Genomic DNA, 72,089 nt, shown 5'->3' on the forward strand with positions numbered 1-72,089 from the left:
CCTAGATAGCAACACATCTAGCAAAACCATGGTGACACATACGAGGGGAAGGGCTAAATTAGGAAATATAATTTCTCTCTAACATATGACCTCTACTTTTTTTCTTAATTAAAATATGTGATGATAATCAATCGTTTATATGTGCAACTGAAGCGCCCCAATCCTCTGGGACTCAAATGTGATACAATTACTAGTCCCAGGAGTCTAGTAAACACATTTATACATCAGATAGTTACATATCTGCTTAAACGAGAGAAATCTATAAATGTGACGATCAACTTTAAGAGTTGGTCCACAACTTAGGACATATCATCAGAGTGGGGCTGAAGCAGCCCGATATACGCAACGAATAAATCAGCGGTCCAACAAACACAGGCAAGGTTGGGAACATGCGTAACTCTTACCCGATCAACGATCTCCTTCTCTGAAAAACAACAAATAAGCAACGGTGAGTACTTACGTACTCAGCAGCCCACCTTCACCCACGAAATGGGAAATCAGATATAATACATGGAGTATGTGGAGCTCAGAATATTTTACAGAAAGAGCAATATTTGATGCAGTGGTTTTTTGTAAAACATTTTATATTTTTCAAAGCGCATCCTCTCCCAAAGGAGCATGAAGTTTTTCAATATAGAACAAAATCCCCTGGACTAAACAATCTAGGTTTCTCAGCAGTTTCCCACTGGTTTTCATTTTCAAAAACAGCTACTGGACTTCCGTCCACCATAGCTCACGGCTCAACCGCCAGACCTTTTAAAACCATTTTTTAAAAGCATTTTGGAAAACAAAACACTAATTGTCAAATCCATGCCATGAGCCATCCATATCCGTGGACGCAAACTATTCGGATAGGTTTTTAAACTCTGCGCAGAGGTGTACACTTTACCCACTAGTCCGGTTTCTGCAATCTCACTGTCGTGAGATCCGAATGCCAAAACTCTCTCCTTCCTTGCACGTCCTTATCTTAGCGATTATACCGGAAGGAACAAGGCCACCACTGTTGGGGATTTGTTCTCAAATGCTATGAATTAAGAACAAGGCAACACAAAAAGAAGTTAACAGTTAATGCCCTCCGTCCTTTGAAGCATTATTTCCCTTAAGATATAACGATCTTCGGACGAAGGTCATGAAGGAAATACCTTCATCATCACAGTTTATGTTGATAAAAGGAGAAGCATATGAAACATGAGAGAATAACATGAATAATCACATAACATTATTTACGTGTCTTTATTATATAATCAAGGATGAATAAGAACAATATTGAATTACATTTGTACCTTCGGCTTGACAGAAGGTGAAAGTACAAGCGTGACACACGAGCGAGTACAAGTCAGCGTGAACAGTACGGGGGTACTGTTCACCTATTTATAGGCACGGGACGTAGCCCGGTTAAAATTACATTTATGTCCTTTACAACTAGTTACAATCATGACACAAATTATCATGGGTCGATCGGTCTTTTCCTCTTTAAGTCGGTGCAACCCTTCGTCTCAAGGCGCGTTGCTATGCCAAAACTCCCTGAATGGTAGCTTCGACATTACTTCTATGCGGATCTTCCAAAGGTGTTTCTTCTTACTCGACCTTCGGCGACGAAGCAAACCCCCAACAGTAGCCCCTTCGCGGTGCTAGATCGTTTTTCGTAACGAGCTTGATCCGTGAAAAAATCTCCAAGGCTTCGGAATGCCGAAGGTCCGAAAAACACCTTCCCTGAGCTCGTTGCCGAGAAACGATTAAAATATTCCGAGCGTGAGGTGGCCCACCATGCGGCGGATACACGCCTCGGCGCCTCGCACCTCCCACGCGCCGAGTGGTCCACCGTCCAGTGGATGCGGGTAACTGTTCAGCGGGTGCGAGCAGCTTGACGATTCACCTTCACACCTGCAACACTATATAAACAGACGGGTATGTGTGAAGTTACCACAACATTCATTGCCATTGCACTGTTGTGCTATTGAAAAATTTAACCATAGCCGAAGCCTTTTCATCACATTCTCGAGCAAAGCATCATCTTGATTTAGCTTCGGCATAAGAGAAAGCTTCGTCAAAACTGTAAAAATCAACAACTTCGTAAGAACTACAAGAAATTTAACATCAGATGGCCAGAGTACGTTCAACTGCGAGGGTGACCTGTGACGGAGAGGAGGCCGAAGCCACCGAGACTGCTCCGATCTCTGAAGTGATGAGACAATCGGGACTAGTTGTGATAGAGGAAGCCATTGAACAAGGTGCACCTGTTGCCAAAACTGAACAAGATGTTGAGGAATAAATCGCTGATGAAGAAGAAGAAGATTATAGCATTCTGATCCCATCAAAACCTAGCCACTTGGATTTTGGAAAATCTTCCCTTTCTGAAGCTGATATGCCCATGATGATGAAGCTGGGCTACTTCGGAGAAGCTGATTTGTTTTGCCGGGGAAGAAACCACTCCGACACCGAAAAATGATGAGGTGGTAGTTTTCAAAAGTTTTTTCAGAGCGGGATTGCGGGTTCCCTTGAATGAGATGATTGGGGAAGTTCTGGATAATTACGAAATCTATCTTGATCAGCTGACCACTAACGGTATCGTTAGACTCAGCGTCTTCATCTGGGCCCTTCGAAGCCAAGGAATGGACCCGAATGCTGAAGCTTTCTGCCGAGTGCATAAGCTGCATTACCAGACGAAGGCCAGAGAAGGCGGGCTACATGAAAACTTTAGCTGTTATAACTTCGCATATTGCAAGGATATGAAGGTCCGGTGCTTAGCTATCGCACCAAGTGGCCAACCGGTTGGAAAAGTGAGTGGTTCTATGTCAAGGCCGATGAGAAGAAGAGGGAGAAGTTGAAGACGCTAGGGATGAGCCCACTGAGTTTAAGCTTCGGGTTGACTAGGCCCGTGTGCCGCATGACGTCGGGGTCACCATGCCAACAAGCTGTAGCAGAATTCAGGGTGGTAGCCGAACAGATCAGCACCAGAGATCTAGTTTAAGAATATTTGGCTAACAGAACATCTCCAACCTTGAGCGAATTTAGCATGCCGAAGCTAAAAGGAACAAAGAAGGGACTTGAGCTTGTGCGACTCCTTATCGGTTTAAATTTGAGAACCAATTTAAAGAACCTTGCCAAGAGTGGCTAGAAATGATTGAAATAGTGTGTAATGAAGTGCTAGGAAATTACACCAAAAAAGAGGATCAACTGATGACTGCGGCCTTCGGTACCCGACCGAAACGAAGGTTAAACCGCATAATGGACGCTCTGAATTTTGAATATCCTGATTACGAGTGTCTCAACAAGGGTGCCGAAGGGGTAAAAAGGAAGAGAGTTGTTAGTGTTTTGAGCAGACAGGCTGCTAGGATGGTAAAAGAAGATGAAAAATCTTTGAAAAAGATAAAAACCAGTCCTGAGCCGAAGGTGGTGACCTCGAAGAAGAGAAGAACTGCAACTCTAGAGCCGAAGATGGCTGAGATAGAAGAGGGAGCTCCTTCGACACCTTCTACTGCCGAAGTAGAAGAAATTTTAAAGGTAATGACTGAATCCTTACCTGTCAAGCTGCTAAGTCCACTGGGGCCGCAACTGACGAAGCTTTTACAGAAGAAGGACGAGCCTTCGGCTGGGAAGAAGGCGGTTGGGCCAAAAAAGCAAAGGATTATTACTGTTATGCAAGCAATTGAAGAAACGCCACCACCGGCCTCAGCGTAAAAAATAACACCAGCTACCAAAGTTGTTGCTTCTGTCGAAGCTGCTCCTACCGAAGCTGCTACTACCGAAGCTGCTCCTACCAATCTAGAGAGTACATTATCTGATATTGATAAAAGGCTCTTGGAGATGGCCGCGGAAGAAGCTGCTGCAGCTGCCGAAGAAACCCTGACCATAGTGCCTGAAAAAGGGAAGAAAATCGCCGAAGATATTTCGGAGGAAAAAGGCTTCAATTTTCAAAATATAGTTGGTCAAGAATTATCCAAGGCTGAGAAAGAGGAGCTACAGGAGTATGCTATATCCTGTGACTACCAGCCAGGAGCGATGCTCTTCGGTGGAATTAATGAAGAAGCCTTAGGATGCATTCGAGATCGAATTAGAGCAAAGATTATCAGCACTCTGTCGAAGAGTGTTGGTTTTCCGAAGCTTGAAGATGACATCAGTCGCTACCGACGACAACATATCGTTGGCAGTTTATTCTATTCCAATTCAAGGTAAAAATTTTCCCTTGGCTTTTTATTGTTTTACGATGAAGGTGATTTCTGATGAAGGTTGATTTGCACAGAGTATGTTACTAAGTAAAGCCTTGAGGATGCAACAGGACCTGAAAGACAAGAAAAATGAGGTTATAATTGAAGGCTTGGAAAGTAAAATCAAAGACCATGAAGCTGCTCTTGAGAAGAAGGATTTTTTTCTTCAAACAATGGAGGGTTTATTGGCAGAAGCCTAGACTGAAATTGCCAGATTAAACAGTGAACTCCTCCTAAAGTCAGAAAGCTTCGAGCAAGAAAAGAAGAATTTTGATACGAAGCTTGAAGCCGAAGTTGAAAAGAGTTCGAATTTGCAAAAAACCTTGAAAGAGCTTCAGGACAAATGCTTAAACTTCGGCAACCGATGCGTGCAACGGCTGAAGCAGGTCTTCAACTCAGTTAGAGTCAGTTCTGAAAAATTTGAACCTTCAGTTGAAGACCTGTCAAGCACCTTCGAACATATTGAGTGCGAAGTTGATGCGCTTGACGAAGTTATAGCTGGGCACGGTGACTTCTGTGCCCTGCTAGCTTCTCGCGGCACAGCTGTTGCTTTCATGAAGACTGGTTGCATGCATGGGAAGACCGTAAACAGGCCAAACTTCAGCCTATCACCAGCGGATTTAACTGACATCCCTAGCCTGGCCCGAAGCATTGGAAATAGATTTATAACACAAATCTGGACGAAGGGAGGGCGAGACTTAGCTGGTGACGAAGCTCGAAGTCATCTCAAGCTGGTATTAAACTTGTACCTGTTGGTTACCTTCTCCTGAGATTTCTATTTACCTTATACCGCTTTGTTATGTACAGGATGACGAAGCCGAAGATCAATGATCCGAAGCTTGACGGATACTGATGAAGCTGCTGCAAAAAGCTCTAAAGAAATCTTGAATTAACTTTGTAAAAGATATTGTAATTTAGGAATCAAACACTGCTCTGTAAATTTGTCCATACCTTGTAATATATTTTTACCTTTCCATCCATGTATGAACTGCTTTGATGTGGACGAAACTCGTATTTTTTTGAGTCGAAGGCGAAAAACACCTTCCCTTCTTTTCGTACACAACGAAGCATATCTTTGCTTTTTGATACTCATCGAAGCTTTGTCATCAGAGCCGAAGCATTTGTTTGTATTCTATGTTATGATGATGATGATCCTACGAATGTCTAAATGAATGTGTATGAATGCAATGAATGATGTGATGTAACGTGCAAATGAATGTCTAAACACACACTTCCGAAGCCACACCCAGACTCAGCATCCCCTTAGGAACGACTTTGGAGTCTTCTTCACCGTTTATTTTTCGGTGTTCACCGTTTATTTTTCGGTGTAAGTTCTGCATCCCCTTAGGAACGACTTTGGAACTTCTTCGCCTTCTATTTCGGCGGTATAAGTTCTGCATCCCCTTAGGAACGATTTTTGAACTTCTTCGCCTTATATTTCGGCAGTATTTGGCTCTGCATTCCCTTAGGAACGACTTTTGAGCAGAAAACTTACGCTGCGCTCCCTTAGGAATGACTTTTTGTAGCTTCGTCGTGCTCTGCATCCCCTTAGGGACGACTTTTGAGCTTCTCCCTGCTTTTATTCTTTTTCTGCACTCGATGGTGCATGCTTAGATTTTACAGTTTACATTCTTTTTTAGGGATTTGCTGTCGTGGAGCTAAATAAGAAAGGAAAAATTACAAGCTATGGCCCCATTAAAAACCTTTCTCCCCCTTTGGAAAGGAAAAGGGTGCCATAGGAAAAAATGAACAAAGATTACATCAAATTACACATAATATCGTCGAAGCTCATCCGCATTCCAAGATCTAGGAATGTCGTTGTCGTCCATATCCTTCAATCTGTAAGAACTAAGCCTCAACGAAGATACCACCAAAAAAGGTCTTTCCCACTTTAGCTGCAATTTGCCTACTGTATCCGGATTGTCCACTCTTCAAAGCACCAAATACCCTGGCTTAATATTTTTTAACCGAACTTTTCTGTCACGCCATTTTATTGTTTCGGCTTGGTATTTATTGATATTGTCCACAGCATGAAGTCTGGTCCCTTCTATAGTATCTTTTGCTACGTGATAATCAGCTTCGTCTTCTGCCGAAGCTGCTGTTCTTATTGACCCTGCTTTAGCTTCTTCTGGGGTTATAGCTTCGTCACCAAATAATAATTTGAACGATGTAAAACCTGTTGATCTTGATATGGTTGTATTGTGGCTCCACACCACTTTAATCAACTCATCTGGCCACTTCCCTCTGGGCTGATTGAAGATTAGCTTCATTATTCTCGTCATTATAATGCCATTTGCTATTTCGACCAGCCCGTTTGACTCCGGATGCCTAACTGATGCAAAAAGAATCTTCGTGCTAATCTGATCACAGGAATCCTTGAAAGTTTCGGCATCAAACTGTGTTCCGTTGTCCAAAGTTATAGCCTTCGGCACGCCGAAGCGACAAACAATATTTTGCTAGAAGAATTTCTGGACTGTAACCGAAGTTATTGTAGCTAAAGGCTTCGCTTCAATCCACTTAGAAAAATATTCTACAGCCACCACAACATATCTCAAATTACCTTGCGCTGGTGGAAGTGGGCCTAACAAATCCAGGACCCATCTTTGCAACGGCCAGGTAGGTTGTATTAGCTGAGTGAGAGATGAAGGTTGTTTCTGGTCTCTTGCACATTTTTGACAATTTTCACATTTTTGACAATTACCTTGCGCTGGTGTCGGGGACCATAATTAGGGGTACCCTCAAGACGCCTAATTCTCAGCTGGTAACCCCCATCATCATAAAGCTGCAGAGGCCTGATGGGTGCGATTAAGTCAGGGATCAGTCCATACGAACGACTCGATCACGCCTCGCCCGAGCCTAGCCTCGGGCAAGGGCAGCCGACCCTGGGGGATTTCCGTCTCGCCCGAGGCCCCCCTTTAACGGCGGACACATCTCCGGCTCGCCCGAGGCCTTGCCTTCGCTAAGAAGCAACCCTGACTAAATCGCCGCACCGACCGACCGAGTCGCAGGAGCATTTAACGCAAAGGTGGCCTGACACCTTTATCCTGACGCGCGCCCCCCGGCAGAGCCGAAGCGACCACCGTCACTTCGCCGCTCCACTGACCGGTCTGACAGAAGGACAGCGCCGCCTGCGCCACTCCGACTGCAGTGCCACTTGACAGAGTGAGACTGACAGGCAGTCAGGCCTTGCCGAAGGCGCCATAGGAAACTCCGCTCCGCCCGACCCAGGGCTCGGACTCGGGCTAGGCCCCGGAAGACGGCGAACTCCGCTCCGCCCAACCCAGGGCTCGGACTCGGGCTAAGACCCGGAAGACGGCGAACTCCGCTCCGCCCGACCCAGGGCTCGGACTCGGGCTAAGACCCGGAAGACGGCGAACTCCGCTCCGCCCGACCCAGGGCTCGGACTCGGGCTAAGACCCGGAAGACGGCGAACTCCGCTCCGCCCGACCCAGGGCTCGGACTCGGGCTAAGACCCGGAAGACGGCGAACTCCGCTCCGCCCGACCCAGGGCTCGGACTCGGGCTAAGACCCGGAAGACGGCGAACTCCGCTCCGCCCGAACCAGGGCTCGGACTCGGGCTCAGCCCCAGAAGACGACGAACTCCGCTTCGCCCGACCCCAGGGCTCGGACTCCGCCCTGGCCTCTGCCGAACGACCTCCGCCTCGCCCGACCCAGGGGCTCGGGCTCGGCCTCGGCCACGGAAGACAGACTCGACCCCGACCTCGGGCGCGGGCCCGCCACGTCAACAGGAAACGCCATCATCACCCTACCCCGAGCCGACTCGGGCCGCAGAGAACAAGACCGGTGTCCCATCTGGCTAGCTCCGCCAGATAGGCAATGATGGCGCCCCGCGTGCCCTGTGACGACGGCGGCTCTCAGCTCTCTTACGGAAGCAGGAGGACGTCAGCAAGGACTCGACCGCTCCGACAGTTGTCCCTCCACCAGGCTCCGCCACTCCTCCGACGGCCACGACATCACACCAACTGGGTGCCAAGATCTCTCCGGCTGCCACATCGGCATGTACTTAGGGCGCTAGCTCTCCCCCGCTAGACACGTAGCACTCTGCTACACCCCCATTGTACACCTGGATCCTCTCCTTACGCCTATAAAAGGAAGGACCAGGGCCTTCTTAGAGAAGGTTGGCCGCGCGGGGACTAGGACGGGACAGGCGCTCTCTTGGGGCCGCTCGCTTCCCTCACCCGCGTGGACGCTTGTAACCCCCTACTGCAAGCGCACCCGACCTGGGCGCGGGACGAACACGAAGGCCGCGGGATTTCCACCTCTCTCACGCCCGTCTCCGGCCACCTCGCTTTCCCCCCTTCGCGCTCGCCCACGCGCTCGACCCATCTGGGCTGGGGCACGCGGCACACTCACTCGTCGGCTCAGGGACCCCCCGGTCTCGAAACGCCGACAGTTGGCGCGCCAGGTAGGGGCCTGCTGCGTGCTGACGAACAGCTTCCCGTCAAGCTCCAGATGGGCAGTCTCCAGCGACCTTTCCGGCCCGGGACGGTGCTCCGTTTCGGGAGTCTTGAGTTCATGTCCGTCGACGGCGGCTACGACATGATACTCCTTCCACCGCCGCGCGACAACGACAATGGCGGCCGACAACCCGCCCGCCGGCGGCGGAATCGACGACATCTTCCCCGCGTGGTGGAAGAACAACATTCGAGCTCGCCCCGTCCTCTCCCCCGCCAACGGAGGAGGAGGCGGGGCAACCTAGGCCAAGCGGGAGGCCGCACTTTGTCGGCTGTCGAGCGAATCGACGTCCCCAGCGCCCCAACGGGGGGCGCGTCAGGCGTCGAGACGAAGGCGAGCGCCGTCCCCCCGCGACACGCCAATCCTGAGCAAGTGGACGACGCCAGCACGCTCGCGGAGAGCTTGCAGGACGTCGCCCTCGTACCTAAGACGACGGTGCAACCAGTCCCCGACGCGACTATGCCGCTCCTCGTCGACCAAAAGGTACTGACTGATTCCCATCTTACGTCATTTCGACTCGGCCTCAACCCGCCTAGCGACCTTGCTTTGGCGGGCGCTCTCGTTGAGGCGAGTGCAACCCCACTGGGGTTTCGTATGCGGTCGCCTTGGGACCGGCTGACGGACGTCTCGACCTATGGGCCCTCTGGGTCCAAGGAAGATGACGATCCCAGCATCTGTTGGGATTTCTCCGGATTTGGCAACCCCGGTGCCATGCGGGACTTTATGACCGCATGTGACTACTGCCTCTCCGACTGTTCCGACGGTAGCCGCAGCCTCGACGACGAGGACTGCGGCCCGAGCCGCGAATGTTTCCACGTCGAGCTGGGGGATCCCTCCGAAGGAAACCATCTCGGCATGCCGGAGGACGGAGATCTCCCTACGCCGGTGCCTCGCGCTGACATCCCGCGGGAGCTAGCTGTGGTCCCCGTTCCGGCGGGGGGTCACGACCCACAGCTCGAGCAAGTCCGCGGGGCGCAGGCCAGGCTCGACGAGGGAGCAGGAGCGCTTGAGCTGATCCGCCGGGACGTCGGGCAGGTATGGGCGGGCCAACCCCCGGCCGGGGAAATACGTCACCTGCCCCAAGGTTTCCAGCACCGCGTCGCCAACAACGTCAGGGTCAGACCGCCACCCGCATCCAGTGGGGTCGGTCAGAACCTGGCTGCAGCAGCGATGCTCCTCCGCGCGATGCCGGAGCCATCAACCATCGAGGGTCGGCGAATCCAGGGAGAGCTCAAGAATCTCCTGGAAGGCGCTGCGGTCCGACGGGCCGAGAGCACTGCCTCCCGAAGGCAGGGATACCCCTCGGAACCTCACGCCGCGACTTCCCGATTCATGCGGGAAGCCTCGGTCTACACCGGGCGCACGCGCAACACCGCGCCTGCGGCCCCGGGCCACCTCGGCAACGAGCATCATCGTCACGACCGTCGGGCCCACCTCGACGAAAGGGTGCGCCGAGGCTACCACCCCAGGCGTGGGGGACGCTACGACAGCGGGGAGGATCGGAGTCACTCGCCCGAACCACCCGGTCCGCAGGCCTTCAGTCGGGCCATCCGACGGGCGCCGTTCCCGACCCGGTTCCGACCCCCGACTACTATCACAAAGTACTCGGGGGAAACGAGACCGGAATTGTGGCTCGCGGACTACCGCCTGGCCTGCCAACTGGGTGGAACGGACGACGACAACCTCATCATCCGCAACCTCCCCCTGTTCCTCTCCGACACCGCTCGCGCCTGGTTGGAGCACCTGCCTCCGGGGCAGATCTCCAGCTGGGATGACTTGGTCCAAGCCTTCGCCGGCAATTTCCAGGGCACGTACGTGCGCCCCGGAAATTCCTGGGACCTCCGGAGCTGCCGGCAACAGCCGGGAGAGTCGCTCCGGGACTACATCCGGCGATTCTCGAAGCAGCGCCACCGAGCTGCCCAACATCACCGACTCGGATGTCATCGGCGCGTTCCTTGCCGGCACCACCTGCCGCGACCTGGTGAGTAAGTTGGGTCGCAAGACCCCCACCAGGGCGAGTGAGCTGATGGACATCGCCACCAAGTTCGCCTCTGGCCAGGAGGCAGTCGAGGCTATCTTCCGAAAGGACAAGCAGCCCCAGGGCCGCCCATCGGAAGAGGCTCCCGAGGCGTCTACTCCGCGCGGCGCCAAGAAGAAAGGCAAGAAGAAGTCGCAAGCGAAACGCGATGCCGCCGATGCGGACCTTATCGCCGCCGCCGAGTACAAGAACCCTCGGAAGCCCCCCGGAGGTGCTAACCTCTTCGACAAGATGCTCAAGGAGCCGTGCCCCTATCATCAGGGGCCCGTCAAGCACACCCTCGAGGAGTGCGTCATGCTTCGGCGCCACTTCCACAGGGCCGGGCCGCCCGCAGAGGGTGGCAGGGCCCGCGACGACGACAAGAAGGGAGATCACCAAGCAGGAGAGTACCCCGAGGTCCGCGACTGCTTCATGATCTACGGTGGGCATGCGGCGAATGCCTCGGCTCGGCACCGCAAGCAAGAGCGCCGTGAGGTCTGCTCGGTGAAGGTGGTGGCGCCAGTCTACCTAGACTGGTCCGATAAGCCCATCACCTTCGACCAAGCTGACCACCCCGACCACGTGCCGAGCCCGGGAAAGTACCCGCTCGTCGTCGACCCCGTCATCGGCGACATCAGGCTCACCAAGGTCCTGATGGACGGGGGCAGCTGCCTCAACATCATCTACGCCGAGACCCTCATGCTCCTGCGCGTCGATCTGTCCTCCGTTCGAGCAGGCGCTGCGCCCTTCCACGGGATCATCCCTGGGAAACGCGTCCAGCCCCTCGGACGACTCGACCTTCCCGTCTGCTTCGGAACGCCCTCCAACTTCCGAAGGGAGACCCTGACGTTCGAGGTGGTCGGGTTCCGAGGAACCTACCACGCGGTACTGGGGAGGCCATGCTACGCGAAGTTCATGGCCGTCCCCAACTACACCTACCTGAAGCTCAAGATGTCGGGCCCCAACGGGGTCATCACCGTCGGCCCCACGTACAAACACGCGTTCGAATGCGACGTGGAGTGCGTGGAGTACGCCGAGGCCCTCGCCGAGTCTGAGGCCCTCATCGCCGACCTGGAGAACCTCTCCAAAGAGGTGCCAGACGTGAAGCGTCATGCCGGCAACTTCGAGCCAGCGGAGACGGTTAAGGCCGTCCCTCTCGACCCCAGTGGCGACGCCTCCAAGCAGATCCGGATCGGTTCCGGGCTTGACCCCAAATAGGAAGCAGTGCTCGTCGACTTTCTCCGCGCAAACGCCGACGTCTTTGCGTGGAGTCCCTCAGACATGCCCGGCATACCGAGGGATGTCGCCGAGCACTCGCTGGATATTCGAGCCGGAGCCCGACCCGTCAGGCAGCCTCTGCGCTGATTCGACGAGGAGAAGCGCAGAGTGATAGGCGAGGAAATCCACAAGCTAATGGCGGCAGGGTTCATCAAAGAGGTATTCCATCCCGAATGGCTTGCCAACCCTGTGCTTGTGAGGAAGAAAGGGGGGAAATGGCGGATGTGTGTAGACTACACTGGTCTCAACAAAGCATGTCCGAAGGTTCCCTACCCTCTGCCTCGCATCGATCAAATCGTGGATTCCACTGCTGGGTGCGAAACCCTGTCCTTCCTCGATGCCTACTCAGGGTATCACCAAATCCGGAAGAAAGAGTCCGACCAGCTCGCGACTTCTTTCATCACGCCCTTCGGCATGTACTGCTATGTCACCATGCCGTTCGGTTTGAGGAATGCGGGCGCGACGTACCAGCGGTGCATGAACCATGTGTTCGGCGAACACATCGGTCGCACAGTCGAGGCCTACGTCGATGACATCGTAGTCAAGACAAGGAAGGCTTCCGACCTCCTCTCTGACCTTGAAGTGACATTCCGCTGTCTCAAGGCGAAAGGAGTCAAGCTCAATCCTGAGAAGTGTGTCTTCGGGGTGCCCCGGGGCATGCTCTTGGGGTTCATCGTCTCCGAGCGAGGCATCGAAGCCAACCCGGAGAAGATCGCAGCTATCACCAGCATGGGGCCCATCAAGGACTTAAAAGGCGTACAGAGGGTCATGGGATGTCTCGCGGCCCTGAGCCGCTTCATCTCACGCCTCGGCGAAAGAGGTCTGCCCCTGTACCGCCTCTTGAGGAAGGCCGAGTGCTTCGCTTGGACCCCTGAGGCCGAGGAAGCTCTCGGGAACCTGAAGGCGCTCCTTACAAAGGCACCTATCTTGGTGCCCCCAGCTGATGGAGAAACCCTCTTGGTCTACGTCGCCGCGACCACTCAGGTGGTTAGCGCCGCGATCGTGGTCGAGAGGCAGGAAGAGGGGCATGCACTGCCCGTTCAGAGGCCAGTCTACTTCGTCAGCGAGGTACTCTCCGAGACCAAGATCCGCTACCCACAAGTTCAGAAGCTGCTGTATGCAGTGATCCTGACGAGGCGGAAGTTACGACACTACTTCGAATCTCATCCGGTAACTGTGGTGTCATCCTTCCCCCTGGGGGAGATCATCCAGTGCCGAGAGGCCTCGGGTAGGATCGCAAAGTGGGCGGTGGAAATCATGGGCGAAACAATCTCGTTCGCCCCTCGGAAGGCCATCAAGTCCCAGGTGTTGGCGGACTTCGTAGCTGAATGGGTCGACACCCAGCTGCCGACGGCTCCGATCCAACCGGAGCTCTGGACCATGTTTTTCGACGGGTCGCTGATGAAGACGGGAGCCGGCGCGGGCCTGCTCTTCATCTCGCCCCTCGGGAAACACCTACGCTACGTGCTACGCCTCCATTTCCCGGCGTCCAACAATGTGGCTGAGTACGAGGCTCTGGTCAACGGGTTGCGGATCGCCATCGAGCTAGGGGTCAGACGCCTCGACGCCCGCGGTGACTCGCAGCTCGTCATCGACCAAGTCATGAAGAACTCCCACTGCCGCGACCCGAAGATGGAGGCCTACTGCGATGAGGTTCGGCGCCTGGAAGACAAGTTCTTCGGGCTCGAGCTTAACCACATCGCTCGGCGCTACAACGAGACTGCGGACGAGCTGGCTAAAATAGCCTCGGGGCGAACGACGGTTCCCCCGGACGTCTTCTCCCAGGATCTGCATCAGCCCTCCGTCAAGATCGACGACACGCCCGAGCCCGAGGCACCCTCGGTTCGGCCCGAGGTACCCTCGGCCCTCGAGGCCGAGGCACTGCACGTCGAGGAGGAGCAGAACGGGGCCACGCCTGATCGAAATTGGCAGACCTCGTACCTGCAATATCTTCGCCAAGGAGAGCTACCCCTCGACCAAGCCGAGGCTCGGCGGGTGGCGCGACGCGCCAAGTCGTTCGTCTTGCTGGGCGATAGGGAGGAGCTCTACCACCGCAGCCCCTCGGGCATCCTCCAGCGATGCATCTCCATCGCCGAAGGTCAGGAACTCCTGCAAGAAATACACTCGGGGGCTTGCGGCCATCATGCAGCGCCTCGAGCCCTTGTCGGGAATGCTTTCCGGCAAGGCTTCTACTGGCCAACGGCGGTGGCTGACGCCACTAGAATTGTCCGCACCTGCGAAGGGTGCCAATTCTATGCGAAGCAGACCCACCTGCCCGCTCAGGCTCTGCAGACGATACCCATCACCTGGCCCTTTGCTGTATGGGGTCTGGACCTCGTCGGTCCCTTGCAGAAGGCGCCCGGGGGCTACACACACCTGCTGGTCGCCATCGACAAATTCTCCAAGTGGATCGAGGTCCGACCCCTGAACAGCATCAGGTCCGAGCAGGCGGTGGCGTTCTTCACCAACATCATCCATCGCTTCGGGGTCCCAAACTCCATCATCACCGACAACGGTACCCAGTTCACCGGCAAAAAATTCTTGGATTTTTGCGAGGATCATCACATCCGGGTGGACTGGGCCGCCGTGGCTCATCCCATGTCAAATGGGCAAGTAGAGCGTGCCAACGGCATGATTCTACAAGGGCTCAAACCCCGGGTTTACAACGGCCTCAACAAGTTCGGCAAGCGATGGATGAAGGAACTCCCCTCGGTGGTCTGGAGCCTGAGGACAACGCCAAGCCGAGCCACGGGTTTCACGTCGTTCTTCCTGGTCTACGGGGCCGAGGCCATCTTGCCCACTGACCTTGAATACGGCTCCCCGAGGACGAGGGCCTACAACGATCAAAGCAACCAAGCTAGCCGAGAAGAATCGCTGGACTAGCTGGAAGAGGCTCGGGACAAGGCCTTACTACACTCGGCGTGGTACCAGCAGTCCCTGCGACGCTACCACGCCCGAGGGGTCCGGCCCCGAGACCTCCAGGTGGGCGACCTGGTGCTTCGGCTGCGGCAAGACGCCCGAGGGAGGCACAAGCTCACGCCCCCCTGGGAGGGGCCATTCGTCATCGCCAAAGTTCTGAAGCCCGGAACATACAAGCTGGCCAACAATCAAGGCGAGATCTACGGCAACGCTTGGAACATCAAACAGCTACGTCGCTTCTACCCTTAAGATGTTTTCAAGTTGTTCATATACCTCGCACCCACGCAAAGTTTAGTCATCAAGGAAGGGTTGGCCTCGCCTCGGCAAAGCCCGACCCTCCCTCGGGGGCTAAAAGGGGGGAGACCCCCTCTGCGTCGAAATTTTCCTCGAAAAAAGATCTCTTTTAGCAGAATATCTTTCGTGCTTTTTGACTACTTCGAAAAGCGGATCCTGAAAACGACGGAGTACACGTAAGCAGCCAAGGCTGACCGAGCCGAGGGACTCCTATGCCTCCGGGATACGGATACCTCACTCATCACCTTCTGCGATAAGTAACTCGCGTTCGGATAAAGTGATTCCGCGGACCGAACAAGTCTTTACGTTCGGAAGCTCTTCTGCCGAAGCGGTCCTTCAAGCCTTCTCGACCGAATCGGTGACAGGGCCTCATGGACGGGTGAAAGTACGCGTAAGCGGCAAGGCCGACCGAGCCGAGGGACTCCCACGCCTCCGGGATACGGATACCTCACTCATCACCTTCCGCGAGAAGCAACTCTCGCTCGCACAAACATCCCTGTTCCCGACAAAAAGTCCAGATGCTTGAAATAAGAGGAAAGGAGACACAGCTTCACAACGCAGTGAGGGTTTGTTTTCTGGCCTCGGCGGCCGCAGAAGGCACACGCTACAAGACAATCTGATCCTGCAGGCTCGGGTCTTCACGCTGGAAGGGGGCTGAGGCACCCTCGGCATCGACGACACCTTCAGTGAGGTCCGACCCAGCCTCGGACGGCGACGCGGTCCAGGGACTTCTCCGGGAATCCGGCCCGAGCAGGCGGCTCGGCCGGTTACCCCTGGGGCCTCGGCCAACCATCTTCCAAGGGCGCCAGCCCGACCCGAGGCCTCGGCTGATCGACTCCGGCGTCGGCCCCGCTGACGGACAACCCGGCTAGGCTCCGGCCAACCAGGTTCCCATTTTCGAGCCAACTCTGCCTCTGTTCGTACTGATACCGCTACCCCTGGCCTCGGCTCATCGAAGAGCGGCCAAGGGGTCTCCTTAACTAAGCTAGAGGAGCCTCAGACAACAAGGCCGATCGAGCCGAGGGACTCCTACGCCTCCGGGATACGGATACCTCACTCGTCACCTTGACACGGGGCGACTCATGCTTGGTGAAGCGGTTCAGATAATCAACAGGCGAGACTTAGTGCTCGAAAATGAGGAAAAAACATGGCTCCGTGCCGAAATTACATACATGTTCAGGCCTCGACAGCCACGATGAACAAAAACACTGGCATTCAAGGTGCCATCACAAACGGAACTCCGGTTCCCCCTCCGCAGGTACGAACAACCCCACTCCATGGGGGAAGGCCTGCGGAGCAACGGAAGGCCGACGAACGGCGCGCCGTCACCTGCTCCAGCAGCGGCGACGACGAGGACTTCTGCTCCGGGGGGCCGAACAGCGGCAGCACTGACCTCAGGGCGGATGCTGCTGCCAGGAGGCCCCCGCCCATGCCGAAACTCGTAAGGCAAGGACGGGCAGAAGGCCGTAGAGTTGGAGGTCAGCCCGTGGCCGGCCCTGGCTATCACGCCGGCGGAAGAACCTCTTCCAGCTGCCGTGGCAGACGCCGGCGTCGCGAGCGGCTCCAAAGCCACTCGCGCCCGAAAGCCGGGCACGCTGCAGCTGCCAGCGCCACGGACGACAACCGCTCCTCCCCCCCATCACTGAGTGAAGGAGCGGGCCACCGCCCACGCAGGGGCCGACCCCAACTCGGCACTCTCCCCTCCCCAGCCTTGGTGATGAAAATCCTTGAGGCTGAGGGAGGGGCAGAGGCCGCAGCCCGGCTCGCTTTCCCCCACCATCAAGCCGGAGGTCACCATCTTGGGTGACCGCCGGTGGAGGGGTGCAGCCGGGTTGCATGATGAAAATCCTTGAAGCCGAACGATGGCTGAAAGGTACCAACTCCCACGGAGTTGTGTTCCCCCAACGATGAGGCGGAAAGACGGCGGGTACCCCCCATCCGGGGGCTTGGAAGATGGAAAGACACGACGCATAAGGGAGGAAGAAGACATGGTCGCCTTCCGAAAGGGGTCGCCCTCCTTTTAAAGGCAACTCTCCCTACGTGCGCCCCCAAACGCCACGGGCTGAGTCTTCTCCAACACGCTCCAAGGCCCTCCCCTGCGGCGCGGGGGCTGGGTCTCGCATGTCACGCAAACCGGCTCAGAGCAGAAGAAGCCAAACCGCCGCGCGTGGTGCACACAACCGCCCAGCGGTTACAAGCGACCCCCCACTTTTGCCCAGACCAACGGGCGAAAGGGGCGGGCAGCCATGCAGGCGGCATGCAATCGCGCCAGGTGGACGCGCTTCTCCGACTCCCAACGCGCCAGCATGGAGGCCCAGGCCCACGCGTCACGCAACCGGCGCGCCAAATGCTGCATGCAAGCAACTGCACCGCCACTTGCGCCACCATCGCGCCCCTTCGGTTGCGGAACCAATACCGCGACTCGAGGCGACCCAGCGCACGACCCAGCGGCGCCAGCCTGGCGCGACGGTCAATGCGGCCGAAAGCGGGCCGGCAGTGATGACGGTGGCAGGCGGGCGGGAGCAGCGGTCACGTCGTCAGTCAGGCTCACGTCCCATCCAGGGGCAGCGAAAGAGCCTCCTCTCACGGCGTGAAGACGGCACGCCGGTGATCCGTTCCTCGAACGGCTCGCGCACGCGCAACGGCCGCCCCGCCAACCACTCGCCTCGTCGCATTAACTCCGCGGCGGGACAGGCGGCGCTCCTGGCAGGAGAGGCGCGCGACGCTTCGCCTTCGCCGTAATAACCGCGCCTAGAAAAGGTACGCCACGTCGTTCGATTTCGTATCCTTTTCCTTTTTTTCCTCTTTCTCTATCTCTTGCAACAGGGACCGGGAAAGGGGGATACCCCGAAAAGGATCCTTCCCTGTGAAGGAACCGGGCTCCGAGCCCCCCCTACTGATCAGAGGTTCGAAGGCTGGCCCTCCGAGGGGTTCAACAGTCGCCTCAGATCGCGTGGGCCCTACACCCACTACTGGTCAGAGGTTCGAAGGCCGGCCCCCCGAAGGGCTCCACGGCCGCCTCAGGCTACTCGGGCTCCGCGCCCATTACTGATCAGGGGTTCGAAGGCTGGCCCCCGAAGGGTTCACAGTCGCCTCAGACGCCGAGCGAGGGATGACCAGGGGTACGTTCGATACATAACCAAGGCTCGGGCTGTGCTCCCGAGGTACCCTAGGACATTTCCGAGACCAGCGGGAGCGATCTTGTAACGAAATCCCATCGGAGGGAGGCATCGAGCCCTCGGACCCCGTCACCAAGGGACCGGGTCCGGCAGATCACCCGCAGGTACTTTTGGGCGTGCCTCTGGGCCCCTATCCGACCCCCAACGAACGGGGCACGGACGTCCACTCGGATTACCCGCTTGCAGCTCACTGGAGACACCATGTTCGGTGCCCATCGAGGGTAACATGGCGCTCTCCCCCCTCCTCCTTGCGGAAAGGCGACGTAGGGGCGTATGTAAAAAAGCCGAGTCTGTCCCTGATCGCCCTCTCGCCCTGTGCAGAGGCTCGGGGGCTGCTCTCGCAAACCCGGCTCCGGCCGAACCGTTGACAGCGTCAACATACCAGCCCGAGAACTTGGGCCCCAACCGTGCACCCGGGCTACGGCCAGTTCGCATGAGGGAATAACCAGACCAGCCGAAGCGTTACGCAAGGCATTAAGACCTCGGAGGAGTGAAACCACTCCTCCGAGGCCTCGGGGGCTACACCCGGCGGGTGCGCTCGCGCGCACCCACCGGAACAAAATGCAACCGAGAAAGGCTGGTCCCCTTGCAAAAAAGTGCGACGAAAGCCTCCAAGAGAGTGCTAACACTCCCTTCGAGGCTCGGGGGCTACTGTCGGGGACCATAATTAGGGGTACCCTCAAGACGCCTAATTCTCAGCTGGTAACCCCCATCAGCATAAAGCTGCAGAGGCCTGATGGGTGCGATTAAGTCAGGGATCAGTCCATACGAACGACTCGATCACGCCTCGCCCGAGCCTAGCCTCGGGCAAGGGCAGCCGACCCCGGGGGATTTCCGTCTCGCCCGAGGCCCCCCTTTAACGGCGGACACATCTCCGGCTCGCCCGAGGCCTTGCCTTCGCTAAGAAGCAACCCTGACTAAATCGCCGCACCGACCGACCGAGTCGCAGGAGCATCTAACGCAAAGGTGGCCTGACACCTTTATCCTGACGCGTGCCCCCCGGCAGAGCCGAAGCGACCACCGTCACTTCGCCGCTCCACTGACCGGTCTGAAAGAAGGACAGCGCCGCCTGCGCCACTCCGACTGCAGTGCCACTTGACAGAGTGAGACTGACAGGCAGTCAGGCCTTGCCGAAGGCGCCATAGGAAACTCCGCTCCGCCCGACCCAGGGCTCGGACTCGGGCTAGGCCCCGGAAGACGGCGAACTCTGCTCCGCCTGACCCAGGGCTCGGACTCGGGCTAAGACCCGGAAGACGGCGAACTCCGCTCCGCCCGACCCAGGGCTCGGACTCGGGCTAAGACCCGGAAGACGGCGAACTCCGCTCCGCCCGACCCAGGGCTCGGACTCGGGCTAAGACCCGGAAGACGGCGAACTCCGCTCCGCCCGACCCTGGGCTCGGACTCGGGCTAAGACCCAGAAGACGGCGAACTCCGCTCCGCCCGACCCAGGGCTCGGACTCGGGCTAAGACCCGGAAGACGGCGAACTCCGCTCCGCCCGACCCTGGGCTCGGACTCGGGCTCAGCCCCAGAAGACGACGAACTCTGCTTCGCCCGACCCCAGGGCTCGGACTCCGCCCTGGCCTCTGCCGAACGACCTCCGCCTTGCCCGACCCAGGGGCTCGGGCTCGGCCTCGGCCACGGAAGACAGACTCGACCCCGACCTCGGGCGCGGGCCCGCCACGTCAACAGGAAACGCCATCATCACCCTACCCCGAGCCGACTCGGGCCGCAGAGAACAAGACCGGTGTCCCATCTGGCTAGCTCCGCCAGATAGGCAATGATGGCGCCCCGCGTGCCCTGTGACGACGGCGGCTCTCAGCTCTCTTACGGAAGCAGGAGGACGTCAGCAAGGACTCGACCACTCCGACAGCTGTCCCTCCACCAGGCTCCGCCACTCCTCTGACGGCCACGACATCACACCGACTGGGTGCCAAGATCTCTCCGGCTGCCACATCGGCATGTACTTAGGGCGCTAGCTCTCCCCCGCTAGACACGTAGCACTCTGCTACACCCCCATTGTACACCTGGATCCTCTCCTTACGCCTATAAAAGGAAGGACCAGGGCCTTCTTAGAGAAGGTTGGCCGCGCGGGGACGAGGACGGGACAGGCGCTCTCTTGGGGCCGCTCGCTTCCCTCACCCGCGTGGACGCTTGTAACCCCCTACTGCAAGCGCACCCGACCTGGGCGCGGGACGAACACGAAAGCCGCGGGATTTCCACCTCTCTCACGCCCGTCTCCGGCCACCTCGCTTTCCCCCCTTCGCGCTCGCCCACGCGCTCGACCCATCTGGGCTGGGGCACGCGGCACACTCACTCGTCGGCTCAGGGACCCCCCGGTCTCGAAACGCCGACAACTGGAGAAATAGCAAGCACTGCTCTCTCCATGAGTTCTACCGAAGGTGCCTTTATTGTTTCAAAAAATACTTCCAAAGGTAGAGGGAGCCCCTGAGCCGCTGATTTGGCTAGTAGATCTGCATGCTCATTTTCACCTCTTGGAATATTCTTGACAGAAAAACACTCGAAAGAAGCCTCCAACCTTCGAACTGTATTCAGATATTTTTCAAGCTTCGGATCTCTTGCCTTGCTACTTTTGTCTACATGGCCAGAAATGACTTGAGAATCAGTTTTCAGGATGGCCCTTCTTATTCCCATTGCCCTTAACTTCCGAAGCCCCAACAAAAGTGCTTCGTATTCAGCAATATTATTTGTACAACTAAAGTCAAGTTTGGTTGCATAACATGTTTTGACTTTCGAAGGTGCTACTAGGACAGCAGCCGCTCCTGCACCGAAGGTTCCCCAAGAACCGTTGCAGAACACTGTCCAAGCTTCGGCGTCTTTGTTTATTTCTTCTTCCTGAGCCCCTGGCGTCCAGTCAGCGATGAAGTCTGCTAACGCCTGAAACTGAATTGAGGATCTATGCACATAGTCAATGATGAATTCGTTAAGCTCCGCAGCCCATTTTCCAATCTTTCCAGTAGCTTCTCTGTTCCTCATTATGTCCTTCAGAGGCTGTGACGAAGGAACAATTATGTGATATGCTTGAAAATAATGTCGAATCTTTCTGGAGGCCATTAACACAGCATACAACACCTTCTCTAATTTTGTATAATTTTTCTTTGACAAACTTAAAACTTCGGATATGAAGTACACTGGAGCTTGCTTTTTGACTTGGCCATCTAACTTCTCCTGTATAAGCGCCACACTCACTGCAGAGTGCGAAGCTGCCACATATAAGAGCAATGGAGCCCCTGGCGAAGGTGGAGTTAGTGTTGTTAAATCAATCAAGTATTGCTTCAACTCTTCGAAGGCTTTTTGCTGAGCCGGGCCCCATTGAAAAACTTCGACTGACTTTAGTATTTCAAAGAATGGCAGATTTCTTTCAACTGATCTGGATATGAATCTGTTTAATGATGCTAATCTACCTGCCATCTGTTGAGCCCCTTTCTTTGTGTTTGGCGACTCCATCCGAAGGATAGCTTCAATCTTGCTTGGGTTGGCCTCAATTCCCTTCGTTGATACTAGACAGCCAAGGAACTTGCCCTTCTTCACCCCAAAACACACTTTTCTGGATTTAACTTTAGACCAGCTTGCCTGAAATTGGCAAATGTCTCTTGCAAATCAGCAATGTGGTTTTCTTGCTTCGTGTTTTTGACTATAATATCATCAACATAGGTCAGCACATTCCTGCCTATTTGAGAATAAAGGACCCTTGCTGTCATTCTGCTGAAGCTTCCTCCAGCATTTTTAAGCCCCTCAGGCATCTGAAGATAGCAATATGTGCCACTGGGGGTTATGAAGCTAGTCTTCGGCTCATCTTCCTTCTTCGTCCAAATTTGGTGGTAGCCTGAGTAACAGTCCAGTAGACTCATGAGCTCTGAAGAAGCTGTTGCATCTACTAGAGAGTCTATTCTTGGCAATGGGAACTCGTCCTTTGGACAAGCCTTGTTAAGATCTGTAAAATCAATGCACATTCTCCATTTACCGTTGGCCTTCTTCACCATAACAGTATTGGCTAGCCACTCTAGGTATTTCACCTCTCTGATAACACCAGCACTGAGAAGTCTCTTCACTTCGTTCCGAGCACCTTCAGCTTTGTCGTGAGACATTTTCCGAAGCCTTTGTTTTCTTGGACTGAAGGATGGATCCACATTGAGTGAATGTTCAATGACATCTCTGTTGACACCACAAAGATCATTGGCTGACCAAGCAAAGACATCTTTGTTGTTGAATAGAAATCTTAGCAAAGTCTTCTCTTGCTCTTCAGATAGCTGAGACCCCAGTAGTACCTTTTGTTCTGCTATATCTTCACATAGAAGCATAGGCTTCGGCTGATCCGCCGAAGCAGCCTTCTCTCTTTTGTATTTGTACTGCTCACAGGCTTTGACTCCATCTATATTATGAATTGCCTTTGAATCTGTCCAGTTTCATTCGGCTCTTCTGGCAGCTTCTTAACTCCCATGGACAGCAATGGGCCCTTGTTCTGAAGGTATCTTCATGCATAGGTATGCTGGATGAAGTATCGCTTCGAAAGCATTAAGTGTCCCTCGACCAATGATTGCATTATATGGGTACTCCATGTCAACAATGTCAAAGACAACCTGTTCAATCCTTGTGTTATGGATAAAGCTGAAGGTCACTGGCATTGTGATTTTGCCGAGTGCTACAATTTGCCTTCCTCCGAAACCACAAAGAGGGTGTGTAGCATCATGAATCTTGTCTTCTGGCTCTTGCATCTGTCTGAAGGCCTTAGCAAATATGATATCCGTTGCACTGCCTTTTATCAACTAGAACATTATGGACCAGAAATCCCTTGATGACACAAGATATGACCATAGCATCATTGTGAGGGTAATCTTTGAGCTAAAGGTCCTCCTGGGAGAAGGTGATTGGGATGTGAGACCATTTTGACTTGATGAAGGGACCCTGCACCCCAACATGTTGTACCCTTCTCTGTGCTTCCTTCTTCTGCTTCTTGTTAGCCGGCTCTGAACTTGAGCCGCCTGTTATCGGAAGCACCAGCTTCGTAGCCGAAGGTGCTTCGACGTGGTTATTGAACGAAGCCATCAGCTCAAAAGTGGAAGTGAGTTCACCGGAGGTGGGCGCCAATGTTGGGGACTTGTTCTCAAATGCTATGAATTAAGAACAAGGCAACATAGAAAGAAGTTAATGGTTAATGCCCTTCGTCCTTTGAAGCATTATTTCCCTTAGGATATAACGATCTTCGGACGAAGGTCATGAAGGAAATACCTTCATCATCACAGTTTATGTTGATAAAAGGAGAAGCATATGAAACATGAGAAAATAACATGAATAATCACATAACATTATTTACGTGTCTTTATTATATAATCAAGGATGAATAAGAACAATATTGAATTACATTTGTACCTTTGGCTTGACAGAAGGTGAAAGTACAAGCGTGACACACGAGCGAGTACAAGTCAGCATGAACAGTATGGGGGTACTGTTCATCTATTTATAGGCACGGGACGCAGCCCGTTTAAAATTACATTTATGTCCTTTACAACTAGTTACAATCATGACACAAATTATCATGGGTCGATCGGTCTTTTCCTCTTTAAGTCGGTGCAACCCTTCGTCTCAAGGCGCGTCGCTATGCCGAAGCTCCCTGAATGGTAGCTTCAGCGTTACTTCTGTGCTGATCTTCCGGAGGAGTTTCTTCTTACAGGACCTTCGGCGACGAAGCAGATCCCCAACGACCACCATGTCAAATCGGACAAAACATTCCCCTTCCTTATCATCCCGGTGCTCCCCAGCCATCATAATCCTGGGGTTTGGACCGTGCAAGTTTAGATCAAGCGACTGCCCATATAGTCTCGAGTGGTTGTACTTGATAAGAGTATAGGTAAGGAGTGATGACAAACTGGTCCTTAGGCGAGAGGGTCAATGCTTCATGCTCACACCTAACCCGGCTGAGCCATCACCTTAGGCCATCCCAAACCAGGGAATCCCTGATCATCCCACTCAAGGGTGATAAGGGTGACAACCCTTCATCATACCCATTTTGAAAAACATTTTCTTTTGAAAACTCACACCTTTTCTCAAATCATTTGTAACAAAGATGTCAAGGAGTATAAAGATTAATTGCAACAAAGTTCTAAGGCTGGGTGGCCATAATAACTTGTCTCTTAGCAGCAAAATCATATCATGTATAAAATAATAGGCTGAGGGTTGTGGTTGAAAATCATAGGTAATTTATGCATCGAAGGGATCCAGTGAGCTTGCCGTGCTTAACCGGCGAAAGGGTGAGAGCTCGCGGAACTGGCTTCTGGCTCCACCGTCTGGCGTAGACTTGCAGATCTGGCCTTCACGAGACGACACGAACGCTCCGATAACTATGCAGCATGAACAAGCAAACATACAAACGAGCAAGTATATCAACAAATATTTAGTATTGTGGTCATAATGGCGATATATGGATGGGTAGAATCATGAGCAGAATCTGTGTCATATAGTGTTGTGATATTACTGGTGGTGGAGTGGAGGTGCTTACCAGGAGGGTCGATTGGAGGCAAAGTGACACTATGCGCGTAGCCGGCAGAACAGGGTAACTGAGTGGGTGGGGTGTTTGCCTTGGCTGAGGGTGTTGAGTGTGTGGAGAGGGGGAGGGTAGCTAGGTGTATTTATAGCTGGGTATATGTGGTTTAGTACAGTAGAGTTCACTGTTGGTGAGAATAGGGACGAATGAATCGTCTGACTTAGTCTGAATAGGGAATTTATAGGTAGAATAATGGGACAAGAGTATTTTGGGAGTTTTCTAGAATATGAACTATGCTTAAGGGATGACATGGTTGGATAGGGAATAATTTGATAAGAATTTAGAAACAAGAATTATTGGAATCTGAGTTTGGAAGCCTGGTTCGAAAGAATCTCAAAGTTAAGCATGCTCAACTTGGAGAAATCTGGGATGGGTGACCAGATGGGAAGTTCTTACTGGAAGGCAAATCATAGTCACCGGAGTTCGTATGACTGGAATATTGGTCTGGCAGGTCTTAGATGAGCTGGACAACATGATGGATGAGCAATTGAATATTTGGGTGATCGGATGATCGATGAATAGTAACGATGAATAGGGACTATGAACGAACGATGAACGATGAATATGGACTATGAACGATGAATAGGGACTATGAATGATGAATAGGGGCTATGAATGATGAATAGGGACTATGAACGAACGATGAACGATGAATAGGGACTATGAACGAATGATGAATAGAGACTATGAACGAACGATGAACCATGAATAAGAACTATGAACGAACGATGAACGATGAATAGGGACTATGAACGAACGAACGAACGAATGATCGGACGAACGAACGATCGAAATTTCGTTAGCATAACGGCTGAACAAAGATTATTTGGACGAACGAACGGATGAACGATCGAACGAATAGACGAATGATCGGACAAATAATCGAACGAACGAACAAACTAAGAACAGGTGGACGAACGATCGAATGAACGTCTGAATGATCCTTGTGCTTGTGTGGGAGTGGGAGTGGGGGGAGAGTTGCCATGAAATGGCTTGGTGTGGCTTGAGGGGAGGCTCTTGCCCCTCTATTTATAGGCAAGGTGGGGGATTAGGTGGAGTAGGCGAGGATTAGTGGGAGGATTCGGGGATTAGTGGGAGATAAGCATGAATTAGTCATGTATAAGTGAAATTAGCTTGTAGAGCTCACCATATGACACCAGAGGCGTACATATAGGTATGAGCATGAGGAAAATTATGAAGAAAATATTTGTAGATACTTTAAAAATGATTCTGAAGGTATTTCTCAGGAGGAAAATATTTGGAGAATTATCGGTGGAATATTTGGTCAGTGTTTCTGAAAAGAATTTGAAGGGGTCACTAGGGAAATATTTGTAGGATATTTTGAGGAGGATTTTGGAGAGAATATAGACCACTATATTTTATTTGTTGATATCAACTCACAAACAAATATTTTGAAACAAAAATTTAAAATTCATTTTGAATTTAGAACAAGTTTGAGAAATTTTCAAGATTTGAATTTTCGGGGTGCTACAGCAACTAAGGTTTTGACTAAGTGTTGTTATCTCTATCGCAAAAAGAGCTATGCAACTTAGCTTCCAAAGTTATTGACAAGCCTATAACTTCGCTAAGGAGATAAAGCATATAACCAAGGTAACACAATGTAAATGTGTAAACTTGAAATGTCATAGAGATACAAACTCTCGTTGACGCACCATTATTGTTACCAAGATATGGAGAAGCATGTAAGCTTCCTTCTAGGCCTCTTTGGAGCCCCATGCAAGGGAAGCCCATATGAGAGCTAAGCTTTCGGTAAGATAACTCCACAGATAGCATAACCCTTCTCCATAAGCAAGTAGTGCTCCAGGGCTGGCCTCTCTCGAATGCTCTTTGTTGTCTCCGCTATCAAGTTTTCAACTCAAATGACATGAACCTCTCGGTACAAATACAATGTGCACACAAGCACCAAGTGATTTGAGGATGTCTAACCTCACTTTTAATCACTAGGCATAACCTAGAGCAAGCACTAATACAAGAATCTAACTAACCTAAGCACTTCACAAAGCCCCTAAGATAATTATCGAGTGATTCTGCGAGCCCTTAGGTGTCTAGAGCTATGGGAATGGGGTCTCAACTCACTAGCAATGTCTCTCAACTCCCACACATCTCAGTTGGGGTCATATATATAGCCCCCAAGTCCAAAACTATATGCTGGAAGCAATACAAAAAATCTACATAGTTATTAGATACTCTAATGCACCCACCAGACACATGTGATGTGTGTCCATGTGAGCTAGTCGTTGGAACTAACATTGAGATTAAGGTATCCTGTACAATAACCGGTGCGACACCAAACACATTCAGTGTGTTGTAACCCCGCTTGGGTTGCTTTGCAACCCTCTCTGAGTACCCTGTCTGGTGGAGGTATCCGGTAGGGATGAAAGTAGGATGGGAAAATCTCGTACCGACCGTTATCGTATAACCGATTTTGTTAGTTTTGTCCCGATCGATTTCGAACCCGATGTAAAAAACGAAAACGGAACAAAAACAGGATATACAAAACGGTAAACGAAAACGGAAACGGTAGAGTTGGTTTCCCGACCGTTTCACCGGGATCCCGTTTTTAATCGGTATGATCCCGTTTTATTACCGTATTTTCTAATTCGGGATCACTGCAATATGGCCAGCTCCAACTCCAATCCATAATCACTTTGAGGCCCAGCCCATGTAAGAAAAGCCTAACCTAACGGCTAGCGACGCGTCTCGCCTGGCGCCTGCTCTCTCCCAGGCGGCCAGCCGCACCACACGCCGGATGCCCCACACGCCGACGCGTCTCGCCTGCTCTCTCCCTGTCTCCCAGCCGGCCAGCCGCACCAGGCACCACACGCCGGACGCCACCATCCACCCATCCGGCCATCCCTCCACTACTCGTCTGCTCCAGCCTCCAGAGGCCACGGATCCGTGGCTCCTTCCAGCCTCCACGCCGGCCAGCCTCTGCCACAGTCCACACGTTGCCGCCGCTCTCTCCCAGGTCCCAACCGTACCACAGTCCACACTCTGCCGCTCTCTCACAGCCTCCACAGCCCACGGCTCCTCGCAGCACCAAGCCACCAACACGACACGACAGGATGAAGAATGTATATGTATTTAATCATAAGAATGTATGTGTATTAAATGAGAATGTATGTGTATTAACAGGATAAAGACGCACTAGAATTTTCTAAGAATAATGAAGACGTAGCAAGTGGCTCTTCTCCATGAGCAATGTGTCTTATGTTTCTTGACAGATGTGAGCAGACGAGCCTTAGTTGTAATAGTCTATGCATGCTAAGTGATCCAGATGTGAACAAGTGATTATGAATATGTGTTTTAAACTTTATATTGTGTCATGTGTGCTAGTAGACTTATATGGCTTCTTATGTTAGCCAAGAGTCCAAGACTTATCACTTATGTGCTACATTAAACTATGTGTGCTTCGGATTTATACGACTTTTATCTATGTTTAATTAAGACTTGTGTTTACAATTTTTTATATTTGTTGTTAAGTTTTGAATATATGGTTTTATGGTGTGATTTTACCGAACAAAATACCGGTTCCCGTCCGATTTCGGCTTTAACCCGACCGGATCGTATCGGTTTTCGATTCCCGTATTTATCCCGTTCGTTTTCGTTACCGATATATCCCGTTTTCATTTTCATCCCGCAAGTTAAATATGAAAATGAAAACGGTAGAGGTATTTTACCGACCGTTCCCGACCGTTTTCATCCCTAGTATCCGGTGTTACATCAGACATGTCCGATGCATTGTGGATCTCTCCAAACACATTATAGACCTCTCTAAGTGTCCTATAAGGTAACCCAACCTTTAGGACATTCGGTGCACACCTGTGTCCGGTGTATTCTGATTTTTTAGCCCCTCACTACAAATGCCACTTGTGTCGAGTGCTTTATCTGGTGCTGCAGCAGACACGCTCGGTGCTACTGAGCAATCTATTTTCTTTGTTCCTTCGTGTCTCTTCATTCAATTTTCTTTCATCTCATGTATTTGACTCTTACATGATCTGTATAGGTCTTCAATGAGTCTTCTAATATCTTACTTGAGGTGTTGATCTTCTTGATTGTCACTTTGCCTTCGTCCAAGTCCAGACTTCATCCTTCGAACTATATCCACACCACTAGTAAATATTGTTAGTCTAAATGATTATGTTGATCATCAAATACCAAAAGGGAAAATTGGTTGTGTACCATTAAAAGAGTGCACCTTTGGGAATGTACCATTAAAATAACTCTCCTTTGCTACCTACCATAGAAAGAATACATTTATTTGAATCTCACCACATCTGTTAAGTCTTAGGTAGATAGGACATATAAACCCCTACCCCTTCTGACATATCAAAGAGAGAATATACTATAGGATCTCATCTATATGAAAAGAGAATATGTATCATGATTAATCGAGCAGAAGTTAAGGGTCAAGCCCACCTCTGTTGTTAGTTGTCACTCCCAGCCTCTTGTGCCACCTCTCTGCCCTGCTTCGCCACCTTCACGGTCGCTGTCTTGCTGGTCACATCTTCATCACCTAATACCATTGTCAGATTGTCTCGATCGCTTCATAAACCAACCCCACATTCCTGTCATTTGACACATATTGCACTGAGACATAAAGGAAACATTTGTTTGTGGGTTGATGGTTCATCGCCTCCTGTGTATTCTTACAGCAAGAAAACACCTCGTGTGTGAGGGTCGAGCAGATGAAAACTAGGTCACCCAAGTGTACTTGGGCAAGGGCGTAAGAGTCCTTTTAAAATCCATTCATGGACAAAAATAATAAAAAACAATAGAAGTTTCTAACAAGAGCTGACGGAATGCTAAAAATCCATAACGTTATCAACTTTTTATGGTACATAGCAAAGAAAAGTTATTTTAATGGAACATTCCTAAAGATGCACTCTTTTAATGGTACGCAACCAAATTTCCCACACTAAAACTAAATACTCAAATATGGACCTCAGTTCATTTTACTTACAGTTGCATATTCGAAGCTCTAAGTATAGTTTTGGTAATTGAGACAACAAGTGGACTAACCTCTATCTAAGTGTTGTGAATGAGATAGGTTCAAGTCCACATCCAAAGGTTGAGCACAGTGGGAAATAATGAGAATGATGGTGATGACCACGAAGGATGAACAAGTGCTCAACCTGGAAAAGAGAAGCAAAATGTGTAAGCTTAAGGCAAAGGTACAAGCTAAGGCATCTAGTTTTGTTGATTAAGAAGCAATAGAGTGCATGATCGGATTTAGGATAAGTAGCCTTACAATAAAGAGGAAACTCAAGGTTCAAGAAGCTTACAATAAGCCTATACATATGTACTAGACCTAGTGAAGTCATGAAGTTCCACCTTAGTCACCATTGATTAAGGCTAACTCAAACTCTAGTGTTTGGGATACATTGGAGTTAGCACTCATGCAAACATTGGAAGAGGATTGTAAGATGCCTAGAATAGGTGTCTAATATACAGAGGCGTCAGACCAGCACAATGCCAATCCAATTGCTAACCCTTGCCACATGGTTAGAGTGATCGTTGGATTATGTGCATTGGTACGATAGTAGGCGTAAGACTAGTTCAACGCTCACAGTTGCTCTCTAGTCATTTTTGGGAGGGCATTGGACCCTAATGAATTAGTCTGATGGTTGTGAAAATAGGCACATCAGACCGAACATGTGCATTGTTCATCGAAAAAGTATCACTATCTGGCGTTCTAGATGTCTGAGAACACGGTCATTAGACTTTGTTAGTTGGTTTGATGATGGGTGTCGGACCAATCTGACACCACTGGTTGCTCTCTAGGTCACTTTACAGAGGCCATTGGACTTTGATAAGTTTGGTTTAAGAGTCATCAGACAAGAGGCGTTGGACCATACACTCATATATTTGTTGGGGCGATAACAATAACATTCAAACATTAGTACACATGGCATGCTCTAGAGTCATGGAACCCTAGTGGTTTGATCCAATGATGGGGCGTCACATGGTCTTGACAAGCTCAAAATCTGCATAGTAAAGGTCCAACAACTAGTTGCCTCTTGAGGACCTTATAAATAGAGCATGTCTAGGTTTAGGGTGAGTATCCTAGCTTCCCAACATGACATACACCCTAGTGAGCCTAAGAAAACATCTCCCACTCACCTCTAGTGATGGTGTTTCATCCACCGTGATATTGGGAGTGATCTCTAGTGATTTGCATTGAGTTGCATCTAGTGGAACTAGTGATCATATTGAGCTACGAGATTCCTATTACTCTTGGTGGTTGTCGCCACCTAGATGGCTTGGAGGCAGCAGAAGATCATTGAGTATTTGAGTGTATTTAGTGGTTGTTGCCATATTTTATCATCAATTGCAAGTGTCTCTTGTGGCCATCCTCGCAAAGAACAACTCATTAGTGTGGTTCTTACGACACTCTTGTTGGCTAGGTTTGCAATGTCTATTAGTGCATGAATCACCTAGTTTGGACTCAATACAACAAGCATGTAGGTTGCTAGCAAGCAATCGAATATCAGGTATAAATAAGATCAAAGACTCCTTCATGCACGTACACATGGTCTCAACACACTTTTGGTCGATCCATCATCATAGCCCAGAGCATGCCAGAGACACAACCTCTATTTTGATCAGGTAGATGATTGACTTGCCACTCAAATGGTTTGAGAAATCATGCAGCAAGACACCACCTTTAGAGACCAATAACCTATACATACAACTACAGGTAACCCGACATATGTTAGCGGATGGTCCGTGCAATATGAAGCAGAGTGCTTCCATATATTGACCAAGTCTTAGAGCCTAAGTATTGGGCATATGGTTTCATGCCACCTGAGAAAGGTTGAATCCCTACATCACAAAAAGTCCAATGCCTCACTTAGGATTGTTAGGGAAGGACAACAACTTGGTTATGCTAAGACTTAAACCCTAAGGTGTCATTCAGTTGTTTAGGATTGGTGGGTCGGAATGATTCCTAACCGGATTGCTTCTCTAATTTATATAAACTTTGATTAGCTGGAACAATTCCGGGTACAATCCGGTATAAACGAACAAGCCCTAAGTGTCATTTCATAGCATCATGTTTAACTTATGCAACATTGCACCATTTGCACCCATGTAGGAACAAAAGCGACCGAAGGGACTATCCTTGAGTCATAGGACGAGTTCATGGTTGATTTGGAACTCACTTATCCTCGAGATGAACCTAAGGCATACACCTAAATATCCCTCTCTCCCATTTATAATATGTATTGCATGTTATTTATGTATGATAACGACCTTGATGCAAGTACCTTTAGCTTTCATTCCTTAGTTGTTAAAGGCATGCCTTGGAAGTGTTTCATATTTACTTCTTAAAATGTAATCATGCTTAGTGTGCTTAGTATGGCAAAGTAAAGTGTGATAAAGATCTCGGACTTGCGAGTTATTAGAGTTGATTGCTTAACTAGTGAACAACTTCTGAAGGCAACACTTGGTTGTAAACGATAATAAAGTGATATAATGGTATAATACGTCGTATGTTCAGTGTTATTAAAACTACGTTCAAACGTCAAAACGCTAATTAGAGATAGAAACCACGTCATGGCGTTTTGAATAATAAAAACACAATGTTTCATGTTTTTAGACCATTAGCTACTTTTGGCCCCAGTCTGTTAGTTACTTTTGGGTCCAATCCGGCTCATGGATGAAATTTTAGTAACCCACTATCCTCTCTGTTTTGGTATTTAACTTCATTCCATTGTCTGAAATTATGATATATTGGTATTTTTTCTATGTTGTTTAAAACTACATTTAAATTTTGTTTAAACGTTTAAAAGTCAAAACTTCACCCATAAGTGTTTCAATGTTTTATCGTTTTAATCCGCTTATTCGCTTGACTTTAAGGTTTGTTTGGTTTGGCTTTTAGCTTTGACTTTTGCCCACTAAAAAGCAAAAGCCAAACCAAAGGGCTAGATCCAGAAAACAACTTTTTACAGTATTTTATCTGTATGGATTGTAACTTAAGTCCGAACAACTGACTTTAAGCTGCTCGATGGTTGATACTTTCATCGCTCTAAATTATAAGACGTTTTAGTATTTTTAGATACATTGTTCCATTGACGGATCATAATTTCTTTATTCTAAATTATAAGACATTTTGATATTTTTTTAGATAAATAGCTTTTTGCTACGCACAAAGATATATTCCTTTCGTCCAATAATATAAGTCACAACAACCTATTTGTTCTTGTCTCATAATATAAGGTATGCTCTCTCTAAACACATATATCAATGCAGTGGCATAGAAAGAATTAAATATATTTTTTGTCTTTAAACCAGAGGTAGTTCTATGCCTTATATACTGGGACAGAGGGAGTACAACTCTAGATATATAAATAAATAAATCAATATATCTTACAAACTAAAACATCTTATAATTTGAAATTAAAATATGAAGAGTATAATTTAGTTGCTATTAGAACGTTACATGAATTTCTAGATAAGCTAGTTTGTTGTCAAATTGTGCATGTAGGTTGTGCAGGAAACTTTCTTAGCTCATCTGTCCAACTTATAAGGTTGATGCGTTTTTATCTAGATATATAGACTTTGCTATATGATTAGACATATATTATACCTAGATCCATGATTAAAACAATATATCAGAAAAAAAAAACTAAAACATCTTATAATATAGAACAAAGAGAGTATTGTACTTTAACCACAACGGTACCAACCAAAAAAGCCTTGGCTAGCATCTAAACAGAAGTTCGCAAACTACAAAAATCCAAAGGCAATGAAGATGACGCACCCTTCGCAAATCACATTTCAAAATAGAAGTTCGCAAACTACAAAATTAAAGGGCCATCTTACGAGAACCAAGCAGATGAAGGGTTGTTATTTTCTGCAAAGCCATAAATAATTGCCATATTCTACATTGTAGGGGGGGCTCCTGGTTTACTAATCAAAGAACAATAGCAGTTAGGTTACAACATTGATATCCTTAGAGCTACATTCAAATGTTGGATAGGTGCCAGCCAGCTAAGGTACAAGCACGCTGCAGCATGATAGAATTTTACCAATCCACTGACCTGCCAATGGCGCTCTTATATGCAAGTCTTCAAGGATTGCAAAACTCCCGCATGCCCCCAGTGCCACGTCTTGAGGAGTTTAAAAGACAAATACATGAGGTTCATGGCTTGTGGAGCTTGAAGCCAAAGACACGAGGAACATAGCGCTGCGAGAGCTTCTGTGGCTTGAGGTGCTCGTATGTCATCAGGAACAGATGAGGGAACGTTGTCCCAAAGTATGCGCCGTCGATGTCTGAACAAGGTTAAGAAAATAGCAGGATATAACAAAATGGCAAACATTCTGCAACTACAGAACCACAATAACACAGAAGAGAGCTTGTGCACCTCAGGTACTAAACAATATTAATCTATGGGGGTTGAAAACACATGGTGATTGATGGGCGCACTAGACAGATTTCATGTTTAGGGCTAGTTTGGGAACCTCAATTTCCCAAGGGGTTTTCATTTTCCCAAAAAAATAGTTCATTTTCCATGGAAAAATGAAAATCACTTGGAAAAATGAGGTTCCCAAGCTAGTCCTTAATGTTTTGTTTCAACCGACGAGAGCTGTGGGTGAGTGGGTGCTAACACATCTGAGAACATGGGCAGCCCATTCTGTGTCAGACTTGGTACAAAAAATACCCTTGGTTTGAGTTCTCACCAAGAGGTCGAAGTTTGAAACATATACGCATTAAGACAGTCTGATAAGAGTATGGTTAGGATACTGCCTTGGTACTTGGACCGTGGGTAGTAGATGTCTTCACACTTGGGGCAGTATATCTTCACGGTACTAGATCGATGGATGTCTGATTGTCCAACTGGCAGGCATGGTTGACCACAGCAGTAAACACGCGGGCACCGCCCAAAGTCATAGTTCTTATACTTCTCCAGCTGTACAAGAAAGCAGCCTTAATAAATAAAACTACATCAAAGTGTCAGTACACCGGTTAGAGAAGAACAATTACCATTGCAGCCAGTCCTTTACTGGTCAGAATGTATCGTGCATGTATCAGACCATAAAGCATCTCTGCAGCTGATTCTACGAGCTCATTTTGTTCCTCAGTGAACATATCACCTACACAATTACATAACTGAGGAACATCACTAAAAGGGATATGTAACCAAGGGACACATAAATAGTTGTTTTCCATGCACTCCTATTCAATGCTAAATCTTTAGGTATATCTTATCCTTTCAAGTCTCATCTTACTATCTCTTCTCATGTCAACTTCGGTCTTACTATTTTCTCATTGCTATCGCGTCTTAGGTTCCCACTTCCCACTATGCACTGACGCCTCTGGCGATCTCTGTTGGACATGTCCAAACTATCTCAAGTTGGACAAGCTTTTCTTCAATTGGTGCTACCCCTAGCCTATCACGTATAACATCATTCTAGACCCAGTTGAGGTTTACAATCTTCAATTTTAGCATCAGTGTATGCTTGGCTCACATCCATCCATCATGAGTTTAATGCGCAAGAGTAATAATGTAGAGCACTTACCATGAGATGACTCGATATCTAAAATGAGATCGAGAGCATAATCATAATAAGGAACTTGGCTGCTGAGACCACAAAGGTTGAAGTCGTCTTGAATATAATCATCGTCGACTTCACAGAAGAACTCATTCCCTCTTAAGTTGCAATACCATGAAATCCATGAGGTGTCTTCTCCATCAGAGCCGCTAACATCCGATGCTTCACTATCAGAATCAGACTCCCCTGGAATATTAAGAACGATATGTCAATGCACGCATGCTTAAGGATTACGATGCAAATCCAACATTATATAAAAACACGGCCACTCAAAATTGAGTATCAGCAACCATGTGCCGTGCAAGTGTATAATTACTTCGCAACCCCAATCGCCAAACCAATCTCCTTCCGCACCTGCATCCTACTGCACCGAAACGCAACACAGCTGCCACAGCTTCATGAGCGCGCCAAATTAGGCACGGATTCGCGTCACGCCACGACACCACCACGCGGCACCTGAAACTGAAATTGAAAGGGGAGAGGAGAAGACCGCGTGACGTCACCTTCGGAGCAGCGGCCCTTGGGGATGGACGACACGGAGGACGGCACGACGAGGCGGTGGTGGTCGCGCCCGCCGCCCGCCGACCCCCTCGACGTGGACGGCGACGCGACCGCCTTCTCGAGATGCTTATCCAGCGCGTCGTTGATCCGCTTCCGGTCCAGCCCAGCCCCTCCCCCCGCTCCCCCCTGTTTATACATCTCTCGCTCTCCTCCCCGGGTAGCGGCCTCAAGGTCTACCCCTCTCTCGCGCACACTCACACGGGGCGCGCCATTGGCAGACGCCGCGGGGCGAGCGACGGTAGGGTTAGGGTTTGCGCCCGGGGTGGAGGGAAAGCGAGGAAGAGGAGCCTGGGGGGAGCACGAGACACGCTGCGATGGAGGAAGAGACACGCTGCGAATTTTGAGGGGATGGGTGGGTGGGAATGCAAAAAGGAAAGGAAACAGGGAGTCAGAATCAAAGCAGCTAGCTGCTGGTCATCATGGAATGTCGTACAGTTCCAGATATTTTTGTTGGACATGTGATGCGATTTGCCGTTGCAATCTAATCCGGCACTGATTTTCTTTAACTTTTTTTTATTAATTGTATATATTAATTATTATATATGCATACATATATATACTGGTGCGTCACAAGTACTTAATACTATCTCCAACACTCTCTATCTCATCCTCTATCCCAATCATTATTTCAAATTCCACTTTGTAAACAGTTCAATCTACCATTTTTGTTCATTTATTATGAAACGGTTTTGTTGAGTTCGTTCCCGCAGAATTGTTTTGTTTATTTGTATTAACATGGATTAGTCACGAATAGTTCCTAGCCTTAATCCAATGGTAGTGCAGGTGAGAGTGTGTTACTTTTTTTAAAAAAAAACGCACATTCAGAGTCCCTTGCGAAAAAAACGTTCGTCGTGATTAATTAGCTAGTTATTAATCAGTTTCGGATACCTTTGGTTGGATGTGTTTAATTAGTTAGGTTCAGCTGAGTGGGGAAATGATCAAGCATCAGTCCAAGGCTCTGTTTTGTTGGAGTTTCTCGCCAGCTTCTCAATTTTAAAAGCCAAAAGCTGAAACCAACAGCTAGTTTTTTTCAGCTTTCGGAAAACCAAAAGTTTAAAAAACTGAATTTATATGAGAAGCTAAGAAGTCTAGTTTTATAGGCTTTTTATAACGTTTTAAGTTTACTAAACTAATAACACCACTGAAGTTATCATTGACTTCTTAAGATCAAAAGCCTAACATCAGCTTTTTAGAAAAGCTCTAAAAGTTGCATCTCAAATAAACATGGTCTAAATCATTGTACGTAGATAATTTTAAGTTTATAAAGACTTTGACTTGATTCTCATTTTTCATTCAACAATTTTATATTTTTATACTACAGGTAATGGATTTATTATGCTATATAAATATCGAAAATAGAAAAGAAAATATGTGTAGCACGACTCGTGCTGCTGGATAACGATTGGAATGGATAGAACATAGAAGGGATAACTTAAAAAATATAGTGTAAGACTCTTTAGACCGTCTCCACTGATGTCTTCTAAAATTCACTCCTAAAAACAATTATCTATATTTTACAACACTCTATAAAATATTTTATTCTCTATGTTTAGACATTATCCAGCAATAAATTTCGTCATTTATATCTCATCTTTCATATTTCACCAATGTTATTAACAAAAAATTTCTAACCATTTATTTTAACATAATTTAAGCTGATATAAAAAGGGCAAAATGATTGTTTTGCCTTTCTCCTTCTCCAACATCGCAACCGATGTGCGTTCTCTTCCTGCTTGCAATTCATAGCGCACGCTTCTCCTTCTCTATGGTCGTACGCATTCCTCCTCTCTAGCGGTCGTTGTCCTCCTCCTGGCGGTCCACCGCCGCCAGGGCCGGCTTAGGCCATAGGCTAGGGAGATGTCGCCTAGGGCCCAACAAATGAAGAGGCCCAAAAAATCTATATATAATATTAATATTATACCTGTATTTCTTTACGATATTACCTATCCCATCATATAACGCAGAGGTACCACGCCGCCACCGTCGTTCGAGAACTTGTGCGCAGGTTCCAGACTCCGCATCCTAGAAGCAAGCAAACAGCCAAGCACATCCACGGACCCACTCATCCATCTCGGCCCTCGCCTCCAAAAAAGTACAGCATACAATCGTAGTATACCGTGCGTACATGTATGTATGTATGTGTACTCTGATCTGTCCATCAATCCAAGCAGCACGTCCTTGGCTCCTTGCTCGTGAATTAGAACCAACAAACTGTTGCTGTCTAGGTGGGTGTAGGTGCCGGAGATTGAGTCGTCAAGCCGATAAGTTCGTTGAAAATATCTTCAATCTAAAGAAGGAGGCCGATTGGATACTCTAGATCAACGTCAGCGAGAAAGGTGACGAGCTCAAGGTCAATTAATTTATCTTCGCAATTAAGTTAGATACATATTCTTCGCTCCAGAATTTTGAGTACATGTTACTTATTGTTCTAATTAGCATGTCATTATTTATAAATTTAGGTGTTAGCAGGGTGTTAGGACGTTGCCTACAAAACATTTGTCGGGTGCTCAAAAGAGGAACAAAAGAAAGCGGGAAAATCAATTAATCGAGTCACAGAAAGGTGGTATACATAGATTTTTCTCAACTAGCAATAATGTTCCTCCTAATAATAATCTTGAGGAACGAGAGGAAGATGGTCAGGACACACACGATCAAGAACATGAACAAAATTTAGATGGATGTTCTACTTGAACAAATTAAAGGAGTCATTTCATATTTTAAGAAGTATAGAGATGAAGGCTTTAGTCGCAGTATCGATATTGCAAAAGAAATTGCAAAAGAGATGGATATAGAGCCAGTATTTCTTTGACACTATTGTCAGTGTTTTGAACCCGAGGGTCCTAACCAACTACTAAATTTTATGTTGTGTGCCCTTGTTCCGTATGGTTGATGCAAGAAGAGACACACAGGGTTTATCCTGGTTCAGGCAAGAGAAGGCCCTACATCCAGTGGGGGAGGGAGACTTGTATTATCTTGCACCTAAGTTCTCGTAGTAGGAGATACAAGCAAGTCGCTAGAGGGAGTGAGTCCCAAGTCTCTAAGTATGATTTAGGCAAGTGCCAATATCAGGAGTGGGGTGAGTCATGAACGGTGAAGTGTCCTCCCCCTACAAGGCCTCGGGCTCTTCCTTTTATTGTTGCAAGGAGGATGCCCAGGTGTACAAGTATTGTTATGCTTTTGTTATAGTCAGAGGAGGTGTGTCCGAGCCCTGTAGCGGTATGGTCGGCGGGATGACCCTCGTCGTTGTTGTCGTCTTTGGTCAGGAGAAGGACGCCCGATCCTTGTAGTATGTTCCTTTTACCGCGTAGAGAGCCGAGGCTGGGTTCAGGAGCATGGGCATGTGTTCGATCCCTAGCCTATACAGGGGTGCGGATGAGACGTTTCCAAGTGTGTCGAGTCAGAGTGGTGGAATCAGTGCTTGACATGGTCTTTAGCGGGGTTCGCGGGAGAGCATGTAACATTTAATGTGCATGCTTCCCTATTGGGGTAGTTGGACGAGGTCGAGCTCGGGCGAGGCAAAGATTTCTTCCAAGGCCGAGGACAAGATTAGACATTGCATGTACTCACGCTTTGTGTGGTTGAAACAGTAGTCAGAGTGGGGGAATAGTACCCTGTATTCGCGCCCTGACCACCGCTGTGTGTGGGAAAAGTAGATTGGACCATGGTCGTGTTGTCCTTTGTTGACTTTGGCACCTTCAGCGAGGCAGGTGGCTGTATGGACGCATGTTCTGATATCGGAGTGGTTGGCCGAGGCGAGCGCCCCCCGGAGTGTTGCCCGAGACGCCCTCGAGCGAGTCGGAAATACACTTCCTGCATGAGGTTGGTCTCGGGCGAGTCGTGATCCAAGTTCCATGTGCCCTTGGAGTGTGTTTGCTTGTGACCCCTTATTACCTAAGCGCCTAGGCACTTTAAGGTTGTGATCTGGGTACCCCTAATTATGGTAATCGACAACCGTCAAAGTAAAAGAAGGAAACATTTTGATGAACAAAATGATCTAAATGGAGAAGAATCACTATCATCTATAGAGTCCTTCGGAGTTAATTATTTTATGGCCATGATTGATATGGCAATTGATTCATTGAATAGTCGATTTGAGGAGATGGAGGTATTTGAAAATCTATTTGGTTTCTTATTAAACTCAGAAAGACTAAAGTATTTGGATGATCATAATCTGAGAAAGTGTTGTACCACTTTTGCAAAAACTTTTACTCACAATGACTCATCTGATGTTGATCTCAATGATTTTATTAGTGAATTACAAGTGTTGCAAGTAACTTTACCAGATGGTTTATTATCAGCATCTGAGATTCTTCAGTTCATTACATTTGCAAACTGTTAGCTAAATATCTCTATTGCACATCGGATTTTATTGACCATACTTGTGACCGTAGCATCAGCTGAAAGAAGTTTCTAAAAATTGAAGTTGTTGAAAAATTGTATAAGGTCAACTATGACACAAGAAAGGTTAAATGGCATGGCTACATGTTCAATCGAGAAGGATATATTGGCAAATGTTTATCTAAATATTGTTCTTAATGATTTTGCTTCAAGAAATGCTCAACACGGTTATTTATTTTGAGAGACATTCTGTAGTGTTAAATGAGATGTCAAATTTTACTAGTTTGAGGTATTCACACTGATTATATCATTGTTTTACTGCTTTCTATTAAAGTACATTTTTATGATACATAAGTAAAAACATACATTAATGGTCCAAATATCGTGACCGACCTAGGGCCTTTCAAAACCACGAGCCGACCTTGTCCGCCGCACTCGCTCATCCTCCTCCACGGTCGTCCACCCCTAAGCTCGTCCTCCTTTCCAGCGGTCCACCACCTGTGCTCTTTCTCCTCCTCGATGGGTGGCAGTCCAAAACACTGAGGTTATCTTCAGCAGATCCCATATCCAATCCCCTATTTCAAACTTCACTCTGCAAATAGTGTCATCTACAGTTCTGTGTCCTTTATTTTACACGAACCGCTAGAGATAGTCTAAGGACCAGTGTCGAGGCGCTCCTCACAAGAACAATGATGGGCTGGTGGTGAAGATTATGAGCCAACGATACCAGAAAGATACAATGTCTTCAATGTATGAACCATTGCTGCTAATTCTAGGTCGTGCGTGGGATAATTCTTCTCATGAACCTTCAGTTATCGGGATGAGTAGGCAATAACTCTTCCTTCTTGCATTAGCACACATCCCAAGCTAGTATAGAAAGCATCACAATACACCAAGAATGGCTTGTGAACGTCAAGCATAATTAAGGCAGGCGCTGCAGTCAACTTCTCTTTTCCGCGCTTCAAAGACCTCTTGGCACTTTTGGGTCCACTTAAATTCAACTTTGTTTGCTAGAAAGGCTGTCATGGGTCTCGCAATCTTTGAAAAGTCTTCAATGAAACATGGGTAATATCCAGCCATTCCAATGAAACTCTTGATTCCACAAACAAATTTCAATGCTTTCTAGTTTAGAATGTCTGCTACCTTATTTGGATCCACAGCTAACCCATCTTGGTTTATGACGTGACCCAAGAACAGAACTTCATGAATCCAGAACTCACATTTACTCATCTTGGCATATAACTGATGCTCTTGTAGCCTTTGCAATACCATCTTTAAGTGATCCACATGCTCCTCCTCACTTAGAGAGTATATGAGAATATCAGCGATGAACACTACAACAAACTTGTCCAGGTAATCCATAAACACTCTGTTCATCAGATACATGAAGAAAGCTAGCACATTGGTTAGACCATAATACATCACTGTGAACTCATATAACCCAAACTAGTGGTAAATGTTGTCTTCGGTACATCGGAAGGTCAGATTCTGAGTTGATGGTAACCTGACCTCGGATCTATCTTCGAGAACACACTGGCTCCTCTCAGCTAGTTGAATAGATCTTCTATTCTGGGTAGGGGGTGAAGGAAACAGTGACACCTAAGAGGGGGTGAATTAGGACTTCTAAAAACTTTCTCTAAACTAGGCCACAACTAAATCCCTAGAGCAAAACTTATGCAAATAAATAATCTAGAATGTGCAAACTGTGTTTTGTCTAAGTGTTGCTATCTCTACCGCAAAGGCTATGTTTCAATCTAAATAATCTAACTAGAAAGACAAGATTGAAACTTAAATACTTAATATAAATGTGGAAGGTAAAGAGCAAGGTAGAGATGCAAACTCTCATGGATGACACCGGTATTTTTACCGAGGTATCCGGAACCACGCAAGGTTCCGACTAATCCTCATTGGTGCCCCTACGCAAAGGGAAGCTCACGCGAGGGCCAAGCACCTCGGTCGAGTAACTCCGTAGAGGGTCGCGGTCCTTCTCCACGCACAAGTGGTGCTCCGCTTCCGACTCCTCTCGGACGCTCTCCGCCGACTCCACTATCGAGCTTCCAGCCGAAATGCCGCGGGCCTCGTTCCCTCTGGTACACGGTGGCGGTCGTGACACAAACTTGGTTGTCACGGTCTCGCAAGACTCTCGCTCCACTCGATACAATTACAACGGCTCGGACAAGAGCCGTGGGTTATGTGGTTTTTCTAAACTCACTCAACTAACTAGGATTCACCTAGAGCAAGCGCTAATGCGATCTAACTAACCTAAGCACTTCGCAAAGCACCTACACTAATCACCGAGTGATTCTATTAATCACTTGAGTGTTTGAGCACTTGGAAATGTCTACAATATGCCTTGGTATGTTGCTTGGGCTCCCACACCTTGAAATGGCCGGTTGGGGGTATTTATAGCCTCTCCCCACAATTATAGCCATTGGACAAAAGCAGGAGCTATCTGTCGATGGGCGCACCGGATAGTCCGTTGCACACCGGGCATGCACTGTTCACTGTCCGGTGCCCTACCATATGAGCCGACCATTGGGATCTATAGCAGTCGACCGTTGAATCTGACCGTTACCTAGACTGTCCGGTGCACACCGAACAGTACGGTGCTATAGCCCGAGAGCGCCCGTTGTGGACCTCTCTGCGCAGACTGCCCGGTGTCCCGCCGGACAGTCCAGTGCACACCAAACATGTTACTATTCACTGTCTGGTGCACCACCAGTGCGATGGCTGACTGCCCACTTCTTGGATTTCTTTGCTATTTCCTTGGGCTTCTTTTGTTGTTGAGCCTTGGACTTCTAAGCTCTTTTTATGTCTTCTTTTGAGGTGTTGCATCCTCAGTGCCTTGGTCCAATCCTCTTCGCATCCTGTGAACTACAAATACAAACACTAGCAAATTCATTAGTCCACAGGTTATGTTGACCATCAAACACCAAAACCTTTTGAGCTAGATGGCCTGGGGTCCATTTTCCTTACAATCTCCCCCTTTTTGGTGATTGATGACAACACAACCAAAGCAAGCAAATATAACAAATATTTGAATGAAAATATGCAATCTACTTGCTAAGATGCATGAGTGTCCCCTCAAAGTTAGATTATGGACTTAAGCCTCCCCTGACTCCATAATTCACTAACTTCCTATTTTAGACTAGAGAACCAAAACCACTTGCAAGATCAAAAATTTGGTGGTGTTTGGTGTTTGATATATTTTTCCTAAAACTTCTCCCATTTGGCATCAACCACCAAAAAAGAAGACATTAAAAGCATGTAGGAAGCAAATAAGACTTGCCCTCTTAAAAGATTTATCAATTGAAGCACTAAACGATTACTCCCCCTAAACGAGTGTTCTTCTTTTGAAAGAATATTCTTCCTCTTTGTCATAGACGAAGAAATACTTCGTTTGTCAGAGATCTTCTACTTAGGAAAAAGCATGTGAGAAATAAAGGTACAATACATGATTTGATTAGACTAACTCCCCCTATGCATAGGTAACAGATATATTTTTACAACATATGAATTTAACAACATGAGAAGTATAAGATATGAAATGTAGTCTAATCAAAAACTGGAGAATACATGTAAAAGATACCAAATGTAGTCATGTGAGACATGAAACTACTTGTAGATTTGCAGTGGAAGCTTATTGTCTTTCTCTAGGGACTCCATTTTCCTTCAATGAAACTATTACATATAATAGACTTGAAAATATGTATTAGTCTCAAAGACTTAGATTATAGAGTAACCTACCCCTGAAAATGTGCATACAAGTTTTGAATACTTATAGGAGACATGCACTTTGATTTTAATATCAAGAGGGTCAAATTATCTATAATTCGAGCTTTGGCACATATAAGTTAAATGATACCGATTGAAGCATGGAGGATATCAAATGAGGAATATGTCATATACCAATACCAATTGGAATATCATTTACTTAAAATGTTTAATAAGCTATGTGTCGTGCTTAACTAATCTTTTTAAACCATGTAGGTTTGCTCAAGAATATGAATTGAAAACGAGCAATCCTACCATATGATTGACCTAGTATGCATGCAACTAAAATCCAAAGTAAATATCACATGTAAAACTAGGCATGAAATATAAAATCTAGATACAGGAAAATAGATATGCATATCTAAAACACGAAATACAATAAATCTAGTTACCTTAGTCATGGGTGGGGAATTTGGGTCCAAAGTATACACTAACCCACTTGGCAATAGACTTGATCCAATATGATGCATCCCATGATATACAACCCAATTTTGCCAAGTCTCCAAATTTCCCATCGTCCTTCGGACTTTTCACTTCCCTCTTGGGATCCAAACCTTCTTTTTGCTTTTCATGGTTGAGATAATCTCCTTTGGCACTCAGATGTGTTTGGCCCCCTTTCCTTTGTTTGCTTGCTTGTTGGCCTTGATTGCTATCACCTTTCCATTCTTTTTCTTCTTGATCAGATATGGTGTAGCAGTTTTTTTATCCACCTTGTTGATGTAGGTGCTGGAGGTTTTGCTTGTTGGCTTTTGCTTGAGCTTTTGTTTTTGCTTATCCCCGGTCATCACCTTGCATTTGTAAGACTTGTGGCCTTCCTTGTGGCATAGCCTATAAATCACAGTTTTGCCCTCCACAGGCTTGTTCACTCCCGTAGTGGTGTTATCCTGAGTAGGTTGGATTTGTTTGGCTTTGCCTTTCTTGTCATACAAAGTCTTGCCAAGGCGAGGCACTTCTTGCCTTAATTGCTCATTCTCCTTTGCAACCTCATTCGAACATGTTTCTACAACAATATTCTCAACAAGAACTTGGTTGCAGGAGTTAGAATCATCAATTAAATCAAAGCAAGAAGTGGAAGCATCTTTCTTAATAATTTTAGGAATTTCAGCTAAGGATGCCCCTAGGGTGCTACCAATGTTTTCTAGCTTAGTAGTTAGCTCACTGTTGTGTATGCTAAGAATTTCAATTTTCTCTAGCAAATTTTCAATTGCTTCTTGAGAGCTAGCTAACTTAGCCTTAATTTTTTCACTCTTTTAATAAGGCTATCATTGGTAGCTGAGGATGTAGCATTAGATTCTAATTGCTCAATTTTAGTTGATAAATTTGCAAATGTTTCAAACTTTTCTAGCAGACATTTATAACCATCTTGAGAGCTAATCAACTTATTTTTCAAAGTTTTAAGTTCAGCCTTTTGTTTAGTGCATACATCCTCAAAAAAAATTACGTCTTCCACAAGCTCATCAAAGGAGGGCTTTCCCTCACCTTCATCATCACTACTGCTATCATCACTAGAGGATGGAATACTCATTTTACCTCTTGCCATAAGGCACTTGCGTGATGACTGTGATGAGCGTGATGAGGATCGGTGGCTACGCGTCCTTGGAGGTTCATCTTCGTTTGAAGAGTCATCCCAAGTTTTGACACTTGTAAGCGCTTTGCCTTTGCTCCTCCCCTTTGTGGGTTCGACCATATTTGGACAGCTGTCCCTGAAGTGGCCCTTCTCCCAGCATGCGAAGCATCCTCTCTTTCTTTGCTTTTTCCTGTCAATGTTAAAGAGAAGATCCTCGACTTGCAGAGGCATACCCATTATATTAATCTTGCAGATCATCCTCATTACCTTTCTCACGTGTCAGATTGTTTCTTCGTCCACGAAGGATGATGTTGATGGTTGATTATCTTCATCATTATTACTTTCTTCTTCTCCCTCTTCTTCACTTGAGAAACTTGGAGTGGGAGCCTTCTTCTTTCCCTTGCTCTTTTCATTACATGCAAAAGCATATGGCCTTGAAGAAGTTGGCTTCTCTTGTCGACCCATTTTTCGCGACATTTCAAATGCCGCAATCTTTCGGATCACAATTGTCGGGGTCATTGTACTCAAGTCCTCCATGTTGTGAAGAATGGTGATGATGCTTCCATATCTTTGTTGTGGTAGTAGTGAGATAATCTTCCTTACAATGTCCACATCACCTAGCTTATTAATGCCAATAGAATTGAGCTTATTGATGGTTAGATTTAAACGATAGTACATGTCTCTAACAAGCTCATTTTCTTTCATGGCAAAAGAATTATAATTATTTAAAGCTAGACGATGTTTTTGCTCACGGATATTGGATGTGTCGTCATGGAGCTCATGTAATTTTAGCCAAATCTCACTAGCAGTTTTTAATGTAAAAACTTGATTGAAAATTATCATGCTAAGAGATTCATACAAGAAAATTTTGTGGGCCCTGCCACGTCAGTCGACCGTTGGAGTCTGTAGTAGTCGACTATTGAATCCGACCGTTACCTAGACTGTCCGGTGCACACCGGATAGTCTGGTGCTACAGCCCAAAAGCGCCTGTTGTGGGCCTCTCAGCGCAGACTGCCCGGTGTCCCACCGGACAGTCCGGTGCACACCGGACAGGTTACTGTTCACTGTCCGGTGCGCCACCACTGCGATGGCTGACTGCCCACTTCTTGGATTTCTTTGTTGTTTCCTTGGGCTTCTTTTGTTCTTGAGTCTTGGACTTCTAAGCTCTTTTTATGTCTTCATGAAAGCGAAATGTGCCCTTGGACCATTTCTATAAATGTTTTGGAGATTAGATGCCCAACACATATTGTTTTGGTTGTTATGCGCTAAGTGTCAAAGAGATGCAAATAAAAAATCAAGGTATGACTCTAGCCTTAGTGAATTTTTTTGATACTAACATATTACTCTAAGTGCTAGGAACCTTGTCAAATCAAATGAAATTGGATTGGAGAAGTTTGGCTTCACGTAGCCAAACTTGCACCAGCCCGCGGTTGCACCGGACTGTCCGGTGCCTAGGCTGGCTTGCTCGACGAACTCGTTGCTCTCGAGAAAAGTTGGGGGAGTCATGGCTATAATTCACCGGACTGTCCGGTGTGGCAGCCGCACCCACGCTAACGGTCGGCCGCGCAATCAGCGGGCCACGCGTGGACTTCGTCAACGGACACCAGGCCGCACCGGACTGTCCCGTGTGCCAAGGGGGTCGTGGCTACATGAAAGGGAAATGTGCCTTTGGGCCATTTCTAAGTATTTTGGTGATTAAGTGTCCAACACAAGTGCCTAAGACTCAAGAAGTGCAAATCAAGATTAAAGGTATGTTTCTAGACTTAGTACATTGTTTTGAAGACTAATGTATTGTGTCTAAGTGCTAGAAACAGGAGAAACAATTATGGAGAAGTTGGCTGTGTACAGCCAAAAGACTGCTCAGTCTTGGTGCACCGGACTGTTCGGTGCGCCAGGCTGGCTCTGGCGAACTGGCCGCTCTCGGGACTTCGTCGGCGGTGTACGGCTAAAATTCACCGGACTGTCCGGTGTGCACCGGACTGTCCGGTGAGCCAACAGTCGGCCGGGCCAACGGTCGGCCGCGTAATCCGCGCGCGACGCGTGGCAGAGCCAACGGTCAGAAGGGAGCACCGGACTGTCCGGTGTGCACCGGACAGTGTCCGATGCGCCAACGGCTCTGAATCTCCAACGGTCGGCTTGGCCAAAGAAGGAAAGAAATCCGCACCGGACAGTGTCCGGTGGTGCACCAGACTGTCTGGTGCGCCAGGCGACAGAAGGCAAGAAATGCCTTCTTGGAATGCTCTCAACGGCTCCTAGCTGCCTTGGGGCTATAAAAGGGACCCCTAGGCGCATGGAGGAGGACACCAAGCATTCTCTAAGCATTCCTAAGCACCAAGACTTCAATTCCGCGCATTCGATTCTTTGTGATAGCAACTAGAGCTCCATTTGAGTAGAGAACTCTTTGAGTTGTGTTGAGAGCTCGTGTTGTGACTTGTGTGCGTGTGTTGCTCTGATTTTGTGTCTTGTGTGTGTTGCTCATCCCATCCTTACTTCCGTGCTTCTTTGTGAACATCTTTGTAAGGGCGAGAGGCTCCAAGTTGTGGAGATTCCTCGCAAGCGGGATATAGTAAAGTGAAAGCAAAACACCGTGGTATTCAAGTTGGTCTTTGGACCGCTTGAGAGGGTTGATTGCAACCCTCGTCCGTTGGGACGCCACAACGTGGAGTACACAAGTGTTGGACTTGGCCGAACTACGGGATAAACCACTGTGCCATCTCTGTGTTGATATTCTTGTGGTTATCATGTTGTGCAAGAACTCTTCTCTAGCCACTTGGCTTTATTGTGCTAACTCTTAATCAAAGTTTTGTGGATTAAGTTTCAAGTTTTTACAGGATCACCTATTCACCCCCCCTCTAGGTGCTCTCAATTGGTATCGGAGCCGTTCTCTTCAAGAAAGGGACTAATCGCCCGAAGAGATGGATCCTAAGGGCAAGGGGATGGTGGTCAATGATAAGGAGAAGGAGTCCTTCGTCAATGATCCAAAGGATGACAAGCCTACTGACTCAGGCTCGGGCCACAAAAGAAAAGACGGGAGGAAGAAGAAAACAAGGCGCATCAAGGGGATAGTCTACTACAACAGCGACGAATCTTCCTCTTCCCAAAAGGACAACGACAACGACAACGACTACGAGAAAAAGAAAACGGTAAATTCAAACTTTTCCTTTGATTATTCTCGTATTCCGCAAAGTTCCAATGCTCATTTGCTTTCCATTCCCCTCGGAAAACCTCCCCACTTTGATGGAGAGGACTACGGATTTTGGAGTCACAAAATGCGTAGTCACTTGTTCTCTCTCCATCCAAGTATATGGGAGATAGTAGAAAATGGAATGCACTTTGATAGTACGGATAGTCCCATGTTCATTAATGAGCAAATTCACAAAAATGCACAAGCTACTACTGTTCTTCTAGCTTCATTGTGCAGGGATGAATACCATAAGGTGAGCGGCTTGGATAATGCCAAGCAGATTTGGGACACCCTCAAAATCTCACATGAGGGGAACGACGTCACCATGCTCACCAAGATGGAGTTGGTGGAGGGCGAACTTGGGAGATTCGCAATGATCAGGGGCGAGGAGCCAACCCAAACGTACAACCGGCTCAAGACCCTCGTCAACAAAATAAGGAGCTATGGAAGCACGCGATGGACGGACCACGACGTCGTTCGCCTAATGCTAAGGTCTTTTACTGTCCTTGATCCACATCTTGTGAACAATATTCGTGAGAATCCTAGGTACACCAAGATGACACCCAAGGAGATACTTGGAAAGTTTGTAAGCGGGCGGATGATGATCAAGGAGGCAAGATACGTTGACGATGCGTTGAACGGCCCAATCCACGAGCCTCAAACCGTTGCTCTCAAAGCAACGAGGAGCAAGGAAGTGCTACCTAGCAAGGTGGCACAAGTTGAGGCGGCGGGACTCAATGAGGAAGAGATGGCCCTCATCATTAAGCGTTTCAAGACGGCACTAAGGGGTCGCAAGGAGCATCCCAACAAGACCAAGACGAAGGGGAAGCGCTCATGCTTCAAATGTGGTAAGATTGGTCATTTTATCGCTAATTGTCTCGATAATGATAGTGACCAGGAACAAGGGAACAAGAGGGAAAAGAAGAAGGCTTACAAGAAGGCTAAGGGCGAGGCACACCTTGGAAAGGAGTGGGACTCGGATTGTTCGTCGTCCGACTCCCACAACGAAGGACTCGCCGCCACCACCTTCAACAAGTCGGCCCTCTTCCCCAACGAGCATCACACATGCCTCATGGCAAGGGAAAAGAAGGTAAGCACTCATAATACTAGTACTTATGCTTCCTTAAGTGATGAAGAATCTAGCGATGATGAAATAGACTATTCATGTTTATTCAAGGGCCTAGATAGAACTAAGGTTGATAAGATTAATGAATTAATTGATGCGTTGAATGATAAGAATAGGTTATTAGAAAAGCAAGAGGATCTTTTGTATGAAGAACATGATAAGTTTGTAGAGGCACAAAAATCCCTTGCTTTAGAAATTAAAAGGAATGAAATGCTTTCTTGTGAATTGTCTACATGCCATGACTCTATTTCTAGCTTAAAGAGCATAAATGATGATTTGAATGCTAAGTTAGAAATAGCTAATAAATCAACATCTTGTGTAGAACATGTTGCAATTTGCAATAGGTGTAAAGATTTTAATGTTGATGCTTGTAGTGAACATCTAGTTTCAATTTCTAATTTGAATGATGAAGTGGCTAGTCTTAATGCCCAACTTAAGACTAGCAAGAGTGAATTTGACAAACTAAAATTTGCAAGGGATGCCTACACGATTGGTAGACACCCCTCAATTAAGGATGGTCTTGGCTTCAAGAGGGAAGTCAAGAACTTAACAAGCCATAAGGCTTCCATCTCCGCCAAGGAGAAAGGGAAGGCCCCTATGGCTAGTAGTGCTCAAAAGAACCATGCTTTCATGTATCATGATAGGAGACATTCTAGGAATGTTTATAAAAGTTATGATGCTTTTGATTCTCATGCCATGATTGCTTCTAGTTCTTCTATTATGCATGATAGAAATTTGGCTAGGAAAAATGCTATGCCTAGAAGAAATGTTGTTCATGTTCCTAGGAAAGTAAACTATGAATCTTCTACAATTTTTCATACTTGCAATGCTTCCTTTGCTATTTGTAGATAAGAAGGTGGTTGCTAGAAAATTAGGGGCAAAATGCAAGGGAGATAAAACTTGCATTTGGGTCCCTAAGGCTATTTGTACTAACCTTGTAGGACCCAACAAGAGTTGGGTACCTAAGACCCAAGCCTAAATTGCCTTGCAGGTTTATGCATCCGGGGGCTCAAGCTGGATTATCGACAGCAGATGCACAAACCACATGACGGGGGAGAAGAAGATGTTCTCTTCCTACGTCAAGAACAAAGACTCCCAAGACTCAATCATATTCGGTGACGGGAATCAAGGCAAGGTGAAAGGGTTAGGAAAGATTGCTATTTCATCCGAGCACTCCATTTCCAATGTGTTTTTAGTTGAGTCGCTTGGATATAACTTGTTGTCTGTCAGTCAACTTTGTAATATGGGATATAATTGTTTATTCACAAATGTAGATGTGTCTGTCTTTAAAAGAAGTGATGGTTCATTAGCTTTTAAGGGTGTACTAGACGGCAAACTTTATTTAGTTGATTTTGCAAAAGAGGAGGCCGGTCTAGATGCATGCTTAATTGCTAAGACTAGCATGGGCTGGCTGTGGCATCGTCGTTTAGCACATGTGGGGATGAAGAACCTTCACAAGCTTCTAAAGGGAGAACACGTGATAGGTCTAACTAATGTAACTTTCGAAAAAGATAGACCTTGTGCAGCTTGTCAAGCAAGTAAATAGGTGGGAAGCTCTCATCATGCCAAAAATGTGATGACAACATCAAGACCCCTGGAGTTACTTCATATGGACCTCTTCGGACCCATCGCCTATCTAAGCATAGGAGGAAGTAAGTATGGTCTTGTTATAGTTGATGATTTTTTCCCGCTTCACTTGGGTATTCTTTTTGCAGGATAAATCTGAAACCCACGGGACCCTCAAGCGCTTCCTAAGGAGAGCCCAAAACGAGTTTGAGCTCAAAGTGAAGAAGATAAGAAGCGACAATGGGTCCGAGTTCAAGAACCTTCAAGTGGAGGAGTATCTTGAGGAGGAAGGAATCAAGCACGAGTTCTCCGCTCCCTATACACCACAGCAAAATGGTGTGGTAGAGAGGAAGAACAGGACACTACTAGACATGGCGAGGACGATGCTTGGTGAATTCAAGACGCCCGAACGGTTTTGGACGGAAGCCGTGAGCACGGCTTGCCACGCCATAAACCGGGTCTACCTTCATCGCCTCCTCAAGAAGACTTCATATGAGCTTCTAACCGGTAACAAACCCAATGTATCTTACTTTCGCGTATTTGGGAGCAAATGTTACATTCTAGTGAAGAAAGGTAGGAATTCTAAGTTTGCTCCCAAAGTTGTAGAAGGGTTTTTATTAGGTTATGACTCAAATACAAAGGCGTATAGGGTCTTCAACAAATCATCGGGTTTGGTTGAAGTCTCTAGCGACGTTGTATTTGATGAGACTAATGGCTCTCCAAGAGAGCAAGTTGTTGATCTTGATGATGTAGATGAAGAAGACGTTCCAACAGCCGCAATGCGCACCATGGCGATTGGAGATGTGAGGCCACTCGAACAAAAGGAGCAAGATCAACCTTCTTCCTCAACAACGATGCATCCCCCATCTCAAGAAGATGAACAGGTTCATCAAGAGGAGGCGTGTGATCAAGGGGGAGCACAAGATGATCATTTAATGGAGGAAGAAGCACAACCGGCACCTCCAACCCAAGTTCGAGCGACGATTCAAAGGAATCATCCCGTCGACCAAATATTGGGTGACATAAGCAAGGGAGTAACTACTCGTTCTAGATTAGTTAATTTTTGTGAGCATTACTCCTTTGTCTCTTCTATTGAGCCTTTCAGGGTAGAAGAGGCCTTGCTAGATCCGGACTGGGTGTTGGCCATGCAAGAGGAGCTCAACAACTTCAAGAGAAATGAAGTTTGGACACTGGTGCCTCGTCCCAAGCAAAACGTTGTGGGAACCAAGTGGGTGTTCCGCAACAAACAAGACGAGCACAGGGTGGTGACAAGGAACAAGGCACAACTTGTGGCAAAAGGTTATGCCCAAGTCGCAGGTTTGGACTTTGAGGAGACTTTTGCTCCTGTGGCTAGGCTAGAGTCAATTCGCATATTGTTAGCCTATGCTACTCACCATTCTTTCAGGCTGTTCCAAATGGATGTGAAGAGCGCTTTCCTTAATGGGCCAATCAAGGAGGAGGTGTACGTGGAGCAACCCCCTGGCTTTGAGGATGAACGGTACCCCGACCACGTGTGTAAGCTCTCTAAGGCGCTCTATGGACTTAAGCAAGCCCCAAGAGCATGGTATGAATGCCTTAGATACTTTTTAATTACTAATGCTTTCAAGGTTGGGAAAGCCGATCCAACTCTTTTTACTAAGACTTGTGATGGTGATCTTTTTGTGTGCCAAATTTATGTCGATGACATAATATTTGGTTCTACTAACCAAAAGTCTTGTGAAGAGTTTAGCAGGGTGATGACTCAAAAGTTTGAGATGTCAATGATGGGCGAGTTAAGCTATTTCCTTGGGTTCCAAGTGAAGCAACTCAAGGATGGCACCTTCATCTCCCAAACGAAGTACACACAAGACTTGATCAAGCGGTTTGGGATGAAGGACGCCAAGCCCGCAAAGACTCCAATGGGAACCGACGGACACACCGACCTCAACAAAGGAGGTAAGTCCGTTGATCAAAAGGCATACCGGTCTATGATAGGGTCCTTACTTTATTTATGTGCTAGTAGACCGGATATTATGCTTAGCGTATGCATGTGTGCTAGATTTCAATCCGATCCAAGGGAGTGTCACTTAGTGGCCGTGAAGCGAATTCTTAGATATTTAGTCGCTACGCCTTGCTTCGGGATCTGGTATCCAAAGGGGTCTACCTTTGACTTAATTGGATATTCAGACTCCGACTATGCTGGATGTAAGGTCGATAGGAAGAGTACATCGGGGACGTGCCAATTCTTAGGAAGGTCCCTGGTGTCATGGAGTTCTAAGAAACAAACTTCTGTTGCCCTATCCACCGCTGAGGCCGAGTATGTTGCCGCATGACAGTGTTGCGTGCAACTACTTTGGATGAGGCAAACCCTTAGGGACTTTGGCTACAATCTGAGCAAAGTCCCACTCCTATGTGATAATGAGAGTGCTATCCGCATGGCGGACAACCCCATTGAACACAGCCGCACAAAGCACATAGACATCCGACATCACTTTTTGAGAGACCACCAGCAAAAGGGAGATATCGAAGTGTTTTATGTTAGCACCGAGAACCAGCTAGCCGATATCTTTACCAAGCCTCTAGATGAGTCGACCTTTTGCAGGCTGCGTAGTGAGCTAAATGTCTTAGATTCGTGGAACTTGGATTGATTTATAGCATACATGTGTTTTATGCTTTTGATCATGTTCCTTATGCATTTTGTTGTTTATGAATGGTGCTCAAGTTGTACGAGCACTCCCCGGACCTCATAAGTCCATTTGCAAGTGATGCACATATTTAGGGGGAGGTGTGTTACAACTTGACCCTTTGAGACTAACCATGTGCTTGAGTTTCCTTAATTTAGTCTCAAAGGAGGTTTGAAAGGGAAAAGGTGGACTTGGACCATGTAAGACTTCCACTGCACTCTGATGAGAGGGTAACCTATTCCAAGTTCATCTCCATGCTCTTATTGCCTTTTTATTCTTAATTGAAGATTTTGGTGAGGCAATGGGGTTTAAGGGCCAAGATTGATCCCGTTTTGGTGCTTGATGCCAAAGGGGGAGAAAATAAGGCCATAGCAACAAATGGATCAGCTACCACTTGAGAATTTTGAAAATAGTAGAATAGAGCTTTTGGTTTGTCAAAAATCTCTTATTGTCTCTTTTGTCAAAAGTTGGCCTCTTGTGGGGAGAATGGTTGATTATGGAAAAAAGGGGGAGTTTTTGAAATCTCTGATCAATTTCTCTTGGAACAACTCTCTTTATGTCTCAACAAGTGTGTTTGACTTAGAGAGAAATTGAGGTTGATTTGCAAAAACAAACCAAGTGGTGGCAAAGAATGATCCAAATATACCAAATTTGAATCAAAACAAATTTGAGTTTTTATTTGCATTGATGTTGCACCTCTTTTAGTTGCTTTTTATTGTGTTGGCATAAATCACCAAAAAGGGGGAGATTGAAAGGGAAATGTGCCTTTGGGCCATTTCTAAGTATTTTGGTGATTAAGTGTCCAACACAAGTGCCTAAGACTCAAGAAGTGCAAATCAAGATTAAAGGTATGTTTCTAGACTTAGTACATTGTTTTGAAGACTAATGTATTGTGTTTAAGTGCTAGAAACAGGAGAAACAATTATGGAGAAGTTGGCTGTGTACAGCCAAAAGACTGCTCGGTCTGGGTGCACCGGACAGTGTCCGGTGCGCCAGGCTGGCTCTGGCGAACTGGCCGCTCTCGGGACTTCGTCGGCGGCGTACGGCTAAAATTCACCGGACTGTCCGGTGTGCACCGGACTGTCCGGTGTGCACCGGACTGTCCGGTGAGCCAACGGTCGGCCGCGTAATCCGCGCGTGACGCGTGGCAGAGCCAACGGTCAGAAGGGGGCACCGGACTGTCCGGTGCGCCAACGACTCTGAATCTCCAACGATCGGCTTCGCCAAAAAGGAAAGAAATACGCACCGGATAGTGTCCGGTGGTGCACCGGACTGTCCGGTGCGCCAGGCGACAGAAGGCAAGAAATTCCTTCCTGGAATGCTCTCAACGGCTCCTAGCTGCCTTGGGGCTATAAAAGGGACCCCTAGGCGCATGGAGGAGGACACCAAGCATTCTCTAAGCATTCCTAAGCACCAAGACTTCAATTCCGCGCATTCGATTCTTTGTGATAGCAACTAGAGCTCCATTTGAGTAGAGAACTCTTTGAGTTGTGTTGAGAGCTCGTGTTGTGACTTGTGTGCGTGTGTTGCTCTGATTTTGTGTCTTGTGTGCGTTGCTCATCCCATCCTTACTTCCGTGCTTCTTTGTGAACATCTTTGTAAGGGCGAGAGGCTCCAAGTTGTGGAGATTCCTCGCAAGCGGGATATAGTAAAGTGAAAGCAAAACACCGTGGTATTCAAGTTGGTCTTTGGACCGCTTGAGAGGGGTTGATTGCAACCCTCGTCCGTTGGGACGCCACAACGTGGAGTAGGCAAGTGTTGGACTTGGTTGAACCATGGGATAAACCACTGTGCCATCTCTGTGTTGATATTCTTGTGGTTATCGTGTTGTGCAAGAACTCTTCTCTAGCCACTTGGCTTTATTGTGCTAACTCTTAATCAAAGTTTTGTGGATTAAGTTTCAAGTTTTTACAGGATCACCTATTCACCCCCCCCTCTAGGTGCTCTCACTACAACGGTCAGCTTCGCCAGAAAAGGAAGGAAATCGCGCACTGTTCACTGTCTAGTGGTGCACCGGACTGTTCGGTGCACCAACGGACAGAAGGCAACTATGTCCTTCCAAATAGAGATCCAACGGCTCCTAGCTGCCTTAGTGAAAGTCGCCTAGAGGGGGGGTGAATAGGGCGAAACTGAAATTTACAAATATAAACACAACTACAAGCCGGGTTAGCGTTAGAAATAAAATCGAGTCCGCGAGAGAGGGCGCAAAACAAATCGCAAGCGAATAAACAAGTGAGACACGCGGATTTGTTTTACCGAGGTTCGGTTCTCGCAAACCTACTCCCCGTTGAGGAGGCCACAAAGGCCGGGTCTCTTTCAACCCTTCCCTCTCTCAAACGGTCCCTCGGACCGAGTGAGCTTTTCTTCTTCTCAATCAAACGGGAACAAAACTTCCCCGCAAGGGCCACCACACAATTGGTGCCTCTTGCCTTGGTTACAATTGAGTTTTGATCACAAGAGCAAGTGAGAAAGAAAGAAAGCGATCCAAGCGCAAGAGCTCAAAAGAACACGGCAAATCTCTCTCGCTAGTCACTAAAGGCTTGAGTGCAATTGGAGAGGATTTGATCTCTTTGGTGTGTCTAGAATTGAATGCTAGAGCTCTTGTAGTAGTTGAGAGGTGGAAAACTTGGATGCAATGAATGGTGGGGTGGTTGGGGTATTTATAGCCCCAACCACCAAATGTGGCCGTTGGGAGGCTGTCTGTTCGATGGCGCACCGGACAGTCCGGTGCACACCGGACAGTCCGGTGCCCCCTGCCACGTCATCACTGCCGTTGGATTCTAGCCGTTGGAGCTTCTGTCTTGTGGGCCCGCCTGGGTGTCCGGTGCACACCGGACAGGTACTGTTTGCTGTCCGGTGTGCCAGCATGGGCGTGCCTGCCATCTGCGCACGCAGAGCCCGCATTAAATGCGCGGCAGAGAGCCGTTGGCGCGAAGATAGCCGTTGCTCTGGAGTCGCACCGGACAGTCCGGTGCACACCGGACAGTCCGGTGAATTATAGTGGACGAGCCGTTGGCTTTTCCCGAAGCTGGCGAGTTCCTGAGGCCGACCTCCTTTGGCGCACCGGACACTGTCCGGTGTACACCGGACAGTCCGGTGAATTATAGCGCGCCGGCCTGGAAAATTCCCGAAGGTGGCGAGTTCGCGTTGGAGTCCTCTGGTGCACCGGACACTGTCCGGTGGTGCACCGGACACTGTCCGGTGTACACCGGACAGTCCGGTGCCCTCAGACCAGAGGGCCTTCGGTTGCCACTTTGCTCCTTTGTTGAATCCAAGACTTGGTCTTTTTATTGGCTGAGTGTGAACCTTTTACACCTGTATAATCTATACACTTGGGCAAACTAGTTAGTTCAATTGTTTGTGTTGGGCAATTCAACCACCAAAATTAATTAGGGACTAGGTGTAAGCCTAATTCCCTTTCAATCTCCCCCTTTTTGGTGATTGATGCCAACACAAACCAAAGCAAATAGAGAAGTGCATATTTGAGCTAGTTTGCATAATGTAAGTGTAAAGGTTGCTTGGAATTGAGCCAATATAAATACTTACAGTATATGCATGGATTGTTTCATTCTTATATAACATTTTGGACCACACTTGCACCATATGTTTGTTTTTGCAAATTCTTTTGTAAATCCTTTTCAAGGTTCTTTTGCAAATAGTCAAAGGTAGTGAATAAGAATTTTGCAAAGCATTTTCAAGATTTGAAATTTTCTCCCCTTGTTTCAAATGCTTTTCCTTTGACTTAACAAAACTCCCCCTAAAAGAGATCCTCCTCTTAGTGTTCAAGAGGGTTTTGATATATCATTTTGAAATACTACTTTCTCCCCCTTTTGAACACAATAGGAAACCAATTGAAAATATTCAACACTTAAGTTTTTGAATTTGGTGGTGGTGCGGTCCTTTTGCTTTGGGCTCTTACTTTCTCCCCCTTTGGCATGAATCGCCAAAAACGGAATCATTAGAGCCCTCGAAGTGCTATCTTCCTCTTTGGTCATAAATAAATGAGTTAAGAATATACCAAAGACGAAGTTCGGTCCTTTTGCTTTGGGCTCTTACTTTCTCCCCCAAAGACAAAGTCCTTTTCTTCGATGCTCATGCTTTTCTCCCCCAAGAATGGAGAGTTGCTTGGAGCGACGGCGAGGGATGAGTTACGGAGTGGAAGCCTTTGTCTTCGCCGAAGACTCCAATTCCCTTTCAATACACCTATGACTTGGTTTGAAATAGACTTGAAAACACATTAGTCATAGCATATGAAAGAGACATGATCAAAAGTATATAAAAGAGCAATGTGTGCAATTTAACAAAAGAAGTTCCTAGAATCAAGAATATTGAGCTCATGCCTAAGTTTGTTAAAAGATTGTTCATCAAGAGGCTTGGTAAAGATATCGGCTAATTGATCTTTAGTATTAATGTATGAAATCTCGATATCTCCCTTTTGTTGGTGATCCCTTAGAAAATGATACCGAATGGCTATGTGCTTAGTGCGGCTATGCTCGACGGGATTGTCGGCCATTTTGATTGCACTCTCATTATCACATAGCAAAGGGACTTTGGTTAATTTGTAACCGTAGTCCCGCAGGGTTTGCCTCATCCAAAGCAATTGCGCGCAACAATGGCCTGCGGCAATATACTCGGCTTCGGCGGTGGAAAGAGCGACCGAATTTTGCTTCTTTGAAGCCCAAGACACCAAGGATCTTCCCAAGAACTGGCAAGTCCCCGATGTGCTCTTCCTATTGATTTTACACCCCGCCCAATCGGCATCGGAATAACCAATTAAATCAAATGTGGATCCCTTAGGATACCAAAGCCCAAACTTAGGAGTATAAGCCAAATATCTCAAGATTCGTTTCACGGCCGTAAGGTGAGCTTCCTTAGGGTCGGATTGGAATCTTGCACACATGCATACGGAAAGCATAATATCCGGTCGAGATGCACAAAGATAGAGTAATGAACCTATCATCGACCGGTATACCTTTTGATCCACGGGCTTACCTCCCGTGTCGAGGTCGAGATGCCCATTAGTTCCCATGGGTGTCTTGATGGGTTTGGCATCCTTCATTCCAAACTTGCTTAGAATGTCTTGAGTGTACTTCGTTTGGCTGATGAAGGTGCCCTCTTGGAGTTGCTTCACTTGAAATCCTAAGAAATACTTCAACTCCCCCATCATAGACATCTCGAACTTCTGTGTCATGATCCTACTAAATTCCTCACAAGTAGACTCGTTAGTAGACCCAAATATGATATCATCAACATAAATTTGGCATACAAACAAATCATTTTCAAGAGTTTTAGTGAATAGAGTAGGATCGGCTTTACCGACTTTGAAGCCATTAGCAATAAGGAAATCTCTAAGGCATTCATACCATGCTCTTGGGGCTTGCTTGAGCCCATAAAGCGCCTTAGAGAGCTTATAGACATGGTTAGGATACTCACTGTCTTCAAAGCCGGGAGGTTGCTCAACATAGACCTCTTCCTTGATTGGTCCATTGAGGAAGGCACTTTTCACGTCCATTTGATAAAGCTTAAAGCCATGGTAAGTAGCATAGGCCAATAATATGCGAATTGATTCAAGCCTAGCTACGGGTGCATAGGTTTCACCGAAATCCAAACCTTCGACTTGGGAGTATCCCTTGGCCACAAGTCGAGCTTTGTTCCTTGTCACCACACCATGCTCATCTTGCTTGTTGCGGAAGACCCATTTGGTTCCTACAACATTTTGGTTAGGACGTGGAACTAAATGCCATACCTCATTCCTAGTGAAGTTGTTGAGCTCCTCTTGCATCGCCACCACCCAATCCGAATCTAGGAGTGCTTCCTCTACCCTGTGTGGCTCAATAGAGGAAACAAACGAGTAATGTTCACAAAAATGGGCAACACGAGATCTAGTGGTTACCCCCTTATGAATGTCGCCGAGAATGGTGTCGACGGGGTGATCTCGTTGAATTGCTTGGTGGACTCTTGGGTGTGGCGGCCTTTGTTCCTCATCCTCCTTGTCTTCCTCATTTGCATCTCCCCCTTGACCAATGCCATCATCTTGAGGTGGCTCATTTGCTTGATCTTCTACTTCATCATCTTGAGCTTCATCCTCATTTTGAGTCGGTGGAGATGCTTGCATGGAGGAGGATGGTTGATCTTGTGCATTTGGAGGCTCTTCGGATTCCTTAGGACACACATCCCCAATGGACATGTTCCTTAGCGCGATGCATGGAGCCTCTTCTTCACCTATCTCATCAAGATCAACTTGCTCTACTTGAGAGCCGTTAGTCTCATCAAACACAACGTCACAAGAAACTTCAACTAGTCCCGAGGACTTGTTAAAGACTCTATATGCCCTTGTGTTTGAATCATATCCTAGTAAAAAGCCTTCTACAGTCTTAGGAGCAAATTTAGATTTCCTACCTCTTTTAACAAGAATAAAGCATTTGCTACCAAAGACTCTAAAATATGAAATGTTGGGCTTTTTACCGGTTAGGAGTTCATATGATGTCTTCTTGAGGATTCGGTGTAGATATAACCGGTTGATGGCGTAGCAGGCAGTGTTGACCGCCTCAGCCCAAAACCGATCCGAAGTCTTGTACTCATCAAGCATGGTCCTTGCCATGTCCAATAGAGTTCGATTCTTCCTCTCCACTACACCATTTTGTTGTGGCGTGTAGGGAGAAGAGAACTCATGCTTGATGCCCTCCTCCTCAAGGAAGCCTTCGATTTGAGAGTTCTTGAACTCCGTCCCGTTGTCGCTTCTTATTTTCTTGATCCTTAAGCCGAACTCATTTTGAGCCCGTCTCAAGAATCCCTTTAAGGTTTCTTGGGTTTGAGATTTTTCCTGTAAAAAGAATACCCAAGTGAAGCGAGAATAATCATCCACAATAACTAGACAGTACTTACTTCCGCCGATGCTTATGTAAGCAATCGGACCGAATAGGTCCATGTGTAGGAGCTCTAGTGGCCTGTCGGTCGTCATGATGTTCTTATGTGGATGATGAGTGCCAACTTGCTTCCCTGCTTGGCATGCGCTACAAATCCTGTCTTTCTCAAAATGAACATTTGTTAATCCTAAAATGTGTTCTCCCTTTAGAAGCTTGTGAAGATTCTTCATCCCAACATGGGCTAGTCGGCGGTGCCAGAGCCAACCCATGTTAGTCTTAGCAATTAAGCAAGTGTTGAGTTCAGCTCTATCAAAATCTACCAAGTATAGCTGACCCTCTAACACTCCCTTAAATGCTATTGAATCATCACTTCTTCTAAAGACAGTGACACCTATATCAGTGAATAGACAGTTGTAGCCCATTTGACATAATTGGGAAACAGAAAGCAAGTTGTAATCTAGAGAATCTACAAGAAAAACATTGGAAATAGAATGGTCAGGAGATATAGCAATTTTACCCAATCCTTTGACCAAACCTTGATTTCCATCCCCAAATGTGATCGCTCTTTGGGAATCTTGGTTTTTCTCATATGAGGAGAACATCTTTTTCTCCCCAGTCATGTGGTTTGTGCACCCGCTGTCGAGTATCCAACTTGAGCCCCCGGATGCATAAACCTACAAAACAAGTTTAGTTCTTGACTTTAGGTACCCAAATGGTTTTGGGTCCTTTGGCATTAGACACAAGAACTTTGGGTACCCAAACACAAGTCTTTGACCCCTTGTGCTTGCCCCCAACATACTTGGCAACTACTTTGCCGGATTTGTTAGTTAAAACATAAGATGCATCAAAAGTTTTAAATGAAAGACTATGTTCATTTGATGCACTAGGAGTTTTCTTTCTAGGCAACTTAGCACGGGTTGGTTGCCTAGAGCTAGATGTCTCACCCTTATACATGAAAGCATGATTAGGGCCAGAGTGAGACTTCCTAGAATGAATTCTCCTAATTTTGCTCTCGGGATAACCGGCAGGGTATAAAATGTAACCCTCGTTATCCTGAGGCATGGGAGCCTTGCCCTTAACAAAGTTAGACAATCTTTTAGGAGGGGCACTAAGTTTGACATTGTCTCCCCTTTGGAAGCCAATGCCATCCTTGATGCCCGGGCGTCTCCCATTATAGAGCATACTTCTAGCAAATTTAAATTTTTCATTTTCTAAGTTATGCTCGGCAATTTTAGCATTTAATTTTGCTATATGATCATTTTGTTGTTTAATTAAAGCCATATGATCATGAATAGCATCAATATCAACATCTCTACATCTAGTACAAATAGACACATGCTCAACAATAGATGTAGAGGGTTTGCAAGAATTGAGTTCAACAATCTTAGCATGAAGAATATCATTTTTATCTCTAAGATTGGAAATGGTAGTATTGCAAACATCTAGTTCTTTAGCCTTAGCAATTAAATTTTCATTTTCTACTCTAAGGCTAGCAAGAGAAATGTTTAATTCTTCAATCCTAGCAAGCAAATTATCATTATTATCTTTAGGATTGGGAATTGAAACATTACAAACATGTGAATCAACCTTAGCACTTAAACTAGCATTTTCATGTCTAAGGTTGTCAATCATCTCACGACAAGTGCTTAGCTCACTAGATAATTTTTCACATTTTTCTACTTCTAGAGCATAAGCCTTTTTAACCTTAACATGTTTCTTATTTTCTTTAATTAGACAATCCTCTTGTGAATCCAAAAGGTCATCCTTTTCATGAATAGCACTAATTAATTCATTTAATTTTTCTTTTTGTTCCATGTTAAGATTGGCAAAAAGGGTACGCAAGTTATCCTCCTCATCACTAGCATTTTCATCACTAGAGGTTTCATATTTAGTGGAGGATCTTGACTTTACCTTCTTCCTTTTGCCGTCCTTTGCCATGAGGCACTTGTGGACGACGTTTGGGAAGAGAAGTCCCTTGGTGACGGCGATGTTGGCGGCGTCCTCGTCGTCGGAGGAGTCGCTTGAGCTTTCGTCGGAATCCCACTCCCGACAAACATGGGCATCGCCGCCCTTCTTCTTGTAGTATCTCTTCTTCTCCTTTCTTCTCCCCTTCTTGTCGTCGCCTTGGTCACTGTCACTTGATAATGGACATTTAGCTATAAAATGACCGGGCTTACCACACTTGTAGCAAACCTTCTTGGAACGGGATTTGTAATCCTTCCCCTTCTGTTGCTTGAGGATTTGGCGAAAGCTTTTGATGATTAAAGCCATCTCCTCATTGTCGAGCTTGGAGGCGTCAATTGGTTGTCTACTTGGTGTAGACTCCTCCTTCTTCTCCTCTGTCGCCTTAAATGCCACCGGTTGTGCCTCGGACGTGGAGGGTTCATCAAGCTCGTTGATCTTCTTGGAGCCTTTGATCATGCATTCAAAGCTCACAAAATTCCCGATAACTTCCTCGGGGGTCATTTGAGTATATCTAGGATTACCACGAATTAATTGAACTTGAGTGGGGTTAAGGAAAATGAGTGATCTAAGAATAACCTTAACCACCTCGTGGTCATCCCACTTCTTGCTCCCGAGGTTGCGCACTTGGTTCACCAAAGTCTTGAGCCGGTTGTACATGTCTTGTGGCTCCTCCCCTTGGCGAAGACGGAAGCGACCGAGCTCCCCCTCGACCGTTTCCCGCTTGGTAATCTTGGTGAGTTCATCACCTTCGTGCGCGGTCTTGAGTAGGTCCCAAATCTCCTTTGCATTCTTCAATCCTTGCACCTTATTGTACTCCTCCTTGCTTAGAGAGGCAAGGAGTATGGTTGTAGCTTGAGAGTTGAAGTGCTCGATTTGGGCCACCTCGTCCTCATCATAATCCTCATCCCCTACGGATGGTACCTGTGCTCCAAACTCAACAACATTCCATATACTTTTGTGGAGTGAGATTAGATGAAATTTCATTAAATCACTCCACCTAGCATAATCTTCACCGTCAAAGGTTGGCGGTTTGCCTAATGGAACGGAAAGTAATGGAGTATGTTTAGATGTACGAGGATAGTGTAAGGGGATCTTACTAAACTTCTTACGCTCTTGGCGTTTAGAAGTTACGGAGGGCGCATCGGAGTCGGAGGTCGATGTTGATGAAGTGTCGGTCTCGTAGTAGACCACCTTCCTCATCCTTTTGTGCTTGTCACCTTTCCGATGCGACTTGTTGGAAGAAGATTTTTCCTTCTTCTCTTTGTGGTGTGAGGAAGAAGATCTTTTCTCCTTCCGTTTGGAGGAGTCCTTCTTCTTCTCCTTCCTCTTGGTGCGGGACTCTTCCGATGAAGTGCTCCCTTGGCTTGTAGTGGGCTTGTCGCCGGTCTCCATCTCCTTCTTGGCGTGATCTCCCGACATCACTTCGAGCGGTTAGGCTCTAATGAAGCACCGGGCTCTGATACCAATTGAAAGTCGCCTAGAGGGGGGTGAATAGGGCGAAACTGAAATTTACAAATATAAACACAACTACAAGCCGGGTTAGCGTTAGAAATAAAATCGAGTCCGCGAGAGAGGGCGCAAAACAAATCGCAAGCGAATAAACAAGTGAGACACGCGGATTTGTTTTACCGAGGTTCGGTTCTCGCAAACCTACTCCCCGTTGAGGAGGCCACAAAGGCCGGGTCTCTTTCAACCCTTCCCTCTCTCAAACGGTCCCTCGGACCGAGTGAGCTTTTCTTCTTCTCAATCAAACGGGAACAAAACTTCCCCGCAAGGGCCACCACACAATTGGTGCCTCTTGCCTTGGTTACAATTGAGTTTTGATCACAAGAGCAAGTGAGAAAGAAAGAAAGCGATCCAAGCGCAAGAGCTCAAAAGAACACGGCAAATCTCTCTCGCTAGTCACTAAAGGCTTGAGTGCAATTGGAGAGGATTTGATCTCTTTGGTGTGTCTAGAATTGAATGCTAGAGCTCTTGTAGTAGTTGAGAGGTGGAAAACTTGGATGCAATGAATGGTGGGGTGGTTGGGGTATTTATAGCCCCAACCACCAAATGTGGCCGTTGGGAGGCTGTCTGTTCGATGGCGCACCGGACAGTCCGGTGCACACCGGACAGTCCGGTGCCCCCTGCCACGTCATCACTGCCGTTGGATTCTAGCCGTTGGAGCTTCTGTCTTGTGGGCCCGCCTGGGTGTCCGGTGCACACCGGACAGGTACTGTTTGCTGTCCGGTGTGCCAGCATGGGCGTGCCTGCCATCTGCGCACGCAGAGCCCGCATTAAATGCGCGGCAGAGAGCCGTTGGCGCGAAGATAGCCGTTGCTCTGGAGTCGCACCGGACAGTCCGGTGCACACCGGACAGTCCGGTGAATTATAGTGGACGAGCCGTTGGCTTTTCCCGAAGCTGGCGAGTTCCTGAGGCCGACCTCCTTTGGCGCACCGGACACTGTCCGGTGTACACCGGACAGTCCGGTGAATTATAGCGCGCCGGCCTGGAAAATTCCCGAAGGTGGCGAGTTCGCGTTGGAGTCCTCTGGTGCACCGGACACTGTCCGGTGGTGCACCGGACACTGTCCGGTGTACACCGGACAGTCCGGTGCCCTCAGACCAGAGGGCCTTCGGTTGCCACTTTGCTCCTTTGTTGAATCCAAGACTTGGTCTTTTTATTGGCTGAGTGTGAACCTTTTACACCTGTATAATCTATACACTTGGGCAAACTAGTTAGTTCAATTGTTTGTGTTGGGCAATTCAACCACCAAAATTAATTAGGGACTAGGTGTAAGCCTAATTCCCTTTCACTTAGGCTATAAAAGGGACCCCTAGGCACATGGAATAATACACCAAGCCTCCATTGAACATCCTAAGACGCATAGACTCTGCAAGGATGCATTCGATTGATTGTGTTTGATATTTGAGCACTTGTTTGAGCTGTGAACTTGTTACGCTGTGTTTTGTGCTTGTTTCTTAACTTTGTGCGTGTCGTTCCTGCGACTCTAGCTCTTGCGTGTGTTTCTATTCCCTCCCTTACTCTTGTGGTTTAATTGTGATCAATCTTGTAAGGGTGAGAGGCTCCAACTTGTGGAGATTCCTCACAAAGGGAATACTTGAGAAAAGTAAGAAAATCGTGGTACTCAAGTTTGATCTTTGGATCACTTAAGAGGGATTGAGTGCAATCCTTAACCAAAGGAGGTCACCACAACGTGGAGTAGGCATTGGCCGAACCACATGATAAAATCACCGTGTCACTTGTGCGACTTTCTATTGTGATTGCTTTCTGTGATGGAACCTCCCAAGTTATTAGGCCCACCTACAGTTGTCCTCGTCCAACGGACCTCAGACATCCCTGTAGATGCACCTGATCACTTGACAAGTTCGGTGTCTGAAATCTTTACTTTTCCCAAGAGCGTTTCACTCGTCACGCAGATATTACAACACATCGGAGGAACGAATAATCGGAAGCAATTACAGTAACTTAATTTACATTAAAATATAGGAAGAGTATTGTTATTACAGACCATTAATATAGGAGTGCAGAAGTATTATTATCACAAACCCGGGAGGCAAAAACCCCTCCCGCTTAACAGTAAAGTGTTTTTAAAGGGAGGACAACATCCTCCCGAGGCTTCACTCTTGAGCTTCTTCCTTCGGCACCACCTTAGAGCAAAAGCAACAAAAGTTTGTTGCTTCCTCACCTACAACAACATGGGTTCGAAAACCCTGAATACGAAGTGTACTTTCGCAAGTCTTACCCGTTAAAATAAAAGACTCTCAAGGATATGCGGGCTTGAGGGAGTCAAGGTAAGGCTTAATCAAGAATCAAGACTCTGTTTGCAAAAAATGCTTACTAATAGTGGATCCTTAAAATCCAGTTTTATTAGCAAGTTAAGTCATTATCTAGAGTTCTCTCTAACCTAGTTCAAGCACTTGTCCTATACTAGCCATCTTTTTATCAACCCTTCTTGTTCTCTGGAATGCTACGTGTAGGTCAGTGACCAAGTCTTCATGTCCGAGAAGTAACGACGATCCGAATCGATTATTACCCAGCTGGGGATCTCCGATCACATGACATATGTAGCACTTAACCCTTGCATATGTCAACTCGCCACTGGGGTTCTCAAGACCAGATCAGGTTCACGCCAACCGAGAGCACAGATACACCATCGTCTAGCCTCTTGCCACGGAGGGTACACGCTACTCTCGCCATCTCTCCAATCCCATTGCGTGTTGTCTTATTCTAGTATTAGTCTGCCCGAGGCAAAGCTTACCCATGATGAGGCATGTGACCAGTTAAAAGGTCCTCGATCATCAAGCCTACATCGAGACGGTCCTTAATCGACTCACACGGAGACACTACACTGAGACTCTCTTCTCGTGCAAGTCACCCACCCGGTCTTAGCTTTATCATTTCAACCCAAAGTTTGGTACCTGGCAGTGGTACAGCTTTTCCGATGTTGAACCCATCATGACCATGATGGATCCACCATCAAGTTTTATTTTTGAAAACATCTCATCCCACTTGAAGCATCATCTTTTGTCAAAACAAAACATTTTGTTTTTCTAGAGCAAGACTAAGCATCAGAGAAATCCTTTTATAAAACAGGTGATCAAGGAAAGGTAATCAATCTTTCAAGTAAGGAAATGCAGCAATTGTTTAGCACACAACTTCTATCACCTAATGCATCAAGCAAGTGAGAAAGATTTTAAAATAGCAAGGAGGTGGCAAATGCACCGGGGCTTGCCTTGTGTTATAGGAGAGTCAGGCTCTGCTCCACAAATATCAAAATAAAAGCAGTTCCCGGCAGGTGGGTCTTCAGGTGGTGGTGTAGCTCTTCCTTCTTCAACCTCTACTTCTTCTTCGTTTTCTATATATTAATCATATATACCCATGAATGCTCATGTAATGCTTATGAAAATGCAGTAATAGAAAAGGTTTATCAAATTGTATCTTGAATATAATTTTCCTTCACGGTACTCTAGGAAACTAGGGTTTTTGGAGTCAATATTTTAGTTCATAGGGCACGCATTACTTAGAGGATTAGGGTTTTGGGGGTTTAGGCCTCAAACATTGTCCAAATCAAGTCAAACTTTACTCAAGGTTTCTAAATATCATTTAATGCTTATCCAAAAAGTTTGGTAATTTTTGGAGTTACTGAGTAATTCCTAAAATTCTAGGAGTATAGGTTTTGGCTATTTTAAATACTTCATAATTCCTGGTTTGGACTAAAAATCTTAAAACTATTTTTATTAAATACTATAGGAATTTAGGAATATAACAAAATTGGTCTGGTATTTTTAGCATTTTTCTACAATTTTCTAGGAATTCTCTAATCTTGATAGAAAAAGAAAAAGAGAAACGCATGAATAGTATTGGGCTTAATGTGGCCCAAGTCAGCCCGAGAACGGGGAAAACGCGCGTCCACGCGCGCCCGCGGTGCCAACTTTGTGCAAGGGTCCTCGGTCGTTTGAAAAACTGGCTAATAATCCCGCGCACTATTTCAATGGGTCACTGACATTTACACCGAGGCCCTCCACTTTCTAATTCTTCACAACCCGCGGTCCCCGATGGCAAACGACGTCAGGCCGAGCTCCGGCGAGCCTGTACTAGCCAAGACACGTAATGGCTAGTGCTCTAACTTGGCTGAGACCTAATTCAACATCTAACAAACGTTTCCCCTCGATCAATTGCACGGTCCGAGCTCCCAACCTCACTGCTCACGGTGACCGCACGATCAACGGATAACACAAAGTGTTCCCGACGATTCAATGGGTTCTAGCTTAATCGGTCGGGTCGAGAAGCATCAAGGGCACATAAGGATACTGAAACAAGAGAGCAGAGGACATGAATGGACCTGAAGCGCACTGGCCACGGTGAGAGCCTTTTCACGGCGGCGGAAAACCAATTTGGGGGAAGTGAGCAATTCGGAGGCTCTGGTGAACAACTGGGGGCAAGTGCTGGTGCTTTGGATGGGTAATTACCCTATGGAGCTCATGGTGTGCTCAATTTATAGAGTCAGTGAGCGGTAGTGTCCAATTCGAAAGGATTGCGCTGGCGGCCGGGAAGAAGAGATGAGTCACCGGTACGGTTTATCGTGGCACTCACTGGCTGAGGGGCTACGTCGGTCATTGGCGAGTTGTTGGGGCTAGTAGCGACGTGGGTAAAAGGTCATGGTCGTGGCACGATCACAGCGACGGTGTTTGTGACACCCTAGTGTCACCTAGGGTTTCTTCCTCAAGCTAACCCAAGCCAATATCACATGTAAACCAAATGAAGGGATGAACATCAAAAAAATTAATAACAAAGGTTTAAAGTGAGTCTTTTCATCTTAAGAAACTCTCCTTAATCATGTCATGAACCTCAAGGTAAGAAGAACTCTCAAACCCTAATTAATCTTGAGTAGACCATGAAAGGGAAATAGGCTCACACCTTTTCCTAAATGATTTTGGTGGTTGAATTGCCCAACACAAATAATTGGACTAACTAGTTTGTTCTAGATTATAAGTTTTACAGGTGCCAAAGGTTCAACACAAACCAATAAAAAGTCCAAGAAAGGGTTCAAATAAAAAGAGCAAAACTCAACCGAAGGCAACCCTGGTCTGGCGCACCGAACTGTCCGGTGTGCCACCGGACAGTGTCCGATGCACCAGGGAGATCAACTCCAAACTTGCCACCTTCGGGAATTTGGGAAGCCACTCCGCTATAATTCATCGGACTGTCCGGTGTGCCAGCGGAGCAACGGCTAACTGCGCCAATGATCGTCTGCAAAAGTTTACAGTGAACAGTGCAACTACGCGCGCAGAAGTCAAAGCAGGCACCAGATAGCACACCAGACAGTGAATAGGACCTGTCTGGTGCACCACCGGACTGGCCGGTGGCCCACATGTCAGAAGCTCCAACGGTCGAACCCTAACGGTTGGGTGACGTGGCTGGCGCACCGGACAGTGTCCGGTGGTGCACCAGACTGTCCGGTGCGCCATACGACAGCAGCCTTCCCCAACGGCCATTTTGGTGGTTGGGGCTATAAATACCCCCAACCACCACTCTTCAAGGCAATCCAAGCATTCACTACTACTCATTCAATACAAGAGCAATACACAACACTCCAAGACATAAATCAAAGCCTCCGATCAAATCAAAGTCCACAATTCAACTCTATTTTTTAGGACTTGTGAGGAGATCGGCTTGTGTTCTTTTGTTGTTCTTGTTGCTTGGTTGGCTTTCTTCTTTCTCTCATTCTTACTCTCAAAGCCTTGTAAGGGAAGCAAGAGACACCAATTATGTGGTGATCCTTGCGGGGTCTAAGTGACCCGGGAAATCAAGGAAGGAAGCTCACTCGGTCTAAGTGACCGCTTGAGAGAGGGAAAGGGTTGAAAGAGACCCGGTCTTTGTGACCACCTCAATGGGGAGTAGGTTTGAAAGAACCGAACCTCGGTAAAACAAATCACTGTGTCATCCGCTCTTATTTGCTTGTGATTTGTTTTCACCCTCTCTTTCGGACTTGACTTTGTTTCTAACGCTAACCCCGGCTTGTAGTTGTGCTTAAACTTTATAAAATTCAGATTTGCCTATTCACCCCCCCTCTAGGCGACTTTCAATTGGTATCAGAGCCTGGTACTTCATTAAGAGCCTAACCGTTCGAAGTGATGTCGGGAGCTCACGCCAAGAAGGAGATGGTGACCGGCGAGAAGCCCGCCACAAGCCACGTGAAGGCTCCATCGGGGGAGTCCGGCAACAAGAAGAGGGAGGAGTCACCTCCCCGCGTCAAGTCGCACCGGAGTGGCAACAAGAAGAAGAAAATGAAGAAAGTGGTCTACTACGAGACCGATTCTTCGTCGCCCTCCACCTCCGGCTCCGACACGCCTTCCGTCACTTCTAAGCGCCATGAGCGCAAGAAGTTTAGTAAGATCCCCTTATGCTATCCTCGTATTTCCAAACGCACTCCTTTACTTTCCGTCCCATTAGGCAAACCACCGGTTTTTGACGGTGAAGATTATTGTATGTGGAGTGATAAAAATGAGGCACCATCTAACCTCACTCCACGCTAGTATTTGGGACATTGTTGAATTTGGTGCGCAGGAACCATCCGTGGGGGATGAAGGCTATGACTCAGACAAGGTAGCCCAAATCCGGCACTTCAACTCCCAAGCCACTACTATACTCCTCGCCTCTCTAAGTCGAGAGGAGTATAATAAGGTGCAAGGGTTGAAGAGTGCCAAAGAGATTTGGGACATGCTCAAGACCACGCACGAAGGAGACGAGGTGACCAAGATCACCAAGAGGGAAACGATCGAGGGGGAGCTCGATCGCTTCATGCTTCATCAAGGGGAAGAGCCACAAGTGATATACAACCGGCTCAAGACCTTGGTGAACCAAGTGCGAAACCTTGGGAGCACAAAGTGGGATGACCATGAAATGGTCAAGGTTATTCTTAGATCACTCGTTTTTCTTAACCTACTCAAGTTCAATTAATTCGTGGTGATCCAAGATATAAACTAATGTCTCCCGAGGAAGTGATAGGAAAATTTGTGAGCTTTGAATTAATGATCAAAGGCTCCAAGAAAATCATCGAGCAAGGTGCCACCTCTACATCCGAGGTGCAACTCGTCGCTTTCAAAGCGACGGAGGAGAAGAAGGAAGAGTCTATGTCAAGTAGGCTTGCCATCGACGCCTCCAAGCTCGACAATGAGGAGATGGCTTTAATCATCAAAAGCTTTCGTCAAATCGTCAAGCAAAGGAGGGGGAAGGACTACAAGCCCCGCTCCAAGAAAGTTTGCTACAAGTGTGGTAAGCCCGGTCATTTCATTGCTAAATGTCCATTATCAAGTGATAGTGACACGGGCGACGACAAGAAGGAGAGAAGGAAGGAGAAGAAGAAGTATTACAAGAAGAAGGGCGGTGATGTCTATGTTTGTCGGGAGTGGGACTCCGACGAGAGCTCCACCGACTCCTCCTCCGACGAGGATGCCGCAAACATC

General features: G+C 47.4%; 1 protein-coding gene across 2 annotated transcripts; it reads right to left on the reverse strand.

Annotated features, from left to right (window-relative positions):
• Positions 1–33,708: 33,708 nt before the first annotated feature.
• LOC541824 (casein kinase II subunit beta-4) lies at positions 33,709–36,454 on the reverse strand. 2 transcript variants are annotated; one of them, XM_035960754.1, is made up of 5 exons: positions 36,013–36,454; positions 35,477–35,695; positions 34,941–35,050; positions 34,704–34,866; positions 33,709–34,228 (listed from the first exon to the last, which is right to left on the reverse strand). In XM_035960754.1, the coding sequence occupies exons 1-5, from the start codon at positions 36,206–36,208 to the stop codon at positions 34,098–34,100; spliced, it is 819 nt and encodes a 272-aa protein (XP_035816647.1). In that variant the 5' UTR covers positions 36,209–36,454; the 3' UTR covers positions 33,709–34,097. The 2 variants fall into 2 exon arrangements, with proteins under 2 accessions (XP_035816647.1, NP_001241779.2); NM_001254850.3 differs by having other exon boundaries at positions 33,780–34,228; positions 34,701–34,866; positions 36,013–36,434.
• Positions 36,455–72,089: the final 35,635 nt, after the last annotated feature.

Source organism: Zea mays, chromosome 7, assembly GCF_902167145.1.
Source record: "Zea mays cultivar B73 chromosome 7, Zm-B73-REFERENCE-NAM-5.0, whole genome shotgun sequence".
NCBI lineage: Eukaryota > Viridiplantae > Streptophyta > Magnoliopsida > Poales > Poaceae > Zea > Zea mays.

What these genes read in the sequence shown, in the direction of transcription:
- LOC541824 (NM_001254850.3), bottom strand. Translation starts at nt 36,208, where the DNA reads ATGTATAAACAGGGGGGAGCGGGGGGAGGGGCTGGGCTGGACCGGAAG. An exon ending in GTAAAGGACTGGCTGCAATG is followed by an intron (nt 34,867 to 34,940) that starts GTAATTGTTCTT and finishes TTTCTTGTACAG; the next exon opens with CTGGAGAAGTATAAGAACTA. An exon ending in ACGGTCCAAGTACCAAGGCA is followed by an intron (nt 34,229 to 34,700) that starts GTATCCTAACCA and finishes AACCTTGTTCAG; the next exon opens with ACATCGACGGCGCATACTTT.